This window comes from Staurois parvus, unplaced genomic scaffold (assembly GCF_062004578.1).
Source record: "Staurois parvus isolate SC_StPar_1 unplaced genomic scaffold, SC_StPar_1.0 ptg001349l, whole genome shotgun sequence".
NCBI classification, from domain to species: Eukaryota; Metazoa; Chordata; class Amphibia; order Anura; family Ranidae; genus Staurois; species Staurois parvus.
In genome coordinates this window covers 3,205,060-3,267,002 of record NW_028319145.1, presented here as the reverse complement: position 1 = coordinate 3,267,002, position 61,943 = coordinate 3,205,060, and the positions used below count along the sequence as shown (strand labels likewise).

Below are 61,943 nucleotides of genomic sequence, written 5' to 3'. Positions count from 1 at the left end.
TAATGAAACAATGACATTCTTGGGGGTTTTGTACTGCCCCTATGTGCCTTAAAGTGTATGCAAAGCAAAAATATTTTTGGGGGTTTTGGATGAAGAAAGAAAGAAAGATTCAGCCCGGGTTCACACTGATGAGGTGCGGAATTTGCAGCGTTTTCTGTGCGAATCCCACACCACATCAGAATCGCACCCTGTTCATGCGAACCGCTGCGCGTGTGTATGTTAAGTTAACAACACCCTGAAATTGGTCCGCAAAACGCTGTGCGATGTGTAGAATCGGATTGCATAGGTGTGAATACCCATGCAATCCGATTCTAGTGCGGACCCAAAAAAGGGTCCTGCACCTCTTTGGTGCGGGCGCAGTGCAATTTGAGCCATAGAAAATGTATGGTTCAAATCGCACTGCACACAATTTGCATATGATTTGCACAGGAATGCGGTGCAGTTCCTGTGTGAATCACATGCGATGTAACAAACTGTATATAAGTGAACCCAGGCTTACTGTATTTGTCCTAGTGACCATTGTAATCACGATGCTCAGTTCACACTAGCCTGTAGGCTGCGGGCTGGTTGGGGGTGCAGGAATTGCACCTGTTCCCGTACCCGCTGCTGTGTCGTGTTGCTCTTGAAAGCGGCACCCCCATGGAGTGTGGGAACCGCAGGGAAAGCACATGGTCAAAAAGACCATGCTGTTTCCCTGTGGCTGCGTTTCCATTCAGGAAAACGCAGCACAGCAGCCCATTCAAATGCGGCAATGGCTGCATGGCCCGCAATAGTGTGAACCAAGGGTTAAAGTGAGGGTTGTCACCTGAACAGAAATAGAGGGGGTAAATCTTCCCATGGAGAAATTTGCTCCAATGACAGATTTCTAAGTGGGGATTTCTAAGAAGTGATTTCTTTTCTTACATCCTGCTGTATCTGCAAGACAGGAAGTAAAAGAAAAATCCCCTCAGTGGAGCACAGACAGCAAAAAAAAAATACATTATTAAACCCAAAAGTAAACATTTATTAAATTGCAGCTTACCAACTCTTGGTGTGATGGCTGCATTAGCTTCCTTTTTTAGACTTTCTTCTATTTTCATCTGGTGATCCAGCCAGTAAGTCTGTTGTTTTTCTCAGCACAAGCTCTCCAGCAGAATGTATCAGTTTACATGGATAACCATGTAACATTGGCGGGTTTAATTAAAACGATCAGCTTTTATTTATTCATGCAAAACCTTTATCCCAAAAGGAAAAAAAACTGTTTGCTGCAAATGCTTATAAAATGTGAGCTGGAGTTTGGCTTTAAATTGTTAGTGGTTCCAAATCTGCTAATGCGTTGAACGCTGCCCTCTCCCCCTAGACTGACAATGCAGCTGTCTGCTGTGCCTCCTATGCTCATTCCTCCAGAGTTGGGTCTCACTAACACAGGTGTGTTACTGGCCAGATCACCAGGTGAAAACAGAGAGAAAAAAAGCCAAAGAAAAAAAAGTGATGCAGCCACCACATCTAATGATTGGTAATCTGCAATATATTAGATTTTCGATATTGGGTTTAATATTGCTAAAAGTTTTTAAAAATTCTGAACTGCCCCCCCCCCCCCACATAATACTTCATAATTTACCTGGACTGAGCAATGTCGACATCCTCCAGAACCCTGGTATCCTCTGTAATCATATGCATAGACTGGGTGGGGGAGATTTATTAAAACTGGAACACTAAGAATCTGGTGCATCTATGCATGGTAACCAATCAGCTTCTAACTTCTACTTGTTCACTGAAGCTTTGACAAAACCTGGAAGCTGATTGGTTTCTATGCAGCGCTGCATGCAGAGCTTGGCCAATCAGTGATCACATGAATCGGGACCTCACACAGAGGTTCCATACAGCGACACACCGGCACCAGATCACGGGGAGCGTGCACAGGCAATGGATGCAGGAGGACGTCTATAAACGGCCACCTGATCCTGCACTGCTCCCAATCGCTGTACAGGACCTCTGTGTGAGGTCCTGATTCATGTGATCACAGATTGGCCAATCAGAGATCACATGAATAGTAATGGAAGTGGTTAAACTAATCCTTTGTTGAAGCCCCTTTTGATGTGATTCCAGCACTCAGTCATTTTGGGTATGAGTCTATCAGCATGGCACATCCTGACTTGGTAATATTTGCCCACTCTTCCTTGCAAAAACACTCCAAATCTTTCAGATTGCGAGGGAATCTCCTGTGCACAGCCCTCTTCAGATCACCCCACAGATTTTCGATCAGATTCAGGTCTGGACTCTGGCTGGGCCATTCCAAAACTTTCATCTTCTTCTGGAGAAGCCATTCCTTTGTTGATTTGGATGTATTCTTTGGGTCGTTGTCATGCTGAAAGATGAAGTTCCTCTTCATGTTCAGCTTTCTAGCAGAAGCCTGAAGGTTTTGTGCCAATATTGACAGGTATTTGGAACTGTTCATAATTCCCTCTACCTTAACTAAGGCCCCAGTTCCAGCTGAAGAAAAACAGTCCCAAAGCGTAATGCTGCCACCACCATGCTTCACGGTGGGTATGGTGTTCTTTTGGTGATGTGCCGTGTTGTTTTTGTGCCAAACATATCTTTTAGAATTATGGCCAAAAAGTTCAACCTTGGTTTCACCAGACCAGAACACATTTTCACACATGCTTTTGGGAGACTCCAGATGTGTTTTTACAAAATTTAGCCGGGCTTGGATGTTTTTTTTCGTTAGAAAAGGCTTCCATCTTGCCACTCTACCCCATAGCCCAGACATATGAAGAACACGGGAGGTTGTTGTCACATGTACCACACAGCCAGTACTTGCCAGATATTCCTGCAGCTCCTTTCATGTTGCTGTACGTCTTTTGGCAGCCTCCCGGACCAGTTTTCTTCTCGTTGTTTCATCCATTTTGGAGGGACGTCCAGTTCTTGGTGATGTCACTGCTGAGTCATATTTTCTCCACTTGATGATGACGGTCTTCACTGTGTTCCATGGGATATCTATTGCCTTGGAAATTCTTTTGTACCCTTCTACTGACTGATACCTTTTAGCTGTGAGATCCCTCTGATGCTTTGGAGGCTCTGTGCAGACCATGACTTTTGCTGTAGGATGCGACTAAGGCTTCTTTCACACGGGCATTCCGCATGTCTGTTTTTCATTTGTCCATTTACGAATGAAAAATGGACACCCATGTATTTCTATGGACTAGCAGATGTAAACGAATGATCATCCGTTTACATCCGTTAATGTCAGTATTCATTAACATCCATTTTTTTTACAGAAAAAAAAACATATTTTTCTTCTGTACAAAAAACCCCCAGAATGGACGAAAATGAATATTAACGGATGAAAAACAGATGTAAACGGATGTTAGCTGGTGAAAAAACAGATGTAAACTGATGAAAAATGGATGTAAACTGATCTGTTTTTTTCTTTGAAAAAACGTGACTGAAGTGATGAAAAAAACAGAACGCCCGTGTGAAAGGATCCAAAAATGTCAAGAAAGACCGACTAGAACAGCTGAGCTTTATTTGGGGTTAATCAGAGGCACTTTAAATGATGGCGGGTGTGTACTGACTCCTATTTAACATGATTTTGAATGTGATTGCTTAATTCTGAACACAGCTATACCCACAGTTATAAGAGGGTGTGCACACTTATGCAACCACATTATTTTAGTTTTTAATTTTTACTCCCCCCCCTAAAATTTTTCAGTTTGTTTTTCAACATGAGTTATACAGTTTATAGGTCATATTAACCACTTGAGCACCTGAGGATTTACCCCCCGTAATGACCACGCCTCTTTTTGCTACTCGGCGCTGCACTAATTCAACTGATAATTGCGCGGTCATGCAATGCTGCACCCAAACGAAATTTACGTCCTTTTTTTCACACAAATAGAGCTTTCTTTCGGTGTAATTTGATCACCTGTGCACTTTTTATTTTTCACGCTATAAACAAAAAAAGGCCAAAAATTTTGAAGAAAAACAATATTTTTTACTTTCAGCTATAAAAAATATATAGTAAACTCAAAGTTGGTTATAAATTTAGGCCAAAATGTATTCTGCTCCATGTTTTTGGTAAAAAAAATCCCAATAAGTGTATATTGATTGCTTTGTGTGATAGTTATAGCGTCTACAAACTATGGTATAGATACTGCAATTTACGCCATTTTTCTGCTATACAGCGCTGCGCTAGTTTAACGGACAATTGCGCGGTCATGCAATACGGTACATAAATGAAATTTACATCCTTTTTTTCCCCCCACAAATTGAGCTTTCTTTCTGTGGTATTTGATCGCCTGTGCGGTCTTTATTTTTTGCGCTATAACAAAAAAAGGCAGACAATTTTGAGGAAAAAAAAACAATATTTTGGACTTTTTGCTATATTACATGTCCAGTAAAAAAAAAATGCAAAAATCAAATTTAGTCATAAATTTCTGCCAAAATGCATTCTGCGACATGTCTTTGCTAAAAAAAATCCCAATACGTGTAAATTAATTGGTTTACGTGAAAGTTATAGCGTTTACAAATGGCGGGAAAGATACTGGGATTTTTAATTTTTATTTATACTAATAATGGCGCCGATCAGCGACTTTTGGCGGCAGTCAGCCTCGCGCGCGCCCCCTACCTGTTTTGAAGGCAGCCGTTTTAAAACGTGCTTTTGCCTACGAGCGCCGCCCTGCCACCGTTTATATGCGGTGGCTGGGCGGCAAGTGGTTAAAGGTGGAAAAAGTTCTGAAATGATTTATCTTTGTCTCATTTTTTTCCATCACAGAAACCTGACATTTTAACAGGGGTGTGTAGACTTTGTATATCCACTGTAAGTGCTCAGAGGGGGGCAGACAAAGACATTAAGGATTAAGCAAGTATTCCAATTAGCTTTGATGCTGCATCTTCTGCCGTCGGCGCAGGCCCACGATTGCCTTATGGTAAATACAGCTCTGGGTCTATATAAAATCCGGAACATTGACATCCCTGACATATAATAAAGCAAGCTTTGTTGCAGTTCCATTAGTGGATTGTATCCGTTCAATGGCTTCTCTTGTGCACTATAGTGTAATAAGGCGATGCAAATGATATTTTCTTGTGATGATTCCCGAACAGCCATTCCTCGCTCATCTCCTGAGTCTCATTCGTCTTCTACCAAATGAAAAGGAATAACCCAGATGCGATTGTCAGGTCCCAGAGAAGCAGTCTGTTTCAAATGGAGCTAGGGAGCATTCCCTGCAGGAGATGAGCAAGGTAAAATGTGCAGGATTTATATTGTACTTGATATTTAGAATTGTTCACTCTAGGAACTTCTTTGCTTTGATTGGAGGCCGCCACAGATGTCACACAGTTCACAATTCTTCCTAAGGGCTCTTGGAGGAAGGGATCCGACCTAGAAAAACTAAACAGCAGAAATACAGGGATAAGTTCATCGGAAAGTGAACATATCACAGGGGGCATCCAGTCAACAAGAAACATCGAAATCTGTGAGCTAAAAGTCCAATATATCATTAACCCCCAGGTCGCACTGAGTGCGACTTGGCATGTGATTTGCATGTCCTGCGACTTGCAAATCGCATGCCAAGCCGCACCCTATTTTCCGCACTTGGAGCGGTCATATCGGTGCGGAACCGCAACGATTTCAAAAGTAGTACATGCACTACTTTTGGTGTGATTTGCATAGACATCTGTATCAGATGTCTTGCAAATCGCCCCTGAAATCAACGGGTCCCCCGACTTTGAAATCGTGCTTTTAAATAGTAAAAAATTCAACCTATAAAAAATGGACCAAATGGTACCCCGAACTTTCCACTTCTTAATAGGTGATTTAACAGTACTAATTGGCATATTCAAGGCTTTGGACATCTTTTTATCTCCTTTTCCATCTTTATAAAGTTCCATTACCTTGTTACGCAGGACTTTTGACAGTTCTTTTCTGATCCCCATGGCTCAGTATCTAGCCTAGTCAGTGCTTCAGTGTAAGAACTAACAAATTCATTGACTATTTATACACTGACACTAATTGCAAATTAAAAAGCCACAGATGTGGGACATTAATCTCTAATTGGCATTGTAATCTGTGTGTGTCACCTTGTGTGTCTGTACCAAGGCCGAACATTCCAGGGGGCGGAGACTTCTGATCCGGGCCATTCGGGTGATTTCTGTTATCATTATGATTTAAAAAGGAGCCAAACAACTATTTGATAATAAATGGCTTCATATGATCCACATCCTTCAATAAAAGAGCATTTTTTGGCATGATCAGTCATATTTTCAATATCAATGCCAAAATTTCACAATTTCTGCCAGGGTATGCAAACTTTTGAGCACAACTGTATATATATATATATATTGTACATTCACATCAGCCCCTAACCTTCAAGGAGCGTACAATCTAAGGTACCTAACTGACATTCATACATACACATACTAAGGCCAATTTTCCTACCAGCATGTCTTTGGAGTGTAGGAGAAAACCCACGCAGGCACAGGGAGAACATGCAAACTCCAGGAAGGTGGTGCCGTGGTGGGGATTCAAACCAATGACCCTAGTGCTGTTAGGGGGAAGTGCTAACCGTTTAGCCACTGTGCTACCTGTACAACTCTGCTCCCAAAAGGAAAGAGAAGGGAAGGATGAGCTGTATGTGAATGAACTAATCATTGTCGGAGGTGCACATGTGAAGATGAAGCGTGCAATGTATACAGAAAATATGCTTACATGATGATGCAGCACAGCTTCCTGGTGCCAAGAAGGCTGGGAGGGTGGGTCAGTCATTTCAATAGCAGCTGGATAGCGTTGTCTGCCTGAGACAGGAAAAAATATTATAAACAGAGAAGTGGCACCATCAACAGGTAAATATTTTGCAATCACTTCACCTAATAAAAAAATGCATTTTAGGAAGGTGAATATTGTAACTGTGATTAATGGTTTATTTATTTATTACAGATACTTCTATAGCGCCGTCAATTTACACAGTGCTTTACATACATATATATTGTACATTCACATCAGTCCCTAACCCTCAAAGGGCGTACAATCTAAGGTCCCTAACTTACATTCATACATGCACATACAAGGGCCAATTTAGACAGGAGCCAATTAACCTACCAGCAGGACTTTGGAGTGTGGGAGGAAACTGGATAACTGAAGGAAACCCATGCATGCACAGGGAGCACATGCAAACTTCAGGTAAGTGGTGCCGTGGTTGGGATTTGAACCAGCTACCCTAGTGGTGCTAACCATTTAGCCATTGTGCTGCCCCATATTTTTTTTTTGCCTTGAAATACAATTTAAAGCATTCCAGTAGATGATAGGTAGGTTTAAGGCTGGCTGCAGCTCTGTCTAGGTATCTGACATTGCTGAGTACTCTATAAAATAAATCTAGCAAGACCTTGCATAATCCTCTTGCCAGCATCCTGCAGCTTCAGATTGGTCAGCAAATGTGCTCATTGGCCAATAGGGATGTAGCACTACACCCTTGATGGCAGCTGAGTGATTTGGCTTTCCTGAGCCCATTTTGGAAGCCCAACCCCTGCTGACACCACCTTAGACCTTTGGCCAGAAGAACCTTCTGGCTGCAACCATAAAATGGACACACAGTTTAAAGTGAACTGATATTTTGGTTTTATTGAGGTCAAAATGCAAGCACAGTAGGACAACAGGAAAGTATGTGCATGGAATAACAGCTAATGCTCGAATCAGTTCTAGATGTCCTGCAATTCATAATTTAAGCAGTGAGCAAAGTGAGCAGAAGGGGAAACAATTTAATTGGCAGGTTAACTCACATTGGGCTATCAGGTACTGGTGACTGGGTTAACTTCTGAGGAAAGAAAGAGCTTTTTATTTAGATAGGTCAATGTTCCTTTAAACTGCAATGTCCAATCTTCTGCACGCTCGATGGGGCCCTAGTTGGTGCACATGAGGATTTAAGTCTTGGTGCAAAGGTAGAATTTCCTTAAGAGCTGGTGAACACAAAAAAAAGAGAACTGCTTCTTTAAGTATTGTTGAATTTGGATGGTGTCTCCTTAGTAGACAGAGAGTGAAATCTAAAATTAGGCTGAAATTAAGGAAAGGGGCAGAAACACGTCTGTAGGGGTTATTCCACTTTAAAAGGGCAGCAAACTACAGTGATAAAGAAATTTCTTGACAAATGACACAGACTGGAACTAAAGCACTAATACAACTTGACCCACAGGGTGCAGATATTGCAGCAGGCTATGGTGATTTGATATGTTGAAAGTCTCTCTGTAGATGGGGGGCCCCTGTGTTTTCTCAGTCCCAGATCACTCCAGATGAGAGCACTGTGGTCTGTCTGCTCGCAGGATTGTCAGTCCGGCTTGTCATTGGTCAGCAATTCCTCCTCACTTCTTCACTCTCTGCAGCCTGGCCCAGACCCAGACCCGGCGATTGTCAGTCTGGCTTGTCATTGGTCAGCAATTCCTCCTCATCCCTTCACTCTCTGCAGCCTGGCCCAGCCCAGACCCGGCGATTGTCAGTCCAGCTTGTCATTGGTCAGCAATTCCTCCTCACTCCTTCACTCTCTGCAGCCTGACCCGGACCCGGCGATTGTCAGTCTAACTTGTCATTGGTCAGCAATTCCTCCTCACTCCTTCACTCTCTGCAGCCTGGCCCAGCCCAGACCTCCAGCGTCCCACACAGCTTTCCCCTCACACCTGCTCTCCAGCTCTCACTGTCCACTTCCTGTCCTCTGGTTTCCGGACTTCTGTATTTATCTGCCCCCGCCCATTGGCTAGCTCTTCTGGGAAATGTAGTTGGTTAGCTCATTATTAAGCAGGGAAGTCCTGCTATCAGCCTACAAGTCCAACCAAGCATTTCTGCACCAGAGTCTGTATAAATGAGCTGCAGAACACTGCCATCTAGTGTCCATTTAACATCCTGCAGCCATTATTTTTGCAGGTTGTTACAGGGAGTTGGGGAAATGTTTCTGTCCCAGTGACCACCATCTTAGAGAGTAGAGGCGTCAGGAAACCTTATAACCGGGACGCAGACCTCAAACAACAGACAGGAGTTGGAGCGAGATCTCCAATGTGGTGACACGGTAGAAATAAATCTGATATACAGCCTCAAACCCCATTCCCTACTTTATACAACACAATTTTTTTGGAGTTCTACTTTAAGCTGATCAAAGTCTTATGTACAAACACATATAGGGGGAGATTTACTAAAACTGGTGGTTGCAAAATCTGGTGCAACTCTGCACAGAAACCAATCAGCTTCCAGGTTTCAAAGTCTAATTCTAATTGAACAAGCTGAAGTGAGAAGCTGATTGGGTGCCATGTACAGCTGCACCAGATTCTGAGTGATCCGGTTTTAGTAAATCTCCCCTTACTGTCTACATACATGTATACATATACTGTATATAGTGAGTCCAAATAATGTATACAGTTGTCCTCTATTCATTTTTTTTTTTACTTAAACTTTCAGCTTAAAAAAAATAGACTTTTATAGCTTAATATTAACTTTGAAAACCATCAGAATGTATTATGCCCCCTTAGACAACGAAAGTCCTTTAAATGCCCTGATTTTATTGCTCAGTGCAGTTTTACTGCGTCCCAACTATAAAGCCTTCCTATTATATCACTGGCTGAATCCTATCACTTCTTTTTATTGGCAAGGCAATGATCTGCTTGGAGCCATGCTCATTCTTTGCCTGGCTTGTAATGCTTTGTTAGTGGTAGCTTCCTTGTTTCTATTCATTTATGCTGGGGAAACAGTGCTTTCCGTACCGGGAGGACCATTCCTCACTGTCATCTTATGGAGAAGCTTTGGGAGTAGAAAAGGTGTCCTCAGGTTATGGATTGAAAGATCTGGGGATTTTTTTTAACATGCCCTTATTAATCATCATGCTGGTATGCAATGCCGTACAATGCAGCTGTCACTGTGAGAGCAACGTTTTGTGGGCAGGGCCGGCATTTGAGGGAATATTGGCCAATCCACACAAAATATTGCACCTTTAGGATCAAATAGTCTGTGCTGCATCATAAGAATCTTTTTTTTTTTTATGTAAAGCCTGCCTTATAGCCCTGCTACATAAAAGAGAAAAAAAAACAATACTACTGCTTATAGTGCTAAAGATCGATTCAGGCAGACCGTTAAATACACAAATGAAATGGGAGCTGTTTTACCTGCCAATGGATTTGTATTTCTCTCCATTCAGTCCTGAGATTTACACAGCTCTGTCACACAGAGGCAGGGCAGGAAACCTGATTTATGTCTACCGCAGTTTTGAAACATTTCCCTACTGCCAACCTGTGATTGGACAGTGAAAGTAAAGCTGCAAACTGATAAGCTGATCTCTATGTCACTCTGTGCTCTCCTACTATCAGCATGTTCCTTGTTAGTACATGAGCACTGCAGAACATCTAGCTTTGACTGCTGCTCCTCCCTCCTAGTCAGGGGCGGACTGGCCATTCGAGCACTCGGGCACTGCCCGAGGGCCCGGGTTCAGTAGGGGGCCCCATAAAATGCCCTTGGTGTTCTGTTAGTCGATCCTGCTCAGATGCTCACACACTGTAGTTCGTAGCAGACATTTTATTAGGTGCTCATAGCTGCCATTATACAAGTGTATATCCTAAGAACTACAACCAAAGAGAGGCAATACCACAGTTGTACCAGTATCTAAGTAGTGAGACCCCTAGAGGCCATACACAGCATATAACATATTGCTACACCTGGTACCTTTTTTATAGGCTTTTTTGAGTGTAGGCAAGGACACAGGGGCCCCATGATCCCCTATTGCCTAGGGCCCCCATGAGTTGTCAGTCCGCCCCTGCTCCTAATTGCAATTGTTTGTGTCTTTTATATGGCTGGAAGTGTACAATCCAAGTGCACACATTCCTGCGTTAAAAATGGCGGTGTGTATAAGTGGGTGCTGCAGTGACCGTCTGCTGGAACCGAACAGAATCAGCAAGGGGGAATGTCACCAGCACACCGAGGATCACCAATATGGGTCCAAAAGTTTTAATGAACCATCACATAGTTACAGCAAGGCAATGTTTCAGAATCTCGTGACAAATTGTGGCATGCCTGATGAAGGGGTCTTGCAAGACTCCAAAACATTGCCTTGCTGTAACTATGTGATCGTTCATTAAAACTTTTGGATCCATATTGGTGATCCTCGCTGCGCTGGTGACATTCTCCCTGTTATGTGGCTGGGGTTCAACTTTAACAATATTGCTACAATGTCCGGAAATGGGCTTAAAACGGTATTAAACCGAAAAGCAAACATTTATTATATTGCAGCTTACCAATTCTTTGATGTGTTGGCGGCATTAGTTTTCTTTTTTAGGCTTTCTTTCTACTATTTTCACCTGGTGATTCAGCCAGCAGCTCTGCTGTTTTTCAGAAGCTGAAACTCTCCAGCAGAATGTATCAGTTTACATGGATGAAACAAACCATTTTATCATTTTAATCGCCCCCACTGCCAACCTATAACGTTGCCACCTCCCCCTCTCTGTTGGGGTCCCTCAAGGCTCTGTCGTTGGGCCCCTTCTCTTCTACATCTAAGCTTCCTCCCTTGGCCAACTGATACACTCCCACGGCTTCAACTACCATCTCTACGCCGATGACACGCAAATCTACCTCTTTACCCCTCGCCTCACCCCTTCAGTCTCCACCCGAATCACTTGCCTACTGAACGACATATCAGATTGGATGTCACTCCACTTCCTCAAACTAAACCTTTCCAAAACCGAGCTCCTAGTTTTCCCCCCAGCCCGTGCCCCCCCCTCTCCATCACGACCAACAACGCCACCATCAGTCCCACTCCGCAAGCCAAAGTTCTAGGTGTCACTCTAGACTCCAATCTGTCCTTCCAGCCCCATGTCCAATCGCTGGCAAATTCATGCAGACTCCACCTCCGCAACATCTCCAAGATACGTTCGTTCCTAATCCCAGAAACTACTAAACAACTCGTTCACTCCCTTGTTATCTCACGTCTGGACTACTGTAACTCCCTCCTAACCGGCTTACCTCATCACAGGCTATCCCCGCTTCAGTCTATCCTGAACTCTGTGGCCAGACCCATCCACCTTACTAACCGCTCCGTATCCGCCACCCCCCTCTGTCATTCCCTCCACTGGTTCCCGATTGCCCAACGCATAGAATTCCAATTACTAACACAGACATACAAAGCTATTCATAACACTGCCCCAAACTACCTCACCGACCTGATATCCAAATACCACCCTACCCGTAATCTTCGCTCCTCACAAGACCTCCTACTCTCTAGCTCCCTGGTCTCCTCCTCCCATGCCCATCTCCAGGACTTCTCCAGGGCTTCCCCCATCCTCTGGAACGCACTACCCCAATCCATCAGACTGTCACCTACCCTCCTCACCTTCAGGCGCACCCTGAAAACCCAGCTCTTCAGGGAAGCCTACCCCGCCCTCACCTAACTGCCTATCTCCTCCACTCCTCTTACCACTCCATCCCCCACAGCCATTTCCTCCTGTACCACTATCCCCTCCCTCCTAGATTGTAAGCTCCAAGGAGCAGGGCCCTCGAACCCCTCGTGTATTGTATTGCATTGTATTGTTACTGTACTGTCTCATGTACTGTCTCCCACTATAATGTACAGCGCTGAGCAAACTTTTTGGTGCTATATAAATCCTGTATAATAATAATCAGCTTTTATTTATTCATGTAAAACATTTATTCCAAAAGGAAAAAAACTGTTTGCTGTAACTGATTATAAAGTAGCTGGAGTTTGGTATAAATTTGTTATTTTATTAAAATCTGCTTATACATTTACCGTATTTTTCGCACCAAAAGGGGGGAAAATGTCAGTGCGTCTTATGGAGCGAATATAAAGCGGCCGGTCCGGTATTTTTGCGGCCACCATGTCAGAATACCGGGCCGGCCGCTCAGCTGTTGTCTGCTGCAGGGTCTTACCTGTTCCTCGCTCCAGCGCTGCACAGTCTTCCCGCTCTGGCTTCTGTGACAGCCGGGTGCCCACTGCGCATGTGCTGCGCTTTGTGAATGATCCGGTGTCTTCTGGGACACATGAAAGGTCCCAGAAGGCGCCGGGCCATTCACAAAGCGAAGCGCTTCTCGCACCTGCGCAGTGGGCACCCGGCTGTCACAGAAGCCGGCCTGGGAAGAAGAGGGAAGGCAACTCCGCGGAAGTGGGAGCAAGTACCTGTCAAATTCAGGTACCCGCTCCCCCTCCCTCCCCAAAGGTCAGCAGTCTCTGGTCATCCCCTTCACTGTCTGCAGTCTCTGGTCATCCCCTGCACTGTCTGCAGTCTCTGGTCATTCCCTGCACTGTCCGCAGTCTCTGGTCATCCCCTGCACTGTCTGCAGTCTCTGGTCATCCCCTGCACTGTCTGCAGTCTCTGGTCATCCCATTCACTGTCTGCAGTCTCTGGTCATTCCCTGCACTGTCCGCAGTCTCTGGTCATTCCCTGCACTGTCCGCAGTCTCTGGTCATTCCCTGCACTGTCCGCAGTCTCTGGTCATCCCCTGTACTGTCTGCAGTCTCTGGTCATCTCCTGCACTATGTCCGCAGTCTCTGGTCATCTCCTGTACTGTGTCCGCAGTCTCTGGTCATCTCCTGTACTGTTTCTGCAGTCTCTGGTCATCTCCTGTACTATGTCCGCAGTCTCTTGGTCATCCCCTGTACTTTGTCCGCAGTCTCTGGTCATCCCCTGTACTGTGTCTGCAGTCCATTGGTTCAGAATATTTTTTTTTCTTGTTTTTCACCTCTAAAACCTAGGTGCGTCTTATGGTCAGGTGCGTCTTATGGAGCGAAAAATACGGTAACACTCCCATCCCCTCAGACTGACAATGCTGCTGTCTGCTAAGTCCTGTGCTCCTTCATCCAGAGTGGGGACACTCTAAGGCTAGGTTCACACCACCGTTTTCCTGCGGTCTGTGTTTTGTGCAGGCATGAGAGCCCATTCATTTGAATGGACTCCTGTGACCCGAGACGTGCAGTGAAGAAATCCCTGCACTTCTTTGGAAAACGCAGCCCGCATGGGAACCTCGGTTGCCAGTACGGTTGCGATTTCCAGTGCGGGCGGCGTGCCATTAGAATTAATTGTAACCACCCGCGGGTCCGCATTCCTCTGTGCAGGTGGTGTGGCTGCACGGATTTTTGTGCGGATCCGCAGCAGCACCACCCGCACAGATGTGAACCAGGGACCGACCATTTGGAAACTCGGGCACTGCCCGAGGGCCCGGGGTCAGTAGGGGGCCCCATGAGATGCTTTTTCATAGGCTTTTTTGAGTTTGGGCAAAGACACAGGGGCCCCATGAACCCTTATTGCCCGGGGGCCCCATGAGTTGTCAGTCCGCCCCTGACCAGGGGTAATACAGGAAGTGTGTTACTGGCCAGATCACTGGGTGAAAACAGAGGGAAAAATCCAAAGAAAAGAAAACTAGTGCAGCCACCACATCTAATGATCGGTAAGCTGCAATGTAATACATTACATGTAAGGGTTGGTGAAATCCATGCTGGTAAAGCAGCCCATAGATAAGTTTTTTTCTTTTTTCCATTCAGTGGATTAAACGAAAGAAATTACTCGATTCCCCCATCCACACATTTGATGTGGATAGGGGAACCCTCCCCCCTGAGCCTTTGTATTCTGACAGCGGGGAGACTTCCCTGCTGTCAGAATACAATGATCAGTGCTGCAAAAATCCAGCAGGGTGGCTGTACAGAAGTTGATTGATAGATCGATTTCTAAACAACCAACCTGCCCATACATTGATTGGAATTTGGCGGGTGCTGTTTGGAACATTAGTTGGACTAGAACCTGAAGTGTGTTCAGCATTGAACAAAGAAAGTGACTTTGCCATAGCGGCCAATCATGTTTCAACAGTGCAACGTAGAAAAACAGTACTCGTCTTATCCAATCAGATTTTAGCTTGGTAAGTACAAATAAGGAAATCGAACTTCTGATTGGCTGCTTAATGTGTCTGCCATTGAGAATTAGCTCCCGAGCTGCTGTGTCTGCATTCACCTGGGTGCATTGCCTGCAGTCTAGCAGCAGAGGGGTTAGCCTGGCAAGACTGCCATCCTAATTCACATTTATTTCAGCACTACAGAAAGCCATCCATTAGGCAAGAGTTACAGCCAACGTTAACGGAAACGCTGTAGCGCCATTAATTGGAATGAATGGATGGGTAACTTTTATGAGAGGTCACAATTGCAGTAATATTGTCTTCTGAAAATGATTGTATTAGAATTTTGCATGCCAGCTGTGAAGACTTTGCCACGCTGCGCCGGTGTGGACCTCGCCCAGGATTGATGGGGTTTTAATTATACAGGGAAGGAAGAAAGAACGCAATATTTTAACCCCTCTCGCGCCACGTGACAGAGTGGCAGGGAAAACTCTCAAGCGCACGTGGTAATGGGGGATTTAATATGCGAGCAATCTCTTATCCAAACACTTGATTCCTGCAAGCAGTAGCGATGAGAAAAAAAAAATCTACATAAGACAAGAGTCCATAGACAGAGCTGAGAGTACAGGTGTATGGATGGGTCTGTATCTGAACTCTACCTGTCCTATTGTTTTATAAACACTGTTACCTACGGTGATATACCTGTAGCTGCATTCACCTGTCAGGAATGGACTTGCCAATGGTGGTGGGACTCACCTGCCTTGTGGGCTGCAGTACCAGGGCTGGCCAGCGGGTGCTCTCAGCAACCAGAAGCTCACTCCTGCAGTCAGCCATCACCTGAGGCTGATTGCAGGAGGTGTATTTAAGGAATGGCCAGACCTGCAGTCAGTGCCTTGGTGTATGTTTCCCATGAGCCCCTGTACCTGCATCCTGTCTGCTTCCTGCCTGATTCCTGATTCTGCTTGATCCTGACCCTGAATGAACTCCGCCTGTCCTGACCTCGGCTATTCCTAACCACTCTCCAGCCTGCTCCTTTGGTACCTTGTCTGCCTGATTGTTCCTGACCCGGCCCGTCTGACTACGCTCTGCCTACTCCTTTGTGTCTTGTCTACCCTATGATTCCTGACCCAGCTCACCTGACCACTCCACCTCGCCAGCCCTGACTGCTCTTATCTGTGTACATTCCGTTATCAGTTGGAGGTTTGGTTTTGTTATATTGTGCGTTATATTTGTGTATAACCCTTAATAAATGATATTGTTACACCATACTTGAGCCTGCGTTTCCCTGTGTCAGTTCATGCATCTCTGGTCTTACCGCGAGCCCTGACATCACCTGTCCTGCAGCTGCGCTCCATAATCAGTGCTACTCACAAGCACATGTGGTTCCATTCCCTGCAGGATCGGGAACTCTTATCAGTGCATACAGCATCACCTCTAGAAGTAATTATTTAGTTGCATCCTTTCTGTGACTGTTTTACCCTCGAAAGATAGACTTTTCATCCTACAAATGTTTCCCGCCCCGGTGGACAGAAGCAGACTGCTGATTGTAAGCAATGCTCCCAGTCATTACATCCAGTCACAGTTGGGGCAATTCAGATGTCGATTAGTGTCCAGGGTGCGCTCAGGCGCCTAGTTCAAGGGCAGGGATACCTCATTATTCTCCGGGGGGATGATCTGTTCATTTATGGACACCGGCAAAATGGCGCTGTCACGATTTTGAAAACTGAACTGCAAAGAAAACCTTTAACACTTAACTGTCCCACTGCCCACACAGGAAGGATCTTCTGCATCCAGCACACTGTGGGGTTGGTTTACTAAAGGCAAATAATCTGGGCACCGCAAGTCCACATGGAAGTGCACCGAAAGTGTAGTTGCTCTAGATCTGAGGGGAACATGCAAGGAAAATTAAAAAAACATAATTGCTTGCACTTGATTGGATGATAGAAATCAGCAGAGCTTTCCTTTATTTCAGAGCTTCCCGTCAGACCTAGATCAACTGCACTTTCAGTGCACAGTATATTTGCCTTTAGTAAATCAACCTCCCTGTGTTAGACACTTGCTCCTCCACTGCACTCTGTGGTTCCAACCACTGGCTCCTACATCACTAATATGTCCTGCTGTGATGTAGGAGCTGGTGGAGGATACCACAGAGTGCAGTGAAGGATACCACAGAGTGCAGTAGAGGATACCACAGAGTGCAGTAGAGGATACCACAGAGTGCAGTTGAGGATACCACAGCGTGCAATGGAGGATACCACAGAGTGCAGTGGGGGATACCATAGAGTGCAGTGGGGGATACCACAGAGTGCAGTGGGGGATACCATAGAGTGCAGTGGGGGATACCACAGAGTGCAGTGGAGGATACCACACCGTGCAGTGGAGGATACCACACCGTGCAGTGGGGGATACCACAGAGTGCAGTGGGGGATATCATAGAGTGCAGTAGGGGATACCACAGAGTGCAGCGGAGGATACCACAGAGTGCAGCGGGGTATACCTCAGAGTGCAGTGGAGGATACCACACCGTGCAGTGGAGGATACCACAGAATGCAGTGGGGGATACCACAGAGTGCAGTGGAGGATACCACAGAGTGCAGTGGGGGATTCAAAACTCACGGAAGTCCTGAGTATTGAACATTCTTCCTTTGATGCAGCAGAACTTGAGCAGCAGGACAGGCAAGTTATGAATGTTTTGTTTGCAGGTTTTATTTTTATTTATCAAACGTACTAAAATCTCACCGAGCCCCCAAATAATTCATACAGGAATTGCACCACAGGCCCTTTTTTAAATCTGCACTTGAATCGCATCTCATGGATGTTCTCACCCAATGTGATGCAATTTCTGGCAATCGCTATTTGTGATCTGTTTTGGGGTGTCATTAATTTATCATTGACACCTGCACCAGATCGCATGAACGTGATACGATTGCAATGCGGTGCGTGAAACACTACAAATCCTGTGCGCACTGGTGTCAACCCGGGTTTAAAGAGAGCGTCTGAAAAGGCAAACATACACAAAAGGCCCAGAAGGCATAAACACACTTGTGCAAGTCTTAGGGGTCCTATACCATCTAGATAAGATTTTGTATCCCAACCCTTGAACACTGCATGATATAGACACCTCGTGAGTCATCATTAAGATTCTTTCTTCTTCTTGGCCAGTAAAGGGAGTTCACAACTCATATTCCCATTGGGTCAGATATTTCGGTGGTGGCAAGTTCGGGGGTAAGACAAGATGCGGTATGATCAGGAAAGACCACATGGAGTTGTCTCTTCATCAAGCTTGAGGTGATTGTAGCCGTATTAGTGCACTTGCAACAGAAACAATTGAGTACTGACGTGATAATTTTGTATTTGCACTAACATACAATTTTGAGAACAAGCTTTCGGGGTATGTCCCCTTCTTCAAGGTCCAGGCAGTTCTCTGAGTACCGCCTAGACCTTGAAGAAGGGGACATACCCCGAAAGCTTGTCCTCAAAATTGTATGTTACTCTGAGTACTGCCTGGACCCTGAAGAAGGGGATATACCCCGAAAGCTTGTCCTCAAAATTGTATGTTACTCTGAGTACTGCCTGGACCTTGAAGAAGGGGACATACCCCGGAAGCTTGTCCTCAAAATTGTATGTTAGTCTGAGTACTGCCTGGACCTTGAAGAAGGGGACATACCCCGAAAGCTTGTCCTCAAAATTGTATGTTACTCTGAGTACTGCCTGGACCTTGAAGAATGGGACATACCCCGGAAGCTTGTCCTCAAAATTGTATGTTAGTCTGAGTACTGCCTGGACCTTGAAGAAGGGGACATACCCCGAAAGCTTGTCCTCAAAATTGTATGTTAGTCTGAGTACTGCCTGGACCTTGAAGAAGGGGACATGCCCTGAAAGCTTGCCTCAAAATTGTATGTTAGTCTGAGTACTGCCTGGACCTTGAAGAAGGGGACATACCCCGAAAGCTTGTCCTCAAAATTGTATGTTACTCTGAGTACTGCCTGGACCTTGAACAAGGGGACATACCCCGAAAGCTTGCCTCAAAATTGTATGATAGTCTGAGTACTGCCTGGACCTTGAAGAAGGGGACATACCCCGGAAGCTTGTCCTCAAAACTGTATGTTAGTCTGAGTACTGCCTGGACCTTGAAGAAGGGGACATACCCCGAAAGCTTGTCCTCAAAATTGTATGTTACTCTGAGTACTGCCTGGACCTTGAAGAAGGGGACATGCCCTGAAAGCTTGTCCTCAAAATTGTATGTTACTCTGAGTACTGCCTGGACCTTGAAGAAGGGGACATACCCCGGAAGCTTGTCCTCAAAATTGTATGTTAGTCTGAGTACTGCCTGGACCTTGAAGAAGGGGACATACCCCGAAAGCTTGTCCTCAAAATTGTATGTTAGTCTGAGTACTGCCTGGACCTTGAAGAAGGGGACATACCCCGAAAGCTTGTCCTCAAAACTGTATGTTAGTCTGAGTACTGCCTGGACCTTGAAGAAGGGGACATGCCCTGAAAGCTTGCCTCAAAATTGTATGTTAGTCTGAGTACTGCCTGGACCTTGAAGAAGGGGACATACCCCGAAAGCTTGTCCTCAAAATTGTATGTTACTCTGAGTACTGCCTGGACCTTGAAGAAGGGGACATACCCCGAAAGCTTGCCTCAAAATTGTATGATAGTCTGAGTACTGCCTGGACCTTGAAGAAGGGGATGTACCCCGAAAGCTTGTCCTCAAAATTGTATGTTACTCTGAGTACTACCTGGACCTTGAAGAAGGGGACATACCCCGAAAGCTTGTCCTCAAAATTGTATGTTAGTGCAAATAAAACAAGTATCACGTCAGTACTCAATTGTTTCCGTCTCTTCATCAAGGCATAGTTGTTCGAATGTGGCTCGATAGCACTTTATTGTTCACAGTTTACTCATCCACCGTCCAGTTATCATAATGGATACATTGGATGGATTTTTTCATTGGTCAGAAAAGTGCATAGAAGGATGTGGGTACATCATCTGCTGTTTGTTTTTTAATAATTCCTGTTGCAGATTTCTCCTCTCAATTCCAAAGTGAACTGGTACATTATCAGACCCCAACCGAAAATGATTCCTAATGTGTTGTCCTGGTATAAACAATAGCTTGTAGAGTCCACTATGGACAGAACTGGTGTGCAGGGTTCTGTGATATGTTAAGTATCACAAAATATATCAATACTATAAGAAATTAATTCAATTACTCAAATGACTAGATTTTCAGAGTGAAAGATTTTACAGCGTGTCATTCAAGGTAACGCCTGAGACACGTTTGTCACCTACGTCCTAAGTGCACCTTAGTTCTGGCATGACATGTGTGCAGCAAGGAAGGAGAAGCACTGCTTCTGGGGGTAAATGCATTATTTAGCTGTACTGGTCTTTTCCCTGACACACCGTCAGCAGCTTCCAGGCCCGGATGGGGGAGGGAGATCAGTGGATGAAAGGTTTGCACTTCACATTGTGCTTGCTTTACTGGGACTGTGCCATGAATATACGTTAAGTCAGTGCACATCCTGTATTATTTCACAAAATATTTTCCATTCTCACTGGCTTCCATAGTTTAAAGATTTCTTTTAAAGCATAGGTCACTAGTTATAAATATTGGAGGACCCCCTTACCAACCCCTGATAACTAGCCAATGGTATTAGAAATTGATAGAAGGGACAGCATTAAACCTCTTTATTGAAAAAGATCTGTACACAATAACTAAAATCTCATATGAGCTTGAACTTAAATGAATTTGATTTTGAATTTGAATTTTATTTCAAAAGTGGTTATCAGTTTTTTTGATTGGGCAGTCTAAATTAAATTACTACCGTGAAGGTCTTGGTTCAGGCGCTTTCTGTTATTATTATTATTATACAGTATTTATAAAGCGCCAATAGTTCGCTCAGCGCTGTACATTACAAAGGGGGACAGAACATGTGACAGAACAATACCAATACAATGCAAAACATGAGGGGATTAAGGGCCCTGCTCTTTCAAGCTTACAATCTAGGGTTGACAACAGTCTTCCAAATGTGTTTCTGCATTGTCACCATTGCACATGTGGCCCTGATGAAGACAACTATGCAAAGGTATAGTCCGCCTTTGTCACTATGAGAAAGTCATTACAGAGCAAGTATGGCAGCCGAAGCTGATTTAAGTACATATAGACAGGATAGGAGCTGAAGGCGGCAAGGGGAAATAAGCAGCATTGAGATTCAAATTGGATAAATATAGGACAGCTGTGCATGGCTTTTCCTACACGGACATGTCATCCATTCTCAGAGTGAATGGGAAGACTACAAATCCCATCTTCCATCATCAAAGCCGTTCACGACACTGCCCCTAACTACCTAACCAACCTGATTCCCAAGTACCACCCTACCCGTACCCTTCGCTCTTCACAGGACCTCCTTCTATCTTGCTCCCTGGTCTCCTCCTCACACGCACGTCTGCAAGACTTCTCCAGGTCCTCCCCCATCCTCTGGAACTCACTACCCCAATCCATCAGACTGTCACCTTCCCTCCTCACCTTCAGGCGCTCCCTGAAAACCCACCTCTTCAGGGAAGCCTACCCCACCCTCACCTAACTGCTGCTCTCCTTCATTCCTCCTACCACTCCATCCCCCACAGCCACTTCCTCCTGTACCACTACCCCCTCCCTCCTAGATTGTAAGCTCGAAAGAGTAGGGCCCTCTAACCCCTCGTGTGCTGTTTGTAGGTGCTGTAATGTTTCATGTATTGTCCCCCCCCCCTCTATTGTACAGCGCTGAGCAAACCCTTTGGCGCTATATAAACTCGATGTAATGTAATGTAATGTAATCTTCCACTGTGGAAGAGAGGCACGTAGATCATGGTGTGGCGATGTCACTGCAATTGTAGGTAGGCCTGTACCTCTGTTTGGATCTGGGGCTGTGATGTAAACAACAGAGGAGCGTGTGCATTGCACCCACAATACACTGACTGCAGTCCCAATGCTCTGCAGGCTTTAAGCTAAAAATTTAATAAATGTACAGTTAGGTCCATATATATTTTGACACAGGCACAATTTTAGTTTTTTTCAGGTATTTACCAAAACATATTCAAGCTATAGTTATATAATGGATATGGGCTACGAGTGCACACTCTCCGGTACATCCAAATTGGAGGAAGGGTTTAGGAATTACAGCTCTTAAGAGTAGCCATCCCCCCTTTTTCGAGGGACCAAAAGCAATTGGACAAATGAATATAATCGTAAAATGTTCATTTTTTAATACTTTGTTGAGAATCCTTTACTGGCAATGTCTGAAGTGTGGAACCCATGGACATTACCAAAGACTGAGTTTCCTCCTTCCTGATGCTTTGCTTGAAGTCTGGAACCCATGGACATTACCAAAGACTGAGTTTCCTCCTTCCTGATGCTTTGCCTGAAGTCTGGAACCCATGGACATTACCAAAGACTGAGTTTCCTCCTTCCTAATGCTTTGCCTGAAGTCTGGAACCCATGGACATTACCAAAGACTGAGTTTCCTCCTTCCTGATGCTTTGCCAGGCTCTAACTGCAGCTGTCTTTATTATACATTATTATATTATTATACAAGATTTATATAGCGCCAACAGTTTGCGCAGCGCTGTCTTCAGTTGTTCTTTGTTTGTGGGTCTTTCTGCCTTTAGGTTTGCCTTCAGCAAGTGAAATGCATGCTCAATTGGGTTGAGATCAGGTGATTGACTGGACCATTGCAGAATATTCCACTTATTTTCCTTCAAAAACTCCTGGGTTGCTTTTGCAGTGTGTTTTGGGTCCGGCTGCTTCTGTCACATCATCAATAAACACCAATGGCCCAGTGCCACTGGAAGCCATGCATGCCCATGCCATCACACTGCCTCCACCATGTTTTACAGATGATGTTGTGTGCTTTGGATCATGAGCTGTTCCAAGCCTTCTCCAATACTTGCTCTCTCACCATACGCTGTGGTCCCTCAGATGGGGGGAATACTTGCTCCCTCACCATGCGCTGTGGTCCCTCAGTTAGGTGAAATACTTGCACACTCACCATATCCTGTGGTCCCTCAGATGGGTGGGATACTTGCTCCCTCACCATACGCTGTGGTCCCTCAGATGGGTGGAATACTTGCTCCCTCAAAATACACTGTGGTCTCTCAGTTAGGTGGAATACTTGCACCCTCACTATACACTGTGGTCCCTCAGATGGGTGGAATACTTGCTCCCTCACCCTACACTGTGGTCCCTCAGTTAGGTGGAATACTTGCTCCCTTGCCATACGCTGTGGTCCCTCAGATGGGTAGAATACTTGCTCCCTCACCCTACACTGTGGTCCCTCAGATGGGTGGAATACTTGCTCCCTCACCATACACTGTGGTCCTTCAGATGGGTGGAATACTTGCTCCCTCACCATACACTGTGGTCCCTCAGATGGGTGGAATACTTGCTCCCTCACCCTACACTGTGGTCCCTCAGTTAGATGGAATACTTTCTCCCTTGCCATACGCTGTGGTCCCTCAGATGGGTAGAATACTTGCTCCCTCACCCTACACTGGTCCTTCAGTTAGGTGGAATACTTGCTCCCTCACCATACTCTGTGGTCCTTCAGATGGGTGGAATACTTGCTCCCTAACCCTACACTGTGGTCCCTCAGATGGGTGGAATACTTGCTCCCTTGCCATACGCTGTGGTCCCTCAGGTGGAATACTTGCACCCTCACCATACGCTGTGGTCCTTAAGGTGGGTGGAATACTTGCTCCCTAACCCTACACTGTGGTCCCTCAGATGGGTGGAATACTTGCACCCTCACTATACGCTGTGGTCCCTCAGATGGGTGGAATACTTGCTCCCTTGCCATACGCTGTGGTCCCTCAGGTGGAATACTTGCACCCTCACCATATGCTGTGGTCCTTAAGGTGGGTGGAATACTTGCTTCCTTGCTATATACTATGGTGCCTCAGGTGGGTGGAATATTTGCTCCCTCGCCACACACTGTTTGTCCTAAAACCGGCTTCCACATCACTGCAGGACATATAAACCAACAGGATAAACCACTGTGTGTGGTGGAGATAGCAGGTATTCAACCCACCTGAAGGGTCAAATACCTGCAGCAAACCGATGGCAACACATTGGCCATTGGAAAGGTGTATAAATTCACTCTTATTTTATAGGCTGTCTTGTGTTTAGAAGTGATCGTGTGGTCAAGGCTGCTGATAAGTACACCTGGCGCTCCTGTACCGGGCCCGGACCTCATCAGTTCAAAAGGGGGGCCTGGACACCTGTCAAGTAGAAGGAGTGGCTGTACTGCCTTATTGCTGGCACTGACCTCTTGTGACTCCCCCTGCAGTGCTGCTAGCTTCTTCTTTTCTCCCTCCTTTCAGCTGCTCTGCAGGGGATGGGTTCTAGTACTTACACCTCCTCCCTATAGTTAACTTTACTATGCTTCAGTATGTGAATGAACAGGACGCTTCTGAGTGTTTCCTGTTCATTCAGTTGTGCAGAGAAAGGAATTCATTTCTCTGTCTCAAAAGTGAGACATCAGGGGTCTGTGTAGAACCCTGATATTTTGCCAAAGCCCCCCAACAGAGCAGTTAAAAAAAAAAAAAAAAAAAGTAATTCTAAAAAAGTAAAAATAAATAAAATCATTTTAAAAAAGGAATGGCTTCTTCACGTGTGCTTTGCTCTCTGAAGAGCGGTCAGCATTTGGATTGCTCTTTATGGAGACATACCGCCTCCTCACTGCCTGCTATAACCCCACGCTATTGCGCCGCAAACATGTGCTAATATAATTTGATATTTGGGGGGGGGGGCTCTGTCAGATAAGCTGTACAGGGCCCTGTGATTTATACCAGCAGCCCTGCCTGTGGTGACACACTCGTCCTAATATTGTCCAGCCTGGGTAGGATCATGCTTCTGTCTTGACCTCAAAGTAGGTGCCTGTTCCCAGCCAGAGTATGCAGAGTGCTGGCCGGCGAATACACTGCACTGGTGCATGCTTCCAAACTGGCTTTCTTCCAAAAATTAAAGAATATTATGCTTAGCCTGCGGCAGTATTCTACCCATTTCAGAAATTGAAAGTTTTATCAAATGGTATTTAGTCGTGAATAAGTGGATGAAGGTTTTGATGATTTATGTTGTATTGCTCCTGTGTATAGTGCAATAGAGCAGAGAGCACATGGCACGGCACAAGAAGCCGTTTGTAGAGTAACCATAATGCTATTGTGTACCAATTCTTGTACGGGTGACTGAACGTGGATTTGCTAGAAACACCCCGTGCCCCCTATTTTCTGCCCTTGTGTCTGCGGACACCCAGCTGATACCAGGAATGACCCAACTAAATAATACAGAAGCAGCTTGCAATGCGAGTATATTTGTTTAAACACATTTCCTGTGTGTATGTAATGATACTGCTGATGTGACACTTGATGTCTAAAGTCTGCATTCGGCACAATGGAGATCCAAGCTTCTCTTTGTTCTGAGGATTGCAGCAGCGTAACGTTTACAACTTAACCGTTTCAGGGGTCCATTTTCCCATCCATGTCCTCCTTTCTTCTCTTTACCTTCTTTCTGGTAGGTTTAAAGTGTTTACTAGGTAAATCTGAATTCCAGGCAGATATAAAATACACACATGAATGCAGCTTTGTGCACATGGATACATTATTAAATGAACTTTTCTTTTTTAATTGCAAGCTGTGTGTGCACCTGAATTTGACTTAGTATCTGCTCCTTGCAGTCCTAAGGCAAAGTTCACACTAGCTTTGTTAGCAGGCATTTGAGGGGCGTTTTTAACGCTCCTCAAACGCCTAAGAAAATTCTACACAAGGCAGCACACAGTGCTGTTCACACTGAAGCGTTGCATCGCGGCAACATTGACGCCTCATGTCCAGCCAGGAGGAGTTGAAGCCTCCCATTCAAGTCTATGGTGATGCTCCTCATACGCCTGGCAGGTGTTTGTGAGGCATTTGCGGGGCCCACTGCACATGTGCTTTGTGAACGACCCCGTAGTCTTCTGGGACCTGTCACATGTCCCAGAAGACTACAGGGAGGGAGGGGGGAGGACAACTTCCGCTTCCGATCGCTTAGGTGGTCGCAGCGGAAGTGGGAGCGGGTACCTGTCAAATCTGGGTACCCGCTCCCCAAAGGTGCCAATCCTTATTGGGGAGTGGGGGACAAAGCATTAAAGCGGAACTTCTCCTTTTGGGTGGAGCTCCACTTTAAGCTTTGACGATAAAACCCGGAAGCTGATTGGTTTCTATGCAGAGCCGCACCAGATTTTGCACTCTCCAGTTTTAGTACATCAACCTCTCTGTCCACTTTCTGAAAGTGTACCAAGAAAACTCACTGGTTATCCCTCACATAAGGAATAAATCAGTGTTTCGGGTCTGTTTAATTGATTATTGTAGCTTTCAGATTAAAATGAGTAAATTTGAAGGGGCAGAGTGTTTGGACTCAAGGATTCAAGACTCATAGGAATATATATAAAACTTTACTATGGCTGCCATAATCCTTATATTCTGAATAGCCCTCAAGCCAAATTAAGGCCAAGGGTTTCTGATCATCAGGAATATCAAAGAGTAAGGGGGCATAGCACAGGACTGTGCAACAAGATGAAGTCCTGCCCAGAAGCACTGTGAAAATCCAGCTGACTTGTGCTCTGACTGTTATGTAAACATATTACAGGTAAACATGAGCTGGCCATACATGGATTGAAATTAGTCCGTTCAGCAGGGACTGGATGAATTTCTTTCCACGTATGGGCTGGCTTGTTGTTCACAAATTGATCTTTCGATTGACTTGTGTACAAGGGACTTCTGACTTCGGCACCGTTGCTCTGTGTATTGGAGAGTATCATCAGCTTTCTGATTGACTTTACATTTTGGTCTGGAGTTGTTCTTCAAAGTGAATCTCTAACCCATTTTGAAACAGGATTCGGAAATATGGAGGTGTGTGTCCAATTCTCATGTGTCACTGCTAAGCAAGTCCTAGGCAAAAAAAAAAAAAACCCTCCTTCCATGATCCAATAAAAGCTTCCTCCCTGCACTTCATTTGTTAGGTCATGTAATGGTAAGAACACATATTGACACAACATGGCTCATGGTGGCCCCGTTGATTTGAAGTCAGGGGGAGCACAAACAACAAACTATTCTGTGTGTCTGGTTGAGAAGGTCGGCTGATTTGCACATTAGCAGTCCCCTGCTCCAGTGATAAAATGATTCATAAGGTTTGTGCTTGGTGGAGTTTAAAACCGTATGTTTCTTCCATGCAGTCCCACACATTGTGGCAGTATATTTTCAGACTGTGAGAATATACAAACTCCATGTACATAGAGCCCTGATGGGACTGTACCCAGAAGGTCAGTGCGAACAACCTGTGTTTACGTCATGTTGCTATTCCGTGGAGGCTTCCACAGTTCATTACCTTTTTAATGGTTTATTAGAATTTATAACATACATTAGGCAGATTTAATAATACGCAGATGAATTACATATATGGGAGATGTTTTACCAGCCAAGGGAGTTGTATTTATATCCATCCAAGTTTGAGATTTACATGTTTTTTCCTCTACTCCAGTTAAACCCAAAACCAACAATGTAATATATTGCAGTATACCTATCAATAGATGTGGTGGATGCATTATTTTTATTTTTTAGTCTTTTTTCTCTCTCCTGTTTTCACCTGGTGATCTGGCCAGTAACACACCTCCTGTATTACAGCACCCTCAACTTGGATGAAGGAGCAACAGAGACACCTTTGGACTGCAGCGTCGTCATTCTAGGGCAGGGGTCTCCAAACTTTCTTAGCAAAGGGCCAGTTTACTCTCCTTCAGACTTTAGGGGGGCTGGACTGTGGCCCAAAGGAATGCAAAATGCCCCGACATTAGTGAGCATAAACAATGCACCATCAATGGTTTAAATGGAAGGAATAATACTCCATTGTTTGTATCAATGGGAATAATAGTGCCCCATCGATGTCAGTGGAAGGAATAGTGCCCCATAGATGGTTTCAGTGGGAGGAATTGTGCCCCATCAATGGTATCAGTGGGAGGAATAGTGCCCCATCATTGGTGTCAGTGGGAGGAATAGTGCCCCATCATTGGTATCAGTGGAAGGAATAGTGCCCCATCATTGGTATCAGTGGGAGGAATAGTGTCCCATCATTGGTGTCAGTGGGAGGAATAGTGCCCCATCATTGGTATCAGTGGGAGGAATAGTGCCCCATCATTGGTATCAGTGGAAGGAATAGTGCCCCATCATTGGTGTCAGTGGGAGGAATAGTGCCCCATCATTGGTGTCAGTGGGAGGAATAGTGCCCCATCATTGGTGTCAGTGGGAGGAATAGTGCACCATCATTGGTATCAGTGGAAGGAATAGTGCCCCATCATTGGTGTCAGTGGGAGGAATAGTGCCCCATCATTGGTGTCAGTGGGAGGAATAGTGCCCCATCATTGGTATCAGTGGGAGGAATAGTGCACCATCATTGCTATCAGTGGGAGGAATAGTGCCCCATCATTGGTATCAGTGGGAGGAATAGTGTCCCATCATTGGTATCAGTGGAAGGAATAGTGCCCCATCATTGGTGTCAGTGGGAGGAATAGTGCCCCATCATTGGTGTCAGTGGGAGGAATAGTGCCCCATCATTGGTATCAGTGGGAGGAATAGTGCCCCATCATTGGTATCAGTGGGAGGAATAGTGCCCCATAGATGGTTTCAGTGGGAGGAATAGTGTCCCATAGATGGTTTCAGTGGGAGGAATAGTGTCCCATAGAAGGTTTCAGTGGGAGGAATAGTGTCTCATAGATGGTTTCAGTGGGAGGAATAGTGTCTCATAGATGGTTTCAGTGGGAGGAATAGTGCCCCATAGATGGGGTCAGTTGGTGGAATAGTGCCCCAAGGGCCAAATAAAGCAAGCCAAGGGCCGCATCTGGCCCCTGGGCTGTAGTCTGGAGATCACTGTTCTAGGGGAAGCGAAATGCTAGATGTACTAGCAGATTAAGATACCCTGGCACATTAAAGCCAAGCTCCAGCTAATACTTTATAAGCATCTACAGCAACAGAGTACGCACCTCTGTCATGTTAAATGGGTTGTCTTGGTCCTCTAACTGCTACATCTGCAGAAGTGCTTTTATTGACCAGATCACCAGGTGAAAATAAAAGAAAGAAAGCCTAAAAAAAGAAAATGAATGCAGCCATCACATCTAAGAAATGGTAAGCTGCAATATAATAAATGTTTGCTTTTGGGTCCTTTCCCACGGTATGGACCCATTTAGCAGAATCGCTTGCTCAACGGAGGATCTCTCCGCTGATCCTCACTGAGCAAGCGGATGACAGTTCTGTGTCTGATGCAGAGCAGACACAGAACTGCTCACTCTCTTCAGTGGGCAGTTGGATGAAAATGCACTGCCTGTCAATTTTCAGCTGACCCGATCCGACGGACGGAAGGGGAATTGGATCCCCATCCATCCTTTTTTGGTGAATTGAATCAGACATCGGCAGATGTAAACAGACACATGTCCGTTTATACATGCCACTCCATAGAGGAGAATGGAAGATCCGATCGGGTCTGCCTGAAAAACCGTCAGGCAGACCCAATTGGAACGTCCAAGTGAAAGAGCCCTTTGGGATTAATGTTGCTTTAATTGACACTTAGGGGTTTATTTACTAAAGCTGGTTCCCTCAGAATCTCGTGCACTTCTGCATGGAAACTAATCAGCTTCCAGCATTTATTAGGAAAGTCTAATTGAACAAGCTGAGGTTAGAAGCTGATTGACTATCATGCACAGGTGCACAAGTTTCTGAGTGATTCAGTTTTAGGAAATCACCCCCCTTACACCCCGGTCACACCGATCCTGACTGAAATCGTGAAACTTACAGTGAAGTTACATGATTTCAAAGTCGGATGACTTGCCAATTTCAGGTGCGATTTGCAAGACATCTGACCCAGATGTGTATGCAAATACCACCAAAAGTAGTACATGCACTACGTTTGAAATCGGTACGGCTCCAACTAAATCGGAACCACACCGATATGACCGATGCAAATGCAGACAATAGGGTGCGACTTGGCATGCGATTTGCAAGTCGCAGGGCATGCAAATCGCATGCCAAGTCGTACCCAGGGGGGTTACAGTGAAGTTACACAATTTCAAAGTCGGATATCATGCCAATTTGAGGTGCGATTTGCAAGACATCTGACACAGTTGTCTATGCAAATCACACCAAAAGTAATGCATGAACTACTTTAGAAATCGGTGCAGCTCCGACCAAGTCGGAACCGCAGCGATATGACTGCTGAAATTGCGGACAATAGGGTGCAACTTGGCACAGGATTTTCAAGTCGCATGACATTCAAATTGCATGCCAAGTTGCACCCAGTGTGACCGGGGTCGCTGCCCTAGCTTGTGAATGGACATTGAAAGAAGAAGCAGCAGACTGATGAACTCATCTCTTTGTCACTCTGCTTTATCCTCACTGCAGCACAGGTTATTAGCTTCTTGGGATGTTTCTCCTTCTCCCTGTTTGGACTCCTCTGTGCAGGTAGTGAAAGATTTGCTTTAAAAATATGTTTATTTATTAATGAATACAGCCGCATGAATCTTTTCCATCTGCCTGGAGTTCAGTTTTAAGCTGCAATGTTTGCTCAGTTCCTGCTTCTTCCCATCCTCTGCTTTGGAAACACCACCCGGCTTTCCTGGAAGCTCATAGTAATGGTATTATGACCTATTCACATCATTTGCATTGGGATGCATTGGTCAGCATTGCCTAGTGCAGTTCCAATGCAAACACAAGCAATTTACCTTGTTTGCTATTCGTCTGTTCACACCACTGTGTCTGAAAAATGAGCGCTGCATGCAGCACGTTTTTTCAGCACAGCGGGCTGCATTGGAAACCACCACATTCCGACACCGCTGTGTGGATAGAACTTAAAGCCGAGTTCCACCCAACAGTGGAATCTCTGGTTATCTGCCTCCTCTCCCGCTGCCACATTTTTTGGTTTTCACAGGTATCCACTCCCACTTCTGGCTCAGAAGTTCTGCCCCCTGCTTCCCCCCACAGCCCTCTGGGACATTTCACAAGTCTCAGAGGACTGCGGCCCATTCACAAAGCACAGCGCTATTCACGCATATGCAGTAGGAAACTGGCCGTGAAGGCGCAAGGCTTCACTCCCAGTTTCCCTTAGTCAAGATGGCGGCGCAAGCACCCGACAGCCAATTTAAACATCGGCACAGGGTGAGGACACCGCTGGATCAGCAGCTACAGTATTTGTTTTATTTTCAGGAGGGGGGGCGGAACTTAACCGTTTCCCGACCGCCCTATAGCAGAACTACTGCTACAGGGCAGCAGGGCTGCACAAAATCGCGTATATGTATATATATTTTGCATTTCTATACCCACGCCACCATTGGCAGCTACAGCTGTTGATCACCGGGTCCTGGCCAGAGATTTCCTGCCAGCAGCCGGCAATCGCCGAGGAACACTGACAGGGGAGAGGTCTGTATGTAAACAATACAGATCTCTCCCCTGTCAACACCAGCATGCTGCTTTGTATTACTCTGCATAGCAGAGCAATACAGAACAAAGTGCTTACTTAGTAAAGCACATACAGACAACATAGTAAAACAGCACACAGCACATAGATAAACCCTGGATCACCCCAGATGTTAACCCCTTCATGTCCAGTGCCATTAGTACAGTGTCAGTGCTTTTTATTAGCACTGATCACTGTATTGGTGTCACTGGGGATGTCAGTGACAGTTAGTCAGTCGCTGCCATTACCAGTATTAAAAAAAAAATACAGTATATATCCCGCCATTTGTAGACACTATAACTTTCACGTAAACCAATTAATTTACACATCTTGGGATTTTTTTTAGCAAAGACATGGAGCAGAATACATTTTGGCCTAAATTTATGATGAAATTTAATTTTTTTACTGGATATGTTTAATAGCAAAAAGTCAAAAATATATATATTTTTTTAACAAAATTGTCAGTCTTTTTTTATTTATAGAGCAAAAAATTGAAAATGCACAGGCGATCAAATATCACTGAAATAAATCTCCATTTGTGGGGAGAAAAGGACAAATTTAATTTGGATGCAGCGTTGCATGACTGCGCAACTGTCAGTTAAAGTAATGCAGCGCCATATCGCAAAAAATGGCCTGACCAGGAAGGGGGGTAAATCCTCTGGAGGATGAGGGGTTAAAGTGGTTCTAAAGTGAAAACATTTTTTAACTTATTGTATTCTATGCATTACGGTAAAGGAAAAAAAAAAACATTCCGCTACCTGTCCCAACCCTCCTGCTCCTAAACACTTACCTGTCTCTTGGCACTGCTCCGGCTTTGTCATGTGTACAGCACCTCTCCTCCACTTCCCTCACAGGAAACACTGAGGGCCATAGGCTCCTGCTGCTGTCATTCAAACTCCTGTGAGGAGAGGCGTGGCTTACTGATGCTGTGTTTGTCAATGGACACACACAGCCTGGTTCAGGAGCACACATGCATAGGTGCCCCTGTAGCAAGCAGCCTGATGAAGGGGCACATGGAGGAAGGAGGTGCAGAGAGCGCTGACAGGGGACTCCAGAAGAGTAAGGTGCCACTATCATTGCACAGAGCAGGTAAGTATAATTTTTTTTTCATTTTAAAGCAAAAAAAAAAAAAAATTTAGTATCACTTTATTGAAATGTCACAAAAAAAAAATTGTTACTTCAGCACTGTGCACACTAGCAGCTGTGCGTTCAGGGAGGCTGCTTGTGTGAATCATCCCTTAATGTAACAGAGTTTATGAATGTAACATGTTAGAACTGCTTTTCTCCCCATATAAATCAATGGCAAAGCGATTTGAAGTAGATTAATGCAGTTTGGAAGAAAGTTAAATGGAGGTTAGAAGGAGTTCAACTGCAGGTAAAATGCATCTGTCAGTGATCTCAGAAGTGCCTCAAACTCATCCCAAATGCAAGCAGAATGTAGCTGAAAGCAAGCTGCATTTGTCCCTGGACTCCAGCCCATAGCACTGTTGACACAGGCTCCAGGAAAGTTTGGGTTCATTCATACGTCTGCATTTTTGAAGCGCTTTTCTGTACCTAAGACGGCACCTAAAGCTCATGGAGTGTTTCTGTTTTATCTCCTGTAATAATATGCTTTATTTAATGATACTGCTGTGCTTAATTACTTCTCTTTTCTTCATGCTGTGCCTGAAAAAAAAGCCATGCTTTCAACAGTGTAGCTGTCTTCCATAAGAAAAAAATGAATGAATAGATTATTATTATACAGGATTTATATATTATTATTATTATACAGGATTTATATATTATTATTATACAGGATTTATATATTATTATTATTATTATACAGGATTAATATATTATTATTATTATACAGGATTTATTATTATTATTATTATTATACAGGATTTATATATTATTATTATACAGGATTTATATATTATTATTATTATTATACAGGATTAATATATTATTATTATTATACAGGATTTATATATTATTATTATTATACAGGATTTATATATTATTATTATACAGGATTTATATATTATTATTATTATTATACAGGATTTATATAGTATTATTATTATTATTATTATAATATGGGATTTATATATTATTATACGGGATTTATATATTATATATTATTATTATACAGGATTTATATATTATTATTATTATACAGGATTTATATATTATTATTATACAGGATTTATATATTATTATTATTATACAGGATTTATATATTATTATTATACAGGATTTATATATTATTATTATTATACAGGATTTATATATTATTATTATACAGGATTTATATGTTATTATTATACAGGATTTATATATTATTATTATTATACGGGATTTATATATTATTATTATACAGGATTTATATATTAATATTATACAGGATTTATATATTATTATTATACAGGATTTATATATTAATATTATACAGGATTTATATATTATTATTATGCAGGATTTATATGGCGCCAAGAGTTTGCTCAGCGCTTTACAATATAACAGGAGACAATACAGCAACCATACAGTTCAATACAAGAGGGTTAGGAGGGCCCTGATCCTGGGAGCTGACAATCTAAGAGATGAACGCATAGTGCGTTTTACAGGCATTTCAACCCATGTGACAGCACACAAAAAGCAGGCAGTGCCCTCTTACTTGAAAAGATGTTAAAAAGCATACAAGGACCCTCTATTCCACCATTAAAAAACATGATAAAAAGCAAGAATAAGATTGACCCCTTACAAGTGATGAGGAACGAGTTCCGTGCATGAGGCTGCCCGTTAGTGGCATGTTCAGCAGCAGTTTGTTACAAAGCAGCAAGCACATTTCTCTGTGTTGGAGCCCTGTACTAATAAAGCAAGAATACAAAAATTCAGAGGGGAGCTCAAAGGCACCTACATCCCAAATGGCAACATGATGCAAGAGAAGGGAGGAGGGATACAAAGAAAAGATAAAGCAGAGGAGAATAAACTCCTCACTGAAAGAAGAAACTGATCGGGACTTTAAAGGTGCCAATAATAAGAAAAATTACAACATTTATTGAAATCTTTTAAAATAAACAAATATAACATATACATGTGAGTGTTTAAATTGGGTAATAGTATTAGTTACAATAGTCTAAGGCTGGCCATACACTATACAATTTTCTTACAATTTTCTGACCAATTTCCTTTAGATTTACCTTCAACTATGTAGTGCAAGGGCCTGTGTAATTGGATACAATTGAATGTGTTGTTTAGGTTTGACCTCCTATTATATAGTTTTTGGTAAATCAAAGAAAAATTCTCAAGAAAATTGTACAATGTATGGCCAGCCTTAATCCGGTGCATTACTTCTCAAATACTGTGCTAATATCTTGCCCCAGATGCCACATCGCCTAAGGCTGACCCTACTAAGCACTAAGGCAGCATGCTGCATATACAAACTCACGTTACAGCAATAGTTTAGCAGAGGACACGCCGCTCCCACGTGCTCCTCACTAGTCTCCACTTCTGCATCTTGCAGCGAACACTCAGAGCTGCAGTGCAGTGTGTATGGGGTGGGCTCTGAGCCCTCTGCATTTCCACAGCCCATCCTCCTAACGTGCTGCCCTTAAGTCCCTTCTGGAGAGAGAAGAAGGGAGAAGTGAAAGCAGCCGCCTGCTGGGATTTCTGCAGTGAGATAAATCATTTTCTCTGGACATCTTCCAGCAAGAAGAATCTCTCAGGACTGGAGAGAGAGGAGCCCGAGTATAGGAGAACTTTACATCAACTCTGCAGAATAACCTCTACTAAGATCAGGGCTATCCGTGTGATCCTCCTCCCCGTTCCTGCATCCTTATATCTAGCTTTATTATTATATCCCTCATTGACTCCATGTGCCATAAAAATAAGTGGAAGAAAGCGCTTCCCTGTGCTGGTACACGCTCGGGAAAACTCTGTTCTAATGAAAAAGCTGGAAATTGTTGTAGGATGAGCTTCTTAAATCATTAAGTATAACAGATTAACACTTTTACCTTAAAATGGAAGAGCAGCTAAGCTGACACCTTCACAAATGATGAGAGAGAATTAGAAAAAAAAAAGGGAAAGCGCTTACTAAGTGCAGTATTAAAACAGACTTTTCATCCCATCTCAACACTGAGAGGATAGGAGAAACAGGATTACTCATGAAAAGAGGCACTGCCGCTTGTCCCTATCCTGCAGGATCCGCCAGTGTTCTCCCAGCCGCTGATGGATGGAGTCAAGCTGGGATGCTGAATGGCAACCCGGAAGTCTCTTGGGTCCAGGACACAAATGATGTGTCTGTGGCCTCCTACTCCATTACATGATGCTGATTGGTAGTACCAATCAACCAGGGGCATAATCCAACTGGTCATAGACATCACAGAGGGCTGGATATTCAGGCACAATCTAACAGACAACTTAAGCTGCCCATACACTGTTAGATTTTTTTCTAACAGATTTCTTTATACCCACAAACAGTGCAGATGAACAAACCACCAGCAACTGCCAGAATACCCAAACAGCGGCTGCATCTGATTGGATGTAGCCTCTCTTCAACTGACATTTATTCACCTAGCTCCATCAATTGTTCAAGGATGTTGGGTGGAAGAAGGCTGATAGGGCCCACAAAGGGAATTTAATTAGGAACTAGACGTCCAGCTTTAGAAGTTTTACCTTGATGAAAATAATAGTGATTGGCTGCAAAAATCCACCACAGCTGATCGCCATTTCCCTCAAGGTCAGATATATTTAGCAGCATGCTTGTGGATTTTGAGCTCAAGAGATCAGTGGTGTTCTGTCATGTCTATGAGCACCTCAAAACTGCACTGCAGGCAAACTTACAGAGTAGTTGTTTTACTTGCCAATTGGTTTACATTTCTGTCCATGCAGTTCTGAGATTTACACTACTCTGCCACACAGCACAGCCATGTTTGGCTGGGCAGGAGACCTGAATTTTCTCTTCTGCAGTTAACACTTACAGGTCTTGTCCTTTTCCCATCTTGTGACTGGACAGTGAAAAGAGAAGCAGCGGACTGAGTTCATCTGTCTGTCAATCTGCTCCTTCCCCATCAGCGTGTTCCTTGTTAGCACTTGAGCACTGCAGCAAAACTGGCTAAACTTCTCTAAGAGCTCAGCTTTGGTGTATATAATTAATGTACGTATTCGTGTATATACTGTATATAATGTATTTTCATCTTAGAAAGAATGCCAGAGGGTTAAAACTGTTAGTCATTTTTCCATCCGTGTCCCATTACTGGGATTGACCTTCATTTCTTATGCTGTAGACCCAACGGGAAGTGAGGGAAATTTTTTTTCCAATGTGAGACAAATCCCGTTCTACCAGGAAAAAATATTTCCCCCTCTATACTTTTTCTGGTGGCAACACAAAGTTTTAGATTTACCATCATTTTCATTCCCATTCGTGTTGGTGATCAGGAAAATTAATGAGAGTAATTCTCCCTGATGTGTACACAGACAGCAATAAATAACTGACGGGGTTCTAACCCTTCACGGCTCTATCCAAATCTAAAAAAAATGTGTTTTGCCTTTAGTTTTACTTTAACTTAACTCTTTAAAATGTGATTTATTCATTGCTCATATCTCTTCTGTTCCACAACACACATCAGTGATTTTGTCTGGACTCCAAAGTGATGCAAGAATTTTTATGTCCGCTTGTTTGAAGATGCATCATCCCGGGAGTTTTCGTTAACCTGTGCCAAAGTCCTTCAGAAAGAAGGGAACACAGTTACAGCACTTGGCACCTCCAGTCTGGTATGACTTAAGCCTTGGACTTGGACGACGTCACTTTGCTGCAGTGTAGAACAAAATGCTGGGAACGATATGTCATGCAGAGATACAGCCCAAATCTCTGCATCCAGCTTGGGGTGATTAATGGTTACATAACCCGTTTGCTGCTTCCCAGGGATACAGGCAGATACAGGTCCTATAAAGCATTTTCATAAACCCCAAAATCGGGATCTCAGGACATGTTGGAACTTTGTGGTGTCGCCTCTGTTGGCTAATTGGGTTAATAAAAAGTCTCTGTCCACTGACTACTGTTCAGTTGTGACAGTATAAACATATTTAAAGGGAATGAAAGTCTTTGAAATGTTCTTTTAGATCAACAAGTAAAAGTGAGCAGTTGGATGCAAATTTCCTAGTCAATGTTAATTCATGTTTAACCACTTGTGGACCTGCGTACTGTACATTTACCGTGACAGTGTGGGCCAGCTGTGCTGGATCACATACATGCAGGGGCGGACTGACCATTTGGAAACTCGGGCACTGCCTGAGGGCCCGGGTTCAGTAGGGGGCCCCATGAGATGCCCCTGGTACCTTTTTCATAGGCTTTTTTGAGTTTGGGCAAGGACACAGGGGCCCCATGATCCCCTATTGCCCAGGGGCCCCATGAGTTGTCAGTCCGCCAATGCATACATGTGATTCATAATTGCTGGGTAGTGGGTAAAGCATGCCGCCCCAGCTGTGCTGTCGTTCGGTACAGCACAAGCCGATCTGTAGGTCCAATGATTTATGACCAGGACCTGCTGATCAGCTGAGCGAATGACAGGCGAGAGTCCTCTGTTGGTAAACAACACAAGGCTTTCTACGGACAGCAGTGATGTCCCGTTTTGTTTTCTCCCTGCAAAGCAGGAAGTAAAAACTGGCACATTGCCTAATAAAAATAGAACACAGTACACACTAAACATTGTTAGGCACACATTTAACCCCTGGGTTGCCCTAGATGTTAACCCCTTACTGTAACTTTCACACAATCCAATGAATATACACTTATTGTGGTTTTTTTTTTTACCAAAGACATGTATCAGAATACATTTTGGCCTAAATTTATGAAGGATTTTGACGTTTTAATTTGATATATTGGATATATTTTGTAGCAGAAAGTAAAAAAAAAATGTTGTTTCCAATTTTTTTTTCATTTATATAATAAATCAAAAACCCAGTGGTTATCAAATACCACCAAACAATGCGTGAAAAAACTACACGAATGTCATTTGGGTACAGTGTTGCATGACCGCGCCATTGCCAGTTAAATTAGCAGAGGGGTGAATAGCAAACAATGGCCTGGTCATGAAGGAGGTAAGATGCTAAAGAGCTTATGTGGTTCCAGGGTTCCAGGGTTTATTGTCAAAGCTTCATTGAACAAGCTGAAGTTAGAAGCTGATTAGCTATCGTGCACAGCTGCACTAGATTCTGAGTGATCCGGTTTTAGTAAATCTCCCCCCAGTGGGAGAGATCCCTGCATCAACATTGTGTTGATGCTGGGATCTGTGAGGTTTTTTTTGTTCAACCCGCTGGTTAAACAAAAAAAACCTCAGAGTGTATACCCTGCTTTAAGAACATTGAGGCCAACAAGAGTTATGAAAAGCAGCAAAGATGGAGAGTCTTAGGCTACGTTCACACTAGCGTTGTGTGCAGGCGTAAGAGAGGCGTTTGGGAAGCGTTTTTACCGCTTCCCAAACACCTCGGACAATTCTGCACATTGCAGCACATGGTGCTGCTCTAACGGGAGCGTTAGCGTCGCGGCAAAACAGACGCCTCTGGTCGAGTCAGGAGGCGTTGAAGCCTCCTATTCTAGTCTATGGTGCCGCGTTTGCGGTGCGGTTGTGACATGGTTGCGGGGCGTTTGCGGAATGGTAACACCATTTAAACTTCATCATAGGTGTTTGTGGGGCGTTTTTAACGCTCGGCAAACGCCTAGCAACCGCCGCTAAACCGCGCATGCGGCATTTGCCGAGCGTTATAAAAACGCTCTGCAAACCCCAGACCAACGCTTGCCAAACGCTATAGGGGCGTTTTGGCAAGCGTTGGTAAAACAGTCAAGTGTGAATGAGCCCTAACTCCTGTTGGGCTTTTGCTTTCTTTTTTAACATAGAGCATGGGTCTCCAAACTTTCTAAACAAAGGGCAAGTTCAAGTCCTTCAGACTTTAGGGGGCCTGGTCTGTGGCCATTGGGAGTTGAAATTGTCTTGGTGTCAGTGGGAGTAAATAATGTATCTTTGGTATTAGGGGGAGGAATAGTGCCCCATTGCTGGTGTCAGTGGGAGGAATAGTGCCCTATCATTGGTGTCAGTGGGAGGAATAGTGCCCCATCATTGGTGTCAGTGGGAGGAATAGTGCCCTGTTGTTGGTGTCAGTGGGAGAAATAGTGCCCCATCATTGGTATCAGTGGGAGGAATAGTGCCCCATCATTGGTATCAGTGGGAGGAATAGTGCCCTATCATTGGTGTCAGTGGGAGGAATAGTGCCCTGTTGTTGGTGTCAGTGGGAGAAATAGTGCCCCATTGTTGATGTCAATGGGCCTCATTACTGGTGTCAGTAGCAGGATTTGTACCCCATTATTGGTCTCAGTGGGAGGAATAGTATCTTGAATCACTTGGAGGAAAATAGCGTAAAGGGACAGATTAAGGCAAGCAAAGGGCCACATCTGGCCCCTGGGCAGTAGTTTGGAGACCACATAGAGTCCTACTACAAAATGGTACAGTTCATAGAGGCCTCAACTAGTAATGATGCTCTGCTGGACCTGGTAATCTCAAACCATGCAGAGCTTATTGCCAATGTCCATATAAAAGAACATCTGGGTAGCAGTGACCCTAACATGATTTAATTTATTGTTATTTGTAAACTGCCAAGCACATACGGGAAAAATAATAAACTCTCAACTTTAAGAGAGCTAATTTTTCAAGGCTGAGAGCTACTCTCCAAGCCTTAGACTGGGAGAGAATATTGGCATTGATGAACAAAATGCAGAAATGGGAGTTCTTCAAAAAGACTGTATGTGACCACACTGCAAAATATATTCCCATGGGCAACAAGTTTAAAAGGCTAAAAATCAAACCTATGTGGCTTATGGCCAAAGTTAAAAAAGCTACAGATAATAATAATTTTATTAAATATAAAAATGAAGGAACGCTATCATCGGTTAAACATTACAAAGAATATAACAGAATATGCAAAAAGTAAATAAAGGCTGCAAAAAACGAGCGACAGATTGCAGAATGCTTTGAGTCCAGGTTGTCCTGGACCCTCCCCCAGCCTGTAACTGGACATTAAAAGGAGAAACAGCACAGTGATGAGCTGATCTCTCTGTCATTCTGCTTTCTCTTTCCATCGCCATGCTTCCTGTCAGCACATGAACTGATTGGCTTCCTGTGCTGCTTCTTCCTCTTTTATCTCAGACCTTCTGTACAGGGACCGGCAGAGGTTGATACTGTGTCAAACTCAAGTATTTACACTGCTTGTATTTTTTTTTAAATATGCAAAATTATACAATAATGTTGATTTGGGGTTTTTTGTGTCTTTTATATCTGCAAAGAGTTCTCCTTTAAATATCATGAAAAATATTGAAGAGCACAAAAATCATGTTAGATTTCCACTAACTATATATATATAAGTGACATGATCTAGTACATGCTCCAGTCAAGGGCGTATTTACTGCAAGGCAAACAAGGCATTTGCCTAGGGCGGAATTTTTCAAGGGGGGCAGCGCCGACACCTGGAAGAAGAGAAGGAAGAAAGGACACATGCAGCATGGGGACCAGGTAGGAACTGAGAGAGACTGCGGACTGCTTGATGGTGTATGTAGTGCCCGACTCTCGTTCCCGGAGATGTCCTCTCTCTTGTCAGGGGGTATGGGTGGTAATGGTAACGGAAGGCTCTCTTGGGTGGGGGACAGGGGGGTTGTTGGTCAATGTCGGTCTCTCACCACATGGGGGGAGTATTGGTCAGTGTCAAGCTCTCTGTCTGCAGGGGAGGGGGGTAGCCAATTTTTGTGTTGCCTAAGGCAGCACAAAACCTAAATACACCATTGGCTCCAGTAAAGGCATAAACGCAGGCCTATTCCATGTTCCAGTAAGCTTTCATCCTTGTCCTGTTCACTCTATGATTACCAGTGACAGTCCCACTGATGAGCTCACACTTAAGTTTTCCGGTTACCGATCCACCAGGTGTCCAAATCTTCGCCCCCGTCTTCTTTCCCCGTCAGCATTTTAATGCTTCATTTGTCCTTGCGTTCTGTACGGGAATTTGCTTTCCTCAGCTCTACAGTGAAATTAGTGGAAAACAAGCCAGTTTTGTAATCAGATTGTTATTCAATCACAATAATAAAAGTCATAACTTTCTGTTTTCCTGCACGCCATGTTGAAGACAGTTACAGTAACCCTTCAGCTGCCCATACACATTAGATAATTGTCTCCTGATCCGGCGAATGATCCAACCCATACAAAGGCATCTTTTGCCAACCTTATACAATTTGTAGATCATACTGAAAATAACAAGTACAGGCGTACCTCAGTTTATGAATTTAATACGTTCTTCGGGACTTTTCGTATTGCAAAAAATTTGTAAACTGAAACGCAGTTTCCCATAGGAATGCATTGAAACCAATTAATCCGTTCCGGAGGTCAAGAAAAAGTAAATAAAAAGTCTTATCTGTTCAAAACGTTTTATAAAGTGCACTTTAAAGGCATAAATACTGTACAGGGATATGATTAAAAATTAATTCGTAAATGCACTGAAAACCAAATAATCAATTCCGGAGGTCAGAAAACAGTCAACAAAAGTTTTATGTGTTCAAAACTCTTTATAAAGTGCACTTTAAAGGCATAAAGGGACATGATTAAAAAAAATTTGTAAATGCACTGAAAACCAATTCATCCATTCCGGAGGTCAAAAAAAGTCTTATCTGTTCAAAACTCTTCATAAAGTGCAATTTAAAGGCATAAATACTGTACAGGGACATGATAAAAAAATTTTTTAAATGCATTGAAAACTAATTAGTCCGTTCGTATTGCCAAAAAGAAATTGTAAACCGACGCATTATTTTCAAACGATTTTCATTCGTAAACCAAAAATTACATTAACCGAGGCATTCGTAAACCGAGGTACGCCTGTAATGTCCGATATCTGACAGTAATCCTGGTGTCCAACCCCATGTCAGCCTGCAACCCTAAAAGTTTACTCAGGGTGACCATTAAAGTTCAGGTCTGTGGGGGAGGGATCGGATTTAAAATAATCGTTATCAGGCAAGGCTTTCTAATTTGTCCAATTGCAATAATAACCCAAGATAAGCCTCAGCCAGCACTGTTCGTGGATTCATCATAGAGATTAGACCAGTGGTTCTCAACCTTCCTAATGCCGTGACCCTTTAATACAGTTCCTCATGTTGTGGTGACCCCCAACCATAAAATTATTTACCCAGTAATTATAATTCATGAAGTGTCATTTTACCTCCAATACTGCTGCTTTCAGCACAGTAGCTGCTTTCAACACAGTAGCTGCTTTTAACACAGCAGCTGCTTTCTACACAGTAGCTGCTCTTTACACATCGGAAATATGTGTTTTCTGATGGTCTTAGGGGACCCCTGTGAAAGGGTCGTTCGACCCCCAAAGGGGTCACAACCCACAGGTTGAGAACCACTGGATTAGATGGTTGCCCAAAAACAACGTAGTACTGTCTGTGATACTTTTTTATTTGCACTAACATCCAGATTTTCAGGACAAGCTTTCCAGGTGTATCCCTTTCTTCAAGGTCCAAGCAGTATTAAAGCACTAATACGGCTACAATCACCTCAAGCATGATGGTTGCCAAAAACCGCCCCATTGTGAGGCTGTCATTCAGTGACTGTAGGTACTTTGACAGTCGCCGTAGACTGTGGAGAGTGGTTGGATGTCTACGTAACCACCCTCAGGCCAAACGATCTGCAAAGCACTATATTTGTGTTCTCGCCAAACATAGATTTATGTCAATAGAGGGAAGAGGGAACCGGAGGAGCCGGAGAGGGAATATCATCCCGCCTGCCACTCTGGCTTTTTAAAAATATATTCTTCAGATTTTTTTTTAACATATAAGTAAGTCATTTTAACATATATTTCGTTTCATATTTTTGTAAATACATTCCAAAAATGTAGATTTGCATATTTAAAGACATACAGTATATTTTAAATTTATTTTTAAAAATATTTTTCATATATTTTGTAATAGAAATGCATTTCAACATGCAGAATATATATATATATATATATATATATATATATATATATATACAGGGTGCAGCAACATAACTTCCTTTTTTCAAAACGCAATAAAACCCATTTTATGAATCAGAATTGTTTTTATTGTCTTTAATAATGTAGGTACATATCTAAAGTTCTGTTTTACACGGTTTTGAAAATCATATCAGGTAGGTGACGCCCCCCATTGTCCATACACTGAATAAGTGAATTCAGACCGGTATGTGAACATGTTGGAGGAATTCGTTTTTCCACGACTTGATGAATTGGACTTAGGGGACATTTGGTTCCAACAGGACGGAGCAACGGCTCACACTTCAAGAGCCTCAATGGCTGTTTTAAGGGAACACTTCCCGGAGCGCCTCATCTCAATAAGGGGCGATTTGGAGTGGCCAGCCCGCTCCCCCGATTTGGCCCCTTGCGACTTTTTTTGTGTGGTTTTTTAAATCCCGCGTTTATGTAAACCGTCCTAGGACCCTACAAGACCTGAAGGCCAACATCCGCGCAGAAATTGCCAACATACCCGCTGCTATGCTGGTAAGGGTCATGAAAAACGCCAGAAATCGGCTTATTCAGTGTATGGACAATGGGGGGCGTCACCTACCTGATATGATTTTCAAAACTGTGTAAAACAGAACTTTAGATATGTACCTACATTATTAAAGACAATAAAAACAATTCTGATTCATAAAATGGGTTTTATTGCGTTTTGAAAAAAGGAAGTTATGTTGCTGCACCCTGTATATATTTATTTATTTACTGAAATATATTGAATACGGCCAAAATTGTAGTATTTCAAATATATGGCAATATACTTGGGAAGAATATTTTAAAAATATATTTCAAATATATTTTTCTTCCATGTGGGGCATAGAGCAGCTGTTACATGATTCTAGCTTAGGTGAGAAATAAGGAAGTACAGACAGGGGTCCCTGTGAAAGATATTTTACCCCCCCCCCCTTTCAAAAAAAGTGAATAAATACAATTGTGTGAGAGGAAGGGGCAGGAGGGGAATGGAAGATAGTGAATGGGATGAGTGAAGTTCCTCTTTCCAGACAGAGACTGAAACCACTTTCTGTTGGTATGATATGACATTTCAGGTGGTGGGTAGGGGGTGAGGAAAATCTGATGTAAAGGAGGATTGCAAATATTTCAACCCAGTTTTTATAAAAGTAAACACCGTTTGTAACTTCAGCAAATGTTTGAATGGATATAAAGACTGAAGGAGAGCTTTCTGTTCTTTCACATCATTGATATATTTTATTGTACTTGGCTACCGCCAAGAAAGCTGTGTCCTGTTACAACACTGAGCATTATAGGGAAAAAAATGATGTTGCTTGTTTGTTGTCGATGTAAGGAGAGGCGAATGAGCAGAGATCCAAGAATGCGGATGCAGGAACTGTCCCAGCTGCAGTATATTCATTAGCCTTCAATGCATAGAAGAGTGAAGTGCTGATGCCAGGTCCTCTGTGAGGTTTAATGACACATCACCGCTCCACTGGACTCAATGACTCTCCAACCGACTCTATTCTAATTCTCTAAAGATCATTGAGCTGCCAGCCAATGACACCGGATGAGGGTTTCTGTTACTTAACAGCGCCCTCTACTGGCACAAAAGGAGTGTAGCCAAGAGCCACAATGAATTTTTAGCTTTCAAAATGTTTTAGCTCATTAAAGAGAGCAGGGAGTATATCAAGGCAAAGTGCAGTAACGCATTGCAACCAATCCGGTTACCAACTCTTTTATTAAAATACCTGCAGTCCACAGAGGAGAAGGAGGGTTTAGTGGACAGAAATCACCTTTTGTGGCCCATCACTGTTAATTATTCCTATGATAGCCATAAAAGGCCTAATCACTCCCCTGATTGACAGTTGGGTAGTTTAGACTAGAGCAGGGGTGTCAAACTGTTGTGAAACTACACGTCCCATCATGCCTCTGCCTTTGGGAGTCATGCTTGTAACTGCCAGTCTAACAATGCCTCATGGGACTTGTAGTTTGGCAACAGCTGGAAGGCCGCCAGTTTGACACCCCTGGGCTAGAGGAAGACAATGAGTGCTTCCAGAAGAACCCATCACTCATGGATTTTTTTTTTAAATATGTTGGAAAATTTCTATTGCCTGTCTCATCAGTGAAGAGTCTTTGTAATGTAGGAGTGGTAAAACTTATGGGGATGCACTATAACATATTGGGGAGTTCGTGGCCCTCGAGGCTGCTCACCGGCAACTGTGGGGTTTTGCTGGACCCCGAGAGGAGTTTAATAAGGTTTGAAATCATGGGAGCACCCAGGGGCGGACTGACAACTCATGGGGCTCCCGGGCAATTGGGGATCATGGGCCCCTGTGTCCTTGCCCAAACTCAAAAAATCCTATGAAAAAGGTACCAGGGGCATCTCATGGGGCCCCCTACTGACCCCGGGCCCTCGGGTAGTGCCCGAGTTTCCAAATGGTCAGTCCGCCCCTGGGAGCACCAAACCTGCTTGTACAGTCCTTTAACCATTTGAAGACCCGCCACAGTACATATACTGTGACTGGGTGGCTCCTACAGGCATAGTGACATACCTGTGTGTTGCTGCCTGTTGCAGCTTGTGCCCACTCCCCTGTGATTTGACACAGCATGAGTTTGTCAGCAGATCCCGGGCAATGATTAATGGCCAGGACCTGCTGACCGGCTGTGTTGAATCACAACCCAGAGCCCTTTGTTGACAATCAGCCAAGGGCTCAGTACAGAGGGAAATATTCCTTCTTCCCTAAAAGCCAATTGATAAGACTGAAAAGTAATTGTGATGATAAGGAGATCTTTCAAAAGCAAGCAGATACTTTGTTAGAGAGATTTAGGGAGAAAGGTTATAAAGAGGAGATATTAACAGGTGCAGTAAATCAGGTAAGCAAAATCAGAAGAGAAGATTTGTTAAATAAAATAAAGAAAGAAAATAGAAAAGGGGAATTATCCTTTATAACTGGGTATTCGAATCAGCATAAGGCTTTTGAAAATATAATACGAAAACACTGGCAGATTTTAAAAAGGGATGAGGTTCTTCATGACCTATTACCTAAGAAACCTTCATTTGTTTATAGAAAACCACCTACACTTAGATTAAAATTAGCAAAAAATGTTCCAGATATTCCAAAGAAAAAGGCGACTTTTCTTGAGAGTGTGGGGTTTTTTAAATGTAAAAGATGTTTGGTATGTAAAACAATGAAAGGAGATAATATCAGAAGGTACGATACGTTTTACTCTTGTTCAAATGGTTCCTCTTATAAGATAAAAAACTTTATATCATGTGATAGCTCGTTTGTCACCTATTTGTTAGAATATCCATGTCATCTTCAATACGTAGGGAGAACATCTAGAAAACTGTCAGTGAGATTAGGGGAACATATTAGAAATATCAAAAAAGGTTATAAGCATCATAGTCTTTCCCACCATTTTAGAATGTATCATAATAGGGACCCATCTTGTTTGAAATTCTGTGGGATTGATCGAGTTTTAGCATCATGGAGGGGAGGAGATAGGGTCAAGTCCATCTCACAGAATGAAACGAGATGGATCCTTAAATTGGGTTCCTTGTTTCCCAGGGGGCTAAATTCAGATATAGATATCAACTGTTTCCTGTCAGATTGGTAAGAGTAGAGGATTTAGTGTTTAAAGACTGCTATATATTTCATATATTTTTTATTATTATTTTTTATTTATTTTTATTTATTTTTATTTTATTTTTATTTCTATTTTATTTTTATTTTTATTTGATTTTTTTTTTTAATTTTTAATAAATTTTTTTATTTTTTTTTATTTTTATTTTTATTTATTTATTTTTATTTTATTTTTATTTTTATATTTATTTTTATTTTAATTTTATTTTTTATTATTATTATTATTTTTATTCTTATTTTATTTTTATTTTTATTTTATTTCATTTTTATTTTTATTTTTATTTTTATTTTGCAATCTGTTTTTAGATAGATATACATTTTTTAATATGAATTATATTAAACTATAAAGATATTGTTTTTATTGGAATTGTTTATATTAATTGTCAGAATGTATAGATTCATTATGTGGCTATGTGGATCGGCATTTTGTAAAGGTCTCTCACGTCATGTAGTGGGAGGAGCAGCCTCTGAAATTATCCTGGGAGGTGGTCTGACCAATTAAATCGGAGGGGAGGGTATTCCATTGATATTTAAGTGAGTGAGGACGGGAGATGGGTGTCTTGATAACGCCCTATGGGAGGGGCGAAACGCGTTGACGCATTTCCGGTCCACACTCCATGAGCCTGACGTCATTTCCGGTGAGTGGAACGCATGCTGAGCGGTGCGTTCCAGCGGCCATCTTGGTTCACTGTTTGGTCTAAGAGGAGTCCTGTCTTTGTTCCACTGTGGATGTGAGAGTCCTGGAAGGAAAAGTTTGTATATCTGCTGGAACTGAAGCCTATTATACATAATAAACATGCCTTTAGCACGTGTTTAACATGTGAGTGGCCTTAATCTCCATTTGGAAAAAGTTACTATTGTGTGACAATATTATGCTATGTGAGTTTTTTTCTTTTGGTTGGATGGTGGAGTCTATTCGGAGGGTGAAGATTTTCCCTAGCGTTGCACCAAAGAGGGTTTAGGATCCCTAAAAATTCCTTAAAGGTCTTTTACTCACCTAGTTCTGGTGAGTGTATTTGATGTTGGTTTGTTGACGGGTGGAAGGTGAAAGTATTTTTTGAAGAAAAGAAGTTTGCACTTTTATTTCAACAATTTAATTATGTTTTTAGCACATGGACTTTTGGGTGTTTTTGTTTAAGATTAAGGACAAACACGATTAATTTATGCACCTATTTTATATTATTTATTATATTGATTAATCATCTAAATTTGCACTGTTTATTTATATTTATATTGTTTGTGTTTTCACGATTGGCACAGCAGCATTTTTAGAGTGATATTTGGAAAGTTTTGGCGCAGGAATAAGTTTTCTTGTATAAACATTTCAGAGGGAAATATTGCTTTGTTTCTTTTCCCTGCAAATCAGGGAAAAGAAACAAATCGATCTGTAGTAAAAAGCAGCACACATTACACATTACACATAGTTAGTCACACAATTAACCCCTTGATTTCCCCTGGATGTTAACCCCTTCCCATCCAGTGTCATTATCACAGGGACAGTGTATATTATTAGCACTATAGTAGTGTCACTGGAGATGTCAGTGGTAGTTAGTCAGTTCCCACAAAGTGACAGTTACTGTCAGATTGCCCACCGCACAGTCCCACTATAAGTCACAGTATAAAAATAAATAAATAAAATTTCCAGTATCTATCCCATAGTTTGTAGATGTTATAACGTTCACACAAACCAATCAATATACACTTATTGGGAGTTGTTGTTGTTTTTTTTATACCAAAGACATGTTGCAGAATACATTTTTGCCTAAATATATGAAGAAATTTGATTTTTTTTAATTGAATATGTTTTATAGCAGAAAGTAAAAAATATTGGGGAGGGGGGGTTTCAAAATTTTTTCAAAATTTTTTTTTCACACAAAAGAAAGCTCTATTTGTGTGAAAAAAAATTATATAAATTTCATGTGGGTACTGTGTTGCATGACCGTGCAATTACCAGTTAAAATCGCGCAAGAAATGGCCTGGTCACGAAGGAGGGCAAAATCTTCCAGAGCTCAAGTGGTTTAAAGATTTTATTTTGCAACAGCCAAAAGAGTGTTTCAAGGGGCTCAGCAGGGAAGGGGGGGGAGTGCTGTGCCCCCAAAAACGTGTTGGATGTTGCAAAATAAAATCTGTTAAAGATCTATAGAAACTGGCGTGGGTCTTCCATCCTTTCAAAATCTTCAGAGAAGAGGGAAGGAAAGTGTTAAGTCACTTGCGCCTCGGGTGAGGCCCCTACAGAGGATAGGCAGATCCCTCCACCAACATTTTGTGGGAGACATCTGCCAATCTACTGTTAGCTTTATCTATAGTGAGAGTTTTAAAAAGTTCCGTACTGATAAAGCTCTGTAGTTGGCAGCGATAAAAGTGTTTTGGGCAAGATGGTTCGGTCTGTCCCTCCAAAATAGACTTAGTATGCACAGATCTCGCCGTAAAGCGGTACGGCTGGTAGGGGAGAAATATACGGCACACTGCGTCTGGATGTAAATAATCTGGTGTCATCAAACTGCGATGCAGACATCCTGCAGATGAGCAGAATGAAAGCAGAATGTGGAGAGGAGATTATGTAATGATATTAATTGGGAGGAACTTTCTGCCAGCAAAGGAATCCGCACTGACAATTGCGAGCTGCGGAAACTGTCAGTCTCCCCATTACTAGAACAAAGCAAAGGAAGATATGCCTTTTTCTAATGTGAACAATTACATTTCTTCTGTGGCCGGCCATACACAAAGTGATCTGATCATGCGGAACTGAGCAACCCCAACTATAAATTATCTCCTGTCATTCTGTCACACTTTTTCCGTGGACTTTGGGGCTGCTTCCATAGTAGTGCCCGTGACTCAGTACTGCACGGTGCAGATAGATTTCTGTTAGCTGCATAAATGTCACATTTTGATGGATCACACAGATGACAAGACTGGCACACATTGGTTCATACTTTGCAGAAATGGCATCTTCTGTATTATTATTATTACAGGTACTTATATAGCGCCGTCAATGTATGCAGCGCTTTACATATATATTGTACATTCACATCAGTCCCTAACCCTCAAGGGGCGTACAATCTAAGGTCCCTAACCCTCAAGAGGCGTACAATCTAAGGTCCCTAACCCTCAAGGAATGTACAATCTAAGTTCCCTAACCCTCAAGGGGAGTACAATCTAAGGTCCCTAACCCTCAAGGGGGGTACAATCTAAGGTCCCTAACCCTCAAGGGGCGTACAATCTAAGGTCCCTAACCCTCAAGGGGCGTACAATCTAAGGTCCCTAACCCTCAAGGGGTGTACAATCTAAGGTCCCTAACCCTCAAGGGGTGTACAATCTAAGGTCCCTAACCCTCAAGGGGTGTACAATCTAAGGTCCCTAACCCTCAAGGGGTGTATAATCTAAGGTCCCTAACCCTCAAGGGGTGTATAATCTAAGGTCCCTAACCCTCTAGGGGTGTACAATTTAAGGTCCCTAACCCTCAAGGGGCGTACAATCTAAGGTCCCTAACCTTCAAGGGGAGTACAATCTAAGGTCCCTAACCCTCAAGGGGTGTACAATCTAAGGTCCCTAACCTTCAAGGGGAGTACAATCTAAGGTCCCTAACTTACATTCATACATACACAAACTAGGGCCACTTTAGACAGGAGCCAATTCACCTACCAGCATGTCTTTGGAGGGCGGCACAGTGGCTTAGTGGTTAGCACTTCTGCCTTGCAGTGATTGGGTCATGGGTTCTATTCCCAACCATGGCACCTCCTGCATGGAGTTTGCATGTTCTCCCTGTGTTCGCATGGGTTTCCTCCGGGTACTCCAGTTTCCTCTAACCCTCCAAAGACATGCTGGTAGGTTAATTGGCTCTTGTCTACATTGTCCTAGTTTTGTCCCTGGCCATATGGGATCTCCTGCATGGTGGGGGGTTGGGGAAAGACCTGGCAACCTACCCTGTAAAGTAATTGCTAAGAGAATTCATGGAAAAAGCCGCTTACGAGTGACAGTCCATGCAATCACCAAGGGTCAGATATGACTGAATAGATAGATAGATGTCTTTGGAGTGTGGGAGGAAACCCATGCAGGGAGAACATGCAAACTCCAGGCAGGTGGTGCTGTGCTTCTGTATGACCACTTCTAAACCTACTTGATCCACTAATTACTCCCCAGGCGCATGTGGCTCAATAAGAACAGCAGATTGGCAAAGGGAGTTTTTTGCACTGTCCCACATCACAGGCAGGTAGAAATGTGCGGTTGAAACTTAAGTTTGCAGAGGCTGAACTTGATTATTGATGGACATCAGGATTATTTGCAGCCGTGCTAAAGGTGTACTCCGGACAAACAGCTAAACACACCAATGAAATACATATATAGAAGCTGTTTTACCTGTTTGTATTCCTGGTCATTCAGTTCTGAGATTTACACAGCTCGGTCACGCACAGCACAGCCCTGGATGGCAGAGCAGGAGACTTCATATCTTTCTGCTGCAAACAAGGAATACTTACAGGTCTTGTCCCTCCCCCAGTCAGTGATTAGACAGTTAAATAAGAAGCAGCAGACCAGGGGCGGACTGACCATTTGGAAACTCGGGCACTGCCCGAGGGCCCGGGGTCAGTAGGGGGCCCCATGAGATGCCCCTGGTACCTTTTTCATAGGCTTTTTTGAGTTTGGGCAAGGACACAGGGGCCCCATGATCCCCTATTGCCCAGGGGCCCCATGAGTTGTCAGTCCGCCCCTGCAGCAGATTGATCAGCTCATCTCTCTGAAACTCTGCTCTTTCCTCCTATCAGCATGCTCCTTATTGATGCATGAGCACTGCAGCACCACTCTGTGCTTTTTTGTGCTGCTTCTTGCATTTCCAGTCTGAGCTCTGCTGAACAGGGCATTAAATTAAAAGAGGTTGCTACCAAGCTGAAGCAGAACTACACTGCCTCTGCCACAGCACCGAAAAACAAAAAATGCTTTTTAATTCATTTTAATTAGTCAAAGCAAACACACTTATCCATCCATGTCTCTATGCTTTATTTTACTGAGAATTCACTTTGAAAAACACCCCCCCTAGCATGTCTGGCCATAGCCCATCTTGAGTAAGGGCAGATGATTCAAGTAGCATTTATATCCTGGAATCCATCTGCCCTTAGCTCAGTCAGGCAGCAGGGTGTACTTAGCTGGGAAAACCCCTCCTCCCCTCCTGAAGGCTCCTGGGATGTATGGCATCATTTATCTATGCCTGGAAACCAGGATGTAACTGAAAAATTAAAAAAAAAAGAAAAAGTTTTAAACATGTAAATATACCTTCCTATCAGGGGCGGACTGACAACTCATGGGGCCCCCGGGCAATAGGAGATCATGGGGCCCCTGTGTCCTTGCCCAAACTCAAAAAAGCCTATGAAAAAAGTACCAGGGGCATCTCATGGGACCCCCCACTGACCCCGGGCCCAAGTTTCCAAATGGTCAGTCCACCCCTGATTCCTATCTATTTAGGATTACAAATAGTGTTGATTAAGAGACTAAAGTTCCACTTTATTTCTTGCATTAAAAATAATACATTTAATGATGCTTTATTATAACAGAGCTGAATATATTTGTGTCTTTTATATTTGCCTGGAGTTCAGCTTTAACTACCGTATGTAACTATATACAAGGAAAAAAACACACACACACTTTGTTGAATTTCAATATATTTACCAAAATGTGTTATATGTAATGTACGCCTTTAAGATGCAGCCAGTGCCCAGAATTTACAGCTCCAGGGAGGTCCTAGAACAAGGAATTGGATAAAGCTATCAGCAGTGTAGAGGTAACAAATCTCTCTTGTGCTTTCCCTGCATTTCTTCTGATGAATTGCTCTCTATCTTCCATCAGTCTCCATGATCTGACCACTCAGCAAACCTCTCCATTCATGGACCAACTCAGCTATGGTTAGAACTGCTGGGTTATCAGTATAAACGGACCTTTCTTGAATGTGGGAATTATTAAACCGTCTCAAGTATGTTTTGCTCTTGGAAGGACACTAGTCTGTTTTGTCACCAACCGACGTCTTCTGTCTTGTGGAAACTTCCACATAAATAAAATGCACGTCTAGGCACAACAAATATTCAGTACATCTCTGCAATAAATGCACAAATCTTCATGATCTGTCTCTCTACAAATGCTACAAATACAGAAAAAGAGCCATGGATCTACCAGAAAGCCAGTGTGCACCAAACTTGTGGAAGCCAACGCAGTGCTTCTGAAATGCCAAGTCTCGTGCTGTCAGCCCAGTTCTCCCTTCTGAGCTAAAGAGCACCTCCTTCCTCATCTTCATAACATAATCAGGGGCGTATTTACCACAAGGCAAACAAGGCGATTGCCTAGGGTGGCATTTTTTAGGGGGGCGGCACCACCCCCTGGCAGAAGTGACACACGTGGCAGCTGGTGACTGAGGATGGGGAGTAGGTGAGGCACTGGCACAGCAGAGCAGGCTGCTGAAGGTGTCTGACTCTCATTCCTCAACCATTGTCAGAGATCAGCATAGAAGCAGGGGTGGACTGACAACTCATGGGGCCCCTGGGCAATAGGGGATCATGGGGCCCCTGTGTCCTTACCCACACTCAAAGCACACCCAAAAAAGCCTATGAAAGGTACCAGGGGCATTTCGTGGGGCCCCCTACTGACCCTGGGCCTGAGTACTTGAATGGTCAGTCCGCCCCTGCATATTAGGAAGACATCGGGCTCTCGGGATGGCTGGTGGGCAAGTGCTGGAATCTCTCTCCCCAACCCCCCCACATGGGGGGAGGGCGATTTTACTCTTGCCTAGGGAGGCACACAACCAAAATACACCACTGAACATAAGGGGGACGTGTCCTATAGTCCAGCAGATGAGAAATCTGACAACCAGTGCTACATTTGTAAGGGGGCAAAAGAGGCAATTGCGCTGCCAGAAGGGAGCCCGCCCATGCAAAGATTTTTATATCATATAGAAATGTATTGTGGGAAACAACATCTTGCCTGCCATCATCTGTAATATAGTCTGTATGTTGTATCAGCTTTATACAAATGTTGGTGTCACAATTAGACTACACACACTCCTATGCTAGGTTCACACCTATGCAGTTTGCGTTTGACCCATTTCTGCGTTGCGTTTTTGGTTCCATAGACTTCGATGGAAATGCTGCAGAAAAGCATGTAGTGCATTTTCGCTGCATTTTTTCTGTGTTTTTGATGCGTTTTTTTTTCTTGTTGCTAGGCAGATTTAAAACGCATCAAAAACATGGCAAAAATGCAGCGAAAATGCACAACATGCTTTTCTGCCACATTTCCATCGAAGTCTATAGAACCAAAAACGCAACTTTTTACATTCAAAAAAGTCCATGATCCTTTCCAAAAAACACACCGGGTGAAAACGCGAAGATGTGAACCTGTCCCATAGGAAATCGTGTTACATGGACTGTACTGCGTTTCTGCAAAACACTGCGGAAAACGCTTAGGTGTGAACCTGGGGTTAAAGTGGTTCTAGAGCGAAGTCCTCACTCAATCCAGTGCCTGTCTGTAGTGGCTCTATCCTTTATCTCTGGATTCAAAGGCAGCTGGGGGAGCCATTGGCTCCTGCTGCTGCCAATCACATCCTGTGCACAGAGAGCAGGGGCGGGGCAAAGCCACGCTGTGTGTGTCTATGGATGCACACACCGGCTCAGCAGCGAACCCATACGTCTGTGGCTTGCTTTGTTGGCAGATACTGAACATTTTCCACAGGTACAGCAGCCTATTCCAATGAATAGGCTGCTATGCCCACGCAAACGTGAGCAGCAGCAAATGCATAGGTTTGAACCTAGTATTTCATCCTTCCACTACAGTCTGCTTCACATCACAGTCCCCCCTCCCCCCATCCTTACATCACAATCCTCCCTTCATATTACCACCCCAACCCCTTACATGTGATGGCTGCATCATTTTTTTAGGCTATCTATCCTTTATTTCCAACTGGTGATCCAGTCAGTAAGTCTCTTGTTTTTCAACAGAACATGCTCTCCTGCAAATGTAGCAGTCAGAGTATTCAGACAAACCATTTACCACTGACAGGGGTGCTTACAGTGATCAGCTTTTATTTATTCATGTAAAACCTTTATCCCAAAAGGTAAAAAAGTGTTTGCTGTAACAGATTATAAAGTTTTTTACTGAAGCGCACTCCCCTCCCCCTAGACTGGCAATGCTGCTGTCCAAGTTTTCCCCCTTGTGCTCCATCATCAAGAGTGGGGGCGCTCTAATACAAGACGTGTGTTACTGGCCAGATCACCAGGTGAAAACAGAGGGGGAAACAAGAATGCAGACACCACATCTAATGACTGTGAAGCTGCAATATATTAAATTGTATGCTTTTGTGTTTAAAGTGTTACTAAACCCACAACAATACAATCAGTCTGTAGATGCAGTAAAGCATGCTTGTTATACTCACTGTGGAACCTAAGGGGTTAATCCTCTGCATTGTGTAAAAAGGCTGTTTGATCCTGTCTTCTCTGCCCCTCCTCTTGTTCAAATGTCCAAGCTGGTAAGACAGACTGAACCCGTAGCCCTTCTGCACATGCTCAGTTTAGTGCTAGCGAGGTTTTTTTTTTCTTGGGAGAGTGCATGTGATCAGCACAGGGCCAATCAGCACCGTCCAGACAGAGGTCAGGGGTTTTGCATCCTCCTAGAGCAAAAAAAGAACTCCTCCTACAAGCTTTGACATGTGCTCTGCTGATAGAAGTCACAAGACTGCTCTAACTGCTCATGAGAAAAGGTATTTAGCAGTTATATTTACTAAAATAATTGCATTCCCATGTTCTGTGCACCAGATATAGTGAATGCAGAGTCCGAGGAGATCAGATATAGTGAATGCAGGGTCCGAGGAGACCAGATATAGTGAATGCAGGGTCCGGGGAGACCAGATATAGTGAATGCAGGGTCCGGGGAGACCAGATATAGTGAATGCAGGGTCTGGGGAGAGCGGATATAGTGAATGCAGGGTCCGGGGAGAGCGGATATAGTGAATGCAGGGTCTGGGGAGAGCGGATATAGTGAATGCGGGGTCCGGGGAGAGCGGATATAGTGAATGCAGGGTCTGGGGAGACCGGATATAGTGAATGCAGGGTCTGGGGAGACCAGATATAGTGAATGCAGGGTCTGGGAAGACCAGATATAGTGAATGCAGGGTCCGGGGAGACCAGATATAGTGAATGCGGGGTCTGGGGAGACCAGATATAGTGAATGCGGGGTCTGGGGAGACCAGATATAGTGAATGCAGGGTCCGGGGAGACCAGATATAGTGAATGCAGGGTCCGGGGAGACCAGATATAGTGAATGCAGGGTCCGGGGGACCAGATATAGTGATGCAGGGTCCTGGGTTTAGTAACACTTTAATACCGCTTTATTAAGTAAGTTTTTAGCAGGTTTCTATGTGGATTTTACTATGTGTGTGAAAGATGTAAACATTTCCTCGGTGGAAATGTGGCTACAGCTACCCTGCGGGGTGATCAGAGCTTCCATCCTCCTAACTTGTTGGAAAAGCTCTGCATATCAGCGCCAGTCCTTCCCATTCCTCGGTGAGAAAAGGGAAGAAAACGGCTGACGGACCATCCATCAGAACTGTGTGTTGGCCATGGTGTAGGTAAAATGGAATGGGTCTCAGAGCATATGAGGACAATCTGCCCATCAATCTCATGGACACATCTGGTTGACTATAGCCACCTAGAGAAGGTCACCCCCACCAGGGGGGGAGTAGGAGAACCAATATTTGTTTCCATTTTAATTCCGCCTGTGTGACTCTTTCTAGGAACTAGGAATCCCAGCATGCCCTCCTAGTCAGGATACCCTTTGCTTGTGTCTATATTTGGCGGTGAGCTGTGGTCTAGTGAGAACTGTCTAGAGATTTGCGGACGCTGACGTTTTAAAAAGAGCCATTGATTTCTTTTATCTCTGCAGATTGCTGGCTCCCGTGTAGCAGACAGGGTTAACGTCTATGCTTGCAAAATGCTAACTGTGTCTGCTGCATATTGGCCTCAGAGAGTCCAGATCCTGCTGTGTATGCACCCAGCCCGGAAACCTGCTCTGCTTTCAAGCAACTGTGCAAGTTGTTTTTTTTTTTTTTTTCGATCTTGCATCTTTACCCTTGGAGTGCCCTGATTATACAGAACATTGATTTTTACAATGCATCCTTATATTGATCAGCGTGCCTTACTCCTCCCACAGGAAACTGCCAGCGGCACTATCATGGGGCAGCTCAATTCCTTCAGGAGTCTCAGTTCACCCGCACAGGGCAACGCCGCTGATAGACTGTAAGCTCTTCCATTCATTTTTTAAGAACTTTGATGATTGCGAAGATACACAGAATGGACACCCTATTGGATGGAGGCTCCTGTAGAAAAACTTCTGTCATTATTAACCACTAGCCTACAGGGCACTTGTACCCCCTTCCTGCCCAGGCCAATTTTCAGCTTTCAGCGCTGTCACACTTTGAATGACAATTTCGCGGTCATGCAACACTGCACCCATAGGACATTTTTATCATTTTTTTGAGACAGATAGAGCTTTCTTTTGGTGGTATTTAATCACCTCTGCGATTTTTATTTTTTCTTACACAAACCAAAAACCACTGAAAATTTTGAAAAAAAAAGTTTTTTCTTAGTTTTTTTATACAATTTTGTAAATAAGTGATTTTTCTCCTTCACTGATGTGCGCTAATGAGGCTGCAGTGATGGGCACTGATAGGCTGCACTGATGGACACTGATAGGTGGCTTTGATGAGGAGGCACAGGTAGGTTGCACTGATGGGCATTGACAGGCATCACTGATGGGCACTGAAAGGCAGCACTGATACATGACACTGATAGGCGGCACTGACTGGCACTGTTAGGCGGCACTGACTGGCACTGTTAGGCAGCACTGACTGGCGGCACTGATGCGCACTGATAGGCGACACTGATTGGCACTGATAGGTGGCACTGATTGGCAGCACTGATAGGTGGCACTGATTGGCATTGATAGGTGGCACTGACTGGCACTAATGGGTGATATTGAAAGGCAGCTCAGATGGGCACTGATATGTGGCATTAATGTGCACTGGTATGCACTGATATGTGGCATTGATGTGGCACTGATGGGCACTGGCACGTGGCACTGATGAGCACTGACTGCTGGCACTGATGGACACTGACAGGTGGCACTGCTGGGGCCACACTGATCATCAGGGTACACTGATCATCAGTGCTCTGATGATCTGTGTACATGTACCCTCTGCAGAATGCTGATTACCGGCTCTCCTCACCTCTCAAGCTGCCAGCGTGACAGCTCGAGAGGAGAGAAATGCCGATAACCGGCATTTCCGTGTTTACATGTTATCAGCTGTGATTGGACACAGCTGATCACATGACCGAGCCGACATCTTTGGCTCTTTCCGTGAGAATGGAAGGACGTCATATGACATCCTATCATAACGAGAGAACCACTTTGCGCCCGTGATTGTACTATATGGCGGGCGGAAGGTGGTTAAAGGGGTATTAAACCAAAAACAAAAATTTGTGAAAGTCTAAAAGTTTTACCTTAATTTATTCTCGGCGCGAAGGCTGGTTCACATCTGTGCGAAGGCTGGTTCACATCTGTGCGAAGGCTGGTTCACATCTGGGGTGTTTTGCATCTTTTCATGCACATTTTTTATGCTTTTTGGGAAGTGTTGATGTTGCTAGGAAGAGATGTCTGTTGTAATGCAGGAAAACACACCAAAAATACATAAAAAAATGCATGCAACTCCATTGAAGTTTATGGAGCCAAAAACAAAAAGGTGCAAAAAAACCTTTCCAAAAAAATGCATTGCAGAAAACTGTATAAATGCGAGCGGGACCCATAGGAGAAAAGGATAAATCAATTGTAGTGTGTTTCTGTGGATCTGTTGATTAAGCACGAGATCGTGTGAAACTGGTGTTTTGTGTGTCCTATGGATCAATAAATACACTATATTCATCAATCCTCCAGTGTGCGGCTGACCCTTCTTCCTGTTGTTTCTGTGGATCTGCAAACACACAAAAATATGCATAGATGTGAACCTAGCCTGAGATAAAAACAACACCCCATCAGGGGCGGACTGACAACTCATGGGGCCCCCAGGCAATATGGGATCATGGGGCCCCTGTGTCCTTGCCCACACTCAAAGAACACCCAAAAAAGTCTATAAAAAGGTACCAGGGGCATTTCATGGGGCCCCCTAGTGACCCCAGGCCCTTGGGCAGTGCCCGAGTGTTCGAATGGTCAGTCCGCCCCTGCACCCCATTATCTTTCCTGGTCCCCTATCCCCCGTCCCTATACACTTACCTTGGCTCCAGCACCGCTCCCCTCACTTCGTGCTTTCACAGGAGTAACTGAGGATCCATAGGCTCCTGCTTCTGTCAGTCAAATGCCTGTGAGGAGGTGGGGGCGTGGCTTGCCAGCACTGTGTGTGTATATGTACGCACACAGCCTGGCTTGGGAGCGCATGTGCATCAGTGCCTCCTTAGCACCCGGCTTGTTAAAGAGGCACCCAGAGCAGAGAGAAGGTGAGAGCACCAAGGGGGGGGGGGCAGAGGATGGTGCTTTCTGTGTGATATCATTACACAGAGCAGGTATTAAAAAATTACACTTTAGCATCACTTTAAATTGCAGCTCACCGATTTTTTAGATGCTGTGGCTGCACTAGTTTTCTTTTTTAGTTTTTACATTTATGTTCAACTGGCGATCTGGTCAGTAAGTCTGTTATATTTCTGCTTACTTTAACAGACCAAGATGTCCAGGCAAAGTTAGCAGGTAGAGATTTGAGACAAACCATATATCGCTGACAGTCAGGGGCGGACTGACAACTCATGGGGCCCCTGGGCAATAGGGGATCATGGGGCCCCTGTGTCCTTGCCCAAACTCAAAAAAGCCTATGACACAGGTACCAGGGGCATCTCATGGGGCCCCCTACTGACCCCGGGCCCTCGGGCACTGCCCGAGTTTCCGAATGGTCAGTCCGCCCCTGCTGACAGTTGTGCTTACAATGATCACCTTATTAAAGCAGAGCTCCACCCAAAAGGGGAAGTTCCGCTTGAAGCCTTTGTCCCCCACTCCCCATTAAAGATTGGCATCTTTGGGGGGGGGGGGCGGGTACCCAAATCTGACAGGTAGGCGATCGAAAGCGGAAGTTGTCCTCCTCCCCTCCCTCCCTGTAGTCTTCTGGGACATGTGACATGTCCCAGAAGACTATGGGCCCATTCACAAAGCGCAACGCCTCTTGTGCATGCACAGTGGGCACCGGCTGTGAAACCAAAAGCCGTCACAGCTGGCTGCCCACACTGAGGATGCCGGTGTCAGGGAGAGAAGACGGTCAGTGAAATCAGCTGTGGTGGGAACACCAGTGGACCGAGGGACAGGTAAGTGGATGTATTTTAAAAGTCAGCAGCTACAGTTTTACACTGCATGGAGTGTTTTACACACAGAGTTAACCCTTTGATTGCCCCTCATGTTAACTCCTTCCTGCCCGGTGCCATTAGTACAGTGTCAGTGCTTTTTATTAGCACTGATCACTGTATTGGTGTCACTGGGGATGTCACTGACGCCAAGTCAGTTCCCCCCCAGTGTCAGAATGTCTGCCGCAGTCCCACTATAAGTCGCTGATCGCCGCCATTACTAGTAAAAATAAAAACATTTTTTTAAAAATCCCAGTATATATCCCGCCATTTGTAGACGCTATAACTTTCACGTAAACCAATTAATTTACACATATTGGGATTTTTTTCTTAGCAAATACATGTAGCAGAATACATTTTGCCCTAAATTTATGACGAAATTAGATTTTTAAAACATTTTTTTACTGGACATGTTTAATAGCAAAAAGTCAAAAATATAGTTTTTTTCTCAAAATTGTCTGTCTTTTTGTTTTTAGCGCAAAAAATAAAAACCGCACAGGCGATCTAATACCACTGTAAGAAAGCTCACTTTGTGGGAAAAAAAGGATGTACATTTCATTTGGGTGCAGCATTGCATGACCGCGCAATTGTCAATTATAGTAACGCAGCGCCGTAATGCAAAAAATGGCCTGGTCAGGAAGGGTAGGTAAATCCTCAGGAGGGCGAGGGGTTAAAGTGGTAATAAATCCAAGAACAAACATGTAATATGTTGCAGCTTATCAATTCTTAAATGTGATGGCTGCATTCGTTTCCTTTACTTTCGCCCGGTGATCTAGCAAGTAAGTCTGTTGTTTTTCAAAAGCACAAGCTCTCCTGCAAATGTATCAGTTACAGGGAGGAGCCAAACCATTTATCACTGACAGGGGTGCCTACAATGATCAGATTTTATTTATTTATTTATGTAAAACCTTTATCCAAAAAGGTAAAAAAATTGTTCCTGTAACTGTTATAAAGTTTGAGCTGGAGTTCAGCTTCTATTTGTTAGTGTTTTTAAATCTGATAGTGCATCTAACACTTCCCTCCTCCAGACTGACAATGCTGCTGTCCAAAGGTGCCTCCTTGTGCTCTTTCATACAGGAAGTGTATTAGTGGCCAGAGCACGAGGTGAAGAAAAAAAAGCCTAAAAAACCTAAAAAATGTAAACAAGTGCAGCCACCACAGGTAAAAATCGGTAAGCTGCGTTATATTACAATTTTGGTTTAATAACACTTTAACTTGTTAAAATCTTCAGTTTTCGTCAAAATATTCCCGGGTGATCCTACAATGAAGGGCCTTGTTGAGGACAGTGGAATATAAAGACATTCTTACTGAAGTTATAATAACCATTCTAGAGAATAAAATACAATAGTAAAAAAATAGAAAAAAAAAAACATTGCGTGAAAAAATATCAATTGGGCACCTATGAAATATTTATGTGAGTGAAGTGAACATTTCATCAAGAAAATACGAGAGAAAATAACAAACAAAGCTTTTGGGGGTTATTTACTAAAACTGGAGAGTGCAAAGTCTGGCGCAGCTCTGCATAGAAACCAATCAGATTCCAGATT

At 43.7% G+C, this 61,943-nt stretch overlaps 1 protein-coding gene and 1 long non-coding RNA gene across 2 annotated transcripts; both read right to left on the bottom strand.

Annotated features, from left to right (window-relative positions):
• Positions 1–4,054: 4,054 nt before the first annotated feature.
• On the bottom strand, positions 4,055–34,845 carry LOC149436728 (uncharacterized). Its single transcript, XR_016308283.1, has 3 exons — positions 34,765–34,845; positions 6,686–6,771; positions 4,055–5,368 (listed from the first exon to the last, which is right to left on the bottom strand). It is a non-coding gene; the product is annotated as an uncharacterized LOC149436728 (long non-coding RNA).
• Positions 18,269–32,155, bottom strand: LOC149436729 (uncharacterized). The gene is made up of 5 exons (XM_089661558.1): positions 32,125–32,155; positions 19,376–19,476; positions 18,963–19,307; positions 18,757–18,825; positions 18,269–18,688 (listed from the first exon to the last, which is right to left on the bottom strand). The coding sequence occupies exons 1-5, from the start codon at positions 32,153–32,155 to the stop codon at positions 18,269–18,271; spliced, it is 966 nt and encodes a 321-aa protein (XP_089517684.1).
• Positions 34,846–61,943: the final 27,098 nt, after the last annotated feature.

Coding starts and splice junctions, on each gene's coding strand:
- LOC149436729 (XM_089661558.1), bottom strand. CDS start 32,155: ATGACAAAGCCGGAGCAGTGCCAAGAGACAG. Junction 19,308..19,375: donor GGTATGTCCCCTTCTTCAAG/GTCCAGGCAGTA, acceptor CCCTTCTTCAAG/GTCCAGGCAGTACTCAGACT. Junction 18,826..18,962: donor GGTATGTCCCCTTCTTCAAG/GTCCAGGCAGTA, acceptor CCCTTGTTCAAG/GTCCAGGCAGTACTCAGAGT.